At 33.7% G+C, this 72,089-nt stretch overlaps 3 long non-coding RNA genes across 3 annotated transcripts; 1 reads left to right on the plus strand and 2 right to left on the minus strand.

Moving 5' to 3' along the window:
- Nucleotides 1-18,085: 18,085 nt before the first annotated feature.
- LOC128243373 (uncharacterized) lies at nt 18,086-41,254 on the minus strand. The gene is made up of 3 exons (XR_008262825.1): nt 41,111-41,254; nt 33,489-33,891; nt 18,086-18,237 (listed from the first exon to the last, which is right to left on the minus strand). It is a non-coding gene; the product is annotated as an uncharacterized LOC128243373 (long non-coding RNA).
- On the minus strand, nt 20,265-22,412 carry LOC128243386 (uncharacterized). Its single transcript, XR_008262827.1, has 2 exons — nt 21,650-22,412; nt 20,265-20,430 (listed from the first exon to the last, which is right to left on the minus strand). It is a non-coding gene; the product is annotated as an uncharacterized LOC128243386 (long non-coding RNA).
- LOC128243381 (uncharacterized) lies at nt 22,691-25,979 on the plus strand. The gene is made up of 4 exons (XR_008262826.1): nt 22,691-22,770; nt 23,570-23,696; nt 24,304-24,463; nt 25,050-25,979. It is a non-coding gene; the product is annotated as an uncharacterized LOC128243381 (long non-coding RNA).
- Nucleotides 41,255-72,089: the final 30,835 nt, after the last annotated feature.

Below are 72,089 nucleotides of genomic sequence, written 5' to 3' on the forward strand. Positions count from 1 at the left end.
GTGCATGATTTGCAGCGGTTATTACTCTTCGATAATGTACACAACTCTACTTTCGGTTTAAGGTGTTTCACGCAAGTTACGCATTCCGACTCGATTTTATACTTGGAACAAGCGCCCTTAGACGCCCGTGAAGTTCGGTGAACTTACAAAACATTAATTATTACCTTTACATATTGTATGTACTGCATATATACATTTTTTGCTTTGATGCGAAATATGTTATAATGATATTTAAAGTGCTTCATTTCATCAAGATTAAACAAATATTTCAAGTTATTCGCATTATATACAGCCAAATGCCTAGATTTCTTCTATTCAGCTTTTCTATTCCATAATATTACGTTTCACCCACTATCCATATACGATGCATTTAAGAGTATCTGACAATAAATCAGATGAAATGCGGTAAACGCGTATCTATTGCAGGGCAGATTCAAATACGTCAGACAATTCATTTATTCTGAAACGTGTGATTATAATGATAAAAACGATTAAAACAGTGCGTATGTGACTTAAAACGTGATATAAGCCTTGCATTTCTCTAGAAAAAAAAACTTAAATGCAACTGAATAGAAAATATTAAATTTAATATCAAAACAATGGAACATAACACATTGATTAAGAAATATAATATATTAAAGAGATCTCCTTATGCACTCACACTCTTTTATTTTTTTTTAATAAAGACGTCTTTGGGAAAGCTATATGATAACATAAAAACAATTCAGAACTTCTCGACGATTTTCCATCGAAAACAGCTTCGGATGTATATGGACGGTTAACAAATATCAGAAATCCTTACATTTAACTACGCTGTAAGTAGATCGCGTGGTAATTTCAATTTATCAGTTAAACTTAATGCCTTTACTCTTGGGAATCTTAATCTTTACATATGCAATAATTCACTTCATTGGAAATCACTTTAAACTTAGATATAAAAGTTACCTGTTAAAACACTACAAGTAATTAATACTATAATTCAAAAATGATCGAACTACTTCTACTGGTGTACCGACATACATCCCAGGTTGTCTTCGATGGAAAATGGCCAAGGAGTTCCGAACGCATAAAAACAAGTAATAATGTGTACCATTGTCAACACACTATGTATATGTATACTGTGCGGTATGATCCATACGTCGTGTTTTCGTACAAGTGCAAATTTGTGAGAGATATTCAATCTTACTTAATGTTGACAGTAAACCTTTTGAAGTCAAAGATAGAAAACTGATCTGATAGCATAAAGCCTCAGCTGTACGAAGTTATTCATAAGGGGATGCAGTCTAAGACTTCTGGACATTTTGTAATGATCTGCAGATGTCATTTGTCTGCATTGCTAATTGTGTTGATTTCCTCATACTATATTGCTTGCTAACTGTGCTTGAAATAGAGAAGTCTTAATGCTGCTGGAAACGTTTAGATTATTATGTGTATGAAGTATTTGCCGTTCCCGTAGGAATTCAATGATCCATGATATGAACAACGCGTTTTCGGTTTTCGATTTCATTTTAAAGGGTTTTATGTAACTTCGATAAATTGCGTAAAATATTTCAAAAGTCACATTACAAACAACCATATTGGAAATGAAAAGATCGCGAATTATATATCTAGATTTGAATTATATTATAGAACAAACAATAATTGAGTACTAAACTTAATCATAAAAAATACCACCTTTCGTGCGTGTTTTAAGGTTCGCCTGCTGCCACTTATCCGATTCACACTCCCTTCGTCAGATTTTGCGTTTCCAGCTATTAAGTTGGCCTGAAGATATTCCGAAATGATGAAAGAGCTCGTTCGCTACGATCACATTTCCCATTTTTATTCATTAAGAATTTATTTCATGTTATCTAATTATTACATCGAACATCTTAGCGTCAAATATCTTTGTGAATACTCCAGATGGCTTAAAGGTACGAAGCATGTCCCGCTGATGAAAACGACGAGCCGCCAGTGTCACCATCAGGCGCTGTAAAACTTACAATATACAGTCGAACCCAGGTGGCCAGAACTCCCGGAGACCGGCAAAAGTACATCGAGCCTCGGAACATTGGAGCCATGCGGAAATGCTTGAAATAAGTATAAAATATACGGTCCTTAACATCCAGTTCGAGCCATCGAGAAATTCGAGTCAAGCAAATTCGAGCCAACGGAGTTCGGCTGTACTCTAAACCGGTATTTCTATTCCATAATGTCGCTCGGGGTGCATTATATTCCACTGTTACAGGTAATATGAACAGATCGGTTGTAATACAACAAACGTAAGGATAAAGTACATTTAGCACTTTAGCACTGTATCATTATTCGGTATTACAGTAGTGTTTGTTTAATTGTACGTCGTAAGTTGTTTATTATGAAGCGACTGGTTTGCACCATTCCGTCACTGGCCGAGGGTACAGTCACTCTCACGGTTTGGTTCACACTCGACAGGCTGACAGCTACATTGTTCGTCGCATGATGACCTCACGTGATTATACAATCGCTACAATAAACTCACGGTTTATAAGTACAACGTCAAAGAGCTTAAAAGGAATACATATCATTTAAATAATTTTAACAACATATTACATAGGTATTGATAACAGAATCAATGTCAACCCTATTTTGTTTAGTTCTCCCATCTAATGTTTATTTTTCGAGCTATTGCAGAAAGGAACAACTCAATTTATCAACTCATTGCATGTTCTTATAAAAATGATTATCTCATATTTTCGTTCAAACCAAATATAAATGTAAAGCCTCATTAAGCTAGAATGCTTTAAGTATGTTCATAGCTCAGTCATTTAACAAAGTCATTAAAGGGACTAGACACCAGATGATCCCAAAATCGGAAATTACAGTATTTCCTCAAAACAAGCCTAGAAGTATCAATACGAACTAGTATGAGACTGTTGATACATAATTTTTCAAAGAATATTTCGTCGCTGTCACAGCTGAGTTGAACCGTTTTAGAATAATGTATTACCGAGTTTATAGTGTGTATAGTTAGCATGTGAAAGTCGCATGATTAATACAAATACATATACCAACGCTTGTTTTAAATTTACTGGGATTTACGTGGTAGACAAACCCAGTAATTTTTGAATAATACGCTAAAACTGCAATTCCGTGCGTTGTTCACAACGATATCAATTTTAAGTTTGTTTTTGATAATTTTCTTTCTGCTTGCAATGGTATCATCTGGTGTCTAGTCCATTTAATTTATTGCGTAGGTAACTGTTGTTGGAAAAATATTAATTTATATCAACAAATCTTTATTATTGCGCTTGGCACTTTATATGATGTCAAAAGTTAAATTTCAAAATTGGATGTAACCACAAATTTGACAAACGACCTGTATCGCATATTTTACCGATATTTAACCGTGTCCGTTAATATTACATTGCTTCTACAAACACCAACTCTTCTTTTATCATTATATATGTAAGTTATTTGATGCCAAATTTCAATTATTAGCAACATCACGTTGACAAGGTATGTGAAGTTGGCTTGTACATTTTACATCGTAGTTCAGCTTGTAATTCGTCAATTACAAGCTTGTAGTTGGGTATTCAGCTTGTAGTTCGGCTTTTATATTGTACATAGTAATTCAACTTGTAGTTCGCCAATTACAAGCTTGTAGTTGGGTATTCAACTTGTAGTTCGAAAATTACAAGCTTGTAGTTGAGTATTCAGCTTGTAGTTCGGCTCGTATATTGTACATAGTAATTCAACTTGTAGTTCGCCAATTACAAGCTTGTAGTTGGGTATTCAACTTGTAGTTCGCCAATTACAAGCTTGTAGTTGAGTATTCAGCTTGTAGTTCGGCTCGTATATTGAACATAGTAATTCAACTTGTAGTTCGCCAATTACAAGCTTGTAGTTGGGTATTCAGCTTGAAGATCGGCTTGTACAGTGTACATCGTAATTTAACTTGTAGTTCGCCAATTACAAGCTTGTATATCGGTATTCAGCTTGTAGTTCACCCTTACTGCACCAGCATTTATAATATTTGAATTACAAGCTAGTAGTTGGGTTTTCATCTTGTAGTTCGGACCAAATACATCAGCATACGTTGTATTTGAATTACAAGCTAGTAGTTGGGTATTCATCTTGTAGTTCGGACCAAATACATCAGCACAAATTATATTTGAATTACAAGCTAGTAGTTGGGTATTCATCTTGTAGTTCGGACAAATACATTAGCATACATTATATTTGAATTACAAGCTAGTAGTTGGGTATTCATCTTGTAGTTCGGACCAAATACATCAGCATACGTTGTATTTGAATAACAAGCTAGTAGTTGGGTATTCATCTTGTAGTTCGGACCAAATACATCAGCACACATTATATTTAAATTACAAATGAGTAGTTGGGTATTCATCTTGTAGTTCGGACCAAATACATCAGCATACATTATATTTGAATTACAAGCTAGTAGTTGGGTATTCATCTTGTAGTTCGGACCAAATACATCAGCATACATTATATTTGAATTACAAGCTAGTAGTTGGGTATTCATCTTGTAGTTCGGACCAAATACATCAGCATACGTTGTATTTGCATTACAAGCTAGTAGTTGGGTATTCATCTTGTAGTTCGGACCAAATACATCAGCACACATTATATTTGAATTACAAGCTAGTAGTTGGGTATTCATCTTGTAGTTCGGACAAATACATCAGCATACATTATATTTGAATTACAAGCTAGTAGTTGGGTATTCATCTTGTAGTTCGGACCAAATACATTAGCACACATTATATTTGAATTACAAGCTAGTAGTTGGGTATTCATCTTGTAGTTCGGACCAAATACGTTAGCATACATTATATTTGAATTACAAGCTAGTAGTTGGGTATTCATCTTGTAGTTCGAACCAAATACATCAGCATACATTATATTTGAATTACAAGCTTGTAGTTGGGTATTCATCTTGTAGTTCGGACAAATACATTAGCAAACATTATATTTGAATTACAAGCTAGTAGTTGGGTATTCATCATGTAGTTCGGACCAAATACATCAGCACACATTATATCTGAATTACAAGCTAGTAGTTGGGTATTCATCTTGTAGTTCGGACAAATACATTAGCATACATTATATTTGAATTACAAGCTAGTAGTTGGGTATTCATCTTGTAGTTCGGACAAATACATTAGCATACATTATATTTGAATTACAAGCTAGTAGTTGGGTATTCATCTTGTAGTTCGGACCAAATACATCAGCACACATTATATTTGAATTACAAGCTAGTAGTTGGGTATTCATCTTGTAGTTAGGACCAAATACATCAGCACACATTATATTTGAATTACAAGCTAGTAGTTGGGTATTCATCTTGTAGTTCGGACAAATACATTAGCATACATTATATTTGAATTACAAGCTAGTAGTTGGGTATTCATCTTGTAGTTCGGACCAAATACATCAGCACACATTATATTTGAATTACAAGCTAGTAGTTGGGTATTCATCTTGTAGTTCGGACAAATACATTAGCATACATTATATTTGAATTACAAGCTAGTAGTTGGGTATTCATCTTGTAGTTCGGACCAAATACATCAGCATACGTTGTATTTGAATTACAAGCTAGTAGTTGGGTATTTATCTTGTAGTTCGGACCAAATACATTAGCACACATTATATTTGAATTACAAGCTAGTAGTTGGGTATTCATCTTGTAGTTCGGACCAAATACATTAGCATACATTATATTTGAATTACAAGCTAGTAGTTGGGTATTCATCTTGTAGTTCGGACCAAATACATCAGCATACGTTGTAATTGAATTACAAGCTAGTAGTTGGGTATTCATCTTGTAGTTCGGACCAAATACATCAGCACACATTATATTTGAATTACAAGCTAGTAGTTGGGTAATCATCTTGTAGTTCGGACAAATACATTAGCATACATTATATTTGAATTACATGCTAGTTGTTGGGTATTCATCTTGTAGTTCGGACCAAATACATCAGCACACATTATATTTGAATTACCAGCTAGTAGTTGGGTATTCATCTTGTAGTTCGGACAATTACATTAGCAAACATTATATTTGAATTACAAGCTAGTAGTTGGGTATTCATCTTGTAGTTCGGACCAAATACATCAGCATACGTTGTATTTGAATTACAAGCTAGTAGTTGGGTATTCATCTTTTAGTTAGGACCAAATACATCAGCACACATTATATTTGAATTACAAGCTAATAGTTGGGTATTCATCTTGTAGTTCGGACCAAATACATCAGCATACGTTGTATTTGAATTACAAGCTTATTACATAAGCCTCAAATCTTGCAGTCATGGTTGAGCGCTTTTTTGCATGTAACTCCTCAAGTATTCGGTTTAGAGCTTCGGTTCCTATCCCAATTTGTTGGAGAGGTCTTACTCCCTGAATCGGGAGAGGTCACATATTGGGCGCATCTAGTATAAATTAGAACCGAGTCTAAAGCGTTCGAATGTTATTTAAGCCAAGTCAAAAGTTTAAAGTTTATTTTCAGATCATGTTATTACAGAACATAACTTTACTCAAAATTGAACATATTGACATGGCATGAAAGTAAATATAATCAAAAGCATATGAAGAAAAGTATAAAAAACGACGATTGAAACTAATACATATAAATAAGTAAATATAATTATGTGACTAGTTCGTCTAACCTTAGTAAACGATAAAAAACATAGCCATATCATACAAAATTGACTTTTATTACAAGCCATCGGAAAATTAAATGTTGTCAATTTGGGCCAATTAACAGAGTATCTAGGAATATATTGAGTACGTTAATCTCTATATTAAGGACATATCAAATAGTGATTGTATTATTTCAACCACATTAATGTTACATTTAGTACAAATTGTGTCTTCTCGAAATATTGGAGATGTCATCAGACGACTACACGGTATTGTGTTTAAATGCTGTGGGGGAAATAGACTGGTCAGCTTTTTTAAGAACATGTAATGATCTATTTTTAGAGAAATGTTTACAAACCAGTCTTACAATTATAGTTGACTGCGCATGCGCCAAAATGTTGGCGATTATATCTGCAGACCGTCGGGACCCGGGATCCGGGACCTAAATTTCAAAATTAGTTTTGTTATGTTTTATAAGCGATGCAATGTTTTAACTGCCCTGTGAATCGTTTGAAACTGATTAGTTTTGGAAGGAATTAAATATGCTGCATGCATATCATTTAATGATCATTACATACGTATAATTATAACTTGCTGCCACTTGAGTTCTCATGTGAAAATACTCAATATTATATTTCAAAATGTGCATATTTTGGTAAAAGTTGTTGTTAGAGCAACCGTGTTAGAGGAACAATAGATGACACCACATGTTAAATCGACCATGAGTTCTTGTAGTGTCATATAAGATCGTCCAGGATGTGGTTTATCAAGTAAATAAAAAGTTTAATGGAAATGATTCTAAATTTACTCCGTACGCTTAATTTTACGGTTAGTGTTCACTGAAAGCATAAGTTGAAAACTTCAGGCCTTTGACTGTTGTCATGTGGCATCATCCTGTGGATTTAAAATAAGAACGTTTCATTATGGTCTTTGTGTCAAATTTGGCCGGGCCTATGTGAACACATGATTTACTTGATAAACCACATCCTGGACGATCTTATATGACACTACAAGAACTCATGGTCGATTTAACATGTGGTGTCATCTATTGTTCCTCTAACACGGTTGCTCTTACAACAACTTTTACCAAAATATGCACATTTTGAAATATAATATTGAGTATTTTCACATGAGAACTCAAGTGGCAGCAAGTTATAATTATACGTATGTAATGATCATTAAATCATATGCATGCAGCATATTTAATTCCTTCCAAAACTAATCAGTTTCAAACGATTCACAGGGCAGTTAAAACATTGCATCGCTTATAAAACATAACAAAACTAATTTTGAAATTTAGGTCCCGGATCCCGGGTCCCGACGGTCTGCAGATATAATCGCCAACATTTTGGCGCATGCGCAGTCAACTATAATTGTAAGACTGGTTTGTAAACATTTCTCTAAAAATAGATCATTACATGTTCTTAAAAAAGCTGACCAGTCTATTTCCCCCACAGCATTTAAACACAATACCGTGTAGTCGTCTGATGACATCTCCAATATTTCGAGAAGACACAATTTGTACTAAATGTAACATTAATGTGGTTGAAATAATACAATCACTATTTGATATGCAACAAATATTTGACTTGCAACAAATATAATGTATGCTAATGTATTTGTCCGAACTACAAGATGAATACCCAACTACTAGCTTGTAATTCAAATATAATGTATGCTGATGTATTTGGTCCGAACTACAAGATGAATACCCAACTACTAGCTTGTAATTCAAATATAATGTATGCTAATGTATTTGTCCGAACTACAAGATGAATACCCAACTACTAGCTTGTAATTCAAATATTATAAATGCTGGTGCAGTAAGGGTGAACTACAAGCTGAATACCGATATACAAGCTTGTAATTGGCGAACTACAAGTTAAATTACGATGTACAATGTACAAGCCGATCTACAAGCTGAATACCCAACTACAAGCTTGTAATTGGCGAACTACAAGTTGAATTACTATGTACAATATACGAGCCGAACTACAAGCTGAATACTCAACTACAAGCTTGTAATTGGCGAACTTCAAGTTGAATACCCAACTACAAGCTTGTAATTGGCGAACTACAAGTTGAATTACTATGTACAATATACGAGCCGAACTACAAGCTGAATACTCAACTACAAGCTTGTAATTGGCGAACTACAAGTTGAATACCCAACTACAAGCTTGTAATTGGCGAACTACAAGTTGAATTACTATGTACAATGTAAAAGCCGAACTACAAGCTGAATACCCAACTACAAGCTTGTAATTGACGAATTACAAGCTGAACTACGATGTACAATGTACAAGCCAACTTCACATACCTACGTTGACACCTGCTTGGGAAGGTTTTAATTGAAAAAGACGCACACTGTTTTAGTAGTAAACTGTCATTTTAATAAGACATTACACTCCGATCTCACTGATGCTTGACAAAACATGGCTCTAATACGCTTAAACATAACAATACTACTTGTTTTACCATGGCAGCAAGCAATTTCTGTGTGAAATGACGTACACATAATAAAGAGAAATCGAATATATATAAAAAGATACTATCTCTATAAAAAGAAACTATATTATCTATCTTTGAAGATGATTTATACGTAAAAGTAAAACAAAACAATCGTATATTTCTTTTAATCAACTGAATACTTCTTTTGATAATATTATAGAGTGTGCTACATACAAATGAAGAACAATGTATAATTATGACTGAAAGGGGCTAGACACCAGGCCCCAATATCACGAAAATACTCCAGTCAAATCTCAATCTCAACTCATTTTTGCACATTACAGTATGACATTATTAAAAATGACCAATATTTTACTATTTTTAAAAGAACATTCTCACATTTTCACATGCACTATGTTAAGTAACATGATTGCTCAATATTCTTAAAAATATATTTCTACAGCACAATATGTGATTGAGTAAAATTCAAAAATAATAAATCGGACTTAAGTACAATTTTTGCTCACAATTTTTTTTTCTATATAATATTGACCATTTTTTACATCAACATAATGAATGAGAGAATGCGATTTTATGAAGGGTAAAATATTTACAATTGTGAATCATATGATGCTGCAATTTGATAAAAGAGTTGAGACTGAGATTGAGATTTGACTTGAGTATTTTCGTGATATTGGGGCCAGGCCTCAATATCACGAAAATACTTAAGTCAAATCTCAATCCCTATCTCAACTCATTTTACCACATACAAGCATCGTATTATTCAAAATCTTGCATGTTTTCATACTTTTTGTAAACCTTTTTTCTCATAGAATGTGCTATTGAAAGATTTTGACACTATTTTAAGAAATATTATTCTAGCAAAAAATATACCTGAGTAATTGTTAAAGGAAATGCATTGACCTCAAGTACATTTTTGGCTATAAAAAAGTTTTTAATTGGAATCTAGACCAAAGGTTTTGATCAACATATTTAATGAAAGAATGCGTTTTAAAATTTTGTGAACACATATTTTTGTGTACAATTAATTTTGTATTATATGGTAAAATGAGTTGAGATTGAGTTTGAGATTTGACTTAAGTATTTTCGTGATATTGGGGCCAGATGGTCCTAAATCGGCAAATATAGTATTTCCTTAAAACAATTCTAGAAGTGTCAATGCGAGCTAGTTGGAGGCCGATAATACATCATTTCACATTATTAAAATAATAAACGCAACAGTCATGTTGCTGTCTCATCTGTGGTTCCCCGTTTAAAAACGCATAATCCCCAGTTTAAATCATATCTGTTTATTGAGTTCAAATAAATATACCGACGCCTTTTTTAACTTACTGTGATTTACGTGCTAGACAACCGTACTAAATTTTGAATTGTAAAACAGCGCAAAAACTGCGGAATATGGATTATCGTAAGCGTTGTGATAAGTCAAAAAGTAAGATTCAATGAAATGCACTCAACCACATCAATTGTATATAAGTTTATGGCAATTTTCTTGTTCTTTTGCAATTATATTATCAGTTGACTATCCTCTTTAAAGTGCCACAATATATTAAGTTCATGCAAAAGAATTCCCTTTAATGCATGATCATATTTAACTAATATTACGTTAATGATAAAAAGGAGCATATGATTTAGGAACGGATAAAAAAGCCTGATAAAAAATAGATCATAATAGCTCTGTTGCTACAAATTACCCAATTAAAAAAACGCTAAATTACCGCTAATAATTTTTAATCAGTAAACAGATCATGTTGTTTTGTTTGATCATTGCATTCGAAGAGTTTCATTGTTTGAAACAGTGTATTTTTATTTGTTACTGATCAATGACTTTCAATCTCCGAAAAGCATTTAGTAAATATTTGGTTACAGCAATATGTTAAACATTAACCAATTGATATTTCATAACATTTAAGAATTAAGTGTCCTGAGCCTGAGTCTGAAACAATGACTAAAGACGTCAGTGAAGACGGCCCAAGGTCTTACAAATTAAACGTCCTCATGCCGTTGTTCCTCCCTTGGAATATATGTAGGGCGTGTATGGGCGCTTCGTTCTTCTTGTTATCCTGTGTCCGACCCGAATAACATTCACCCAATTGACACGAACTAGGTCCAAGAACATTGGTATCGGGTAAAAATTCCACAAAAAAAAACTACCAACCGGGATGACCGAGAGCTACATGAGAACAAAATGGCGGATAGTAAAAGTAAGGACGATGTGTGCATGATTTGCAGTTGATATAACCGTTCGATATTGTATACAACTCTACTTCCGGTTCGAGGTTTTGGGTGTTTTCACGCGAGTTGCGCGTGCCGACCCGACTCGATTTTATCCTTGGAACAAGCGCCTTAAGATGACCGTGAAGTTTGGTGAACTTGCAAAATATTAATTATAACATTTATATATTACATGTACTGTATATACCTTGCTTTGATGAGAAATAAGTTACAATGATATTTTATGCGCTTCTTTTCATTAAGATTAAACGAATATTTTAAGGTATTCGCATTTGTATAAAGCCAGATGCCTATATTTCTTCTATTCAACTTTTCTATTTCGTAATGCACCGCTCTTATTTGATTCAATAATTCAATAGTTTATTAGCACAAACATTCAAGTTCATCGCCTTTACTTCTGGTGGTAACATTTATTTACATGCATAATATTATAATAATAATAATAATAGAAGTCTTAAGATAACACAACCCTCCAAAATGATCACTTAATAACCGTTTCTAGTTCTCCATTTCTGCAACAAACAAATTAATGTTTCAATCAATTTTCTTTTCACAAGTTTGATTATCGTTTGATTATCGCCCGGCAGTCAATCCACAGCGCAATAATCATTTGCAATTTTTGCTTCAAAAATCTTAATTATAAGGGAGTTAACTCTTGTACCTCTAATCCCTTTCATTCCTTTTCGGTAATTCTACGCTTGATTACCTGTATTTGGCGCTCACATTCATTGTTAAAAATTTAAGTCGCGGTGACGGTCGTCTAATATTTTTACCCTCCCTCCCGCCCTTCATGTACTGTATTAATTTTGTAATTTATTTGTAATTACATGTTTTGTGTTTATTCATATTTCCCCGATTAAAGGGTGATTTGGCTGCTATTGTTCTGTATCATATGTGTGAAATAATTATGCAGCCTTTTTTCGGCCAAATAAAATATGTTTTCATATCATGTGTTTTAAATATTCCCGACATAATTATCGATTATGGAGTTAACACAACATCACAGGTGCAATATTTAACGACGCACCGGCTGTCAAAACAAAGTGACACGCGATTCCGAATTCCTAATACACAAAATCATTTTGACATGTTTGAACAAATATATGTCCGGTTTTGTGAGGTGAAATTACGTTGACAACTAACAAATTTTCTCGATTTTTTGTCCGGTATCCGGAATTCCGAGGTTCCGGTTTTGTAGGGATTATTTTACATTGAAAATAGCAGGGGAAAACTGGGACTCCGAAAAAAGTCCGGTATCCCGAGGATTCCGGTTTTGTGGAGATCCGGTTTAGAGGGTTTCCACTGTATTACGTTTCTTCCACAATCCATATACGTTCAATTTAAAAATATCTGACAATAAATCAGATGAAATGTGGTAAGCGCGTGTCTATTGGAGGAAAGATTCCCTTACGTCAGACAATTCATTTATCCTGAAACGTGAGATTATTATGATAAAAGCGATTAAAACAGTGCGTATGTGCCTTAAAACGTGATATACACCTTGCATTTCTCTAGAATAAACCTTAAATGCAACTGAATAGGAAGTATTGAATTTAATATGAAAACAATGAAAAATAACACATTGATTTAGAAATATAATATATTAAAGATATCTCCTTATTCACTCACTAAATTTTAAAATTTCCATACGCTTTCCGGCAATATAGGACACTTTCTTTCACATCCTTAATTTGAAAGCTCGAATTGTTCGATGTCCAGCCCTATCAAACTATAAAACGTGAATGAACGCCTTTAAGATGGAACGAAAGGCGTAGAATGCTGCCTGTACACTTAAATATTATACAGCTTTTTCTGTGTGTGATACACAGTCAAACGTAAGGAGTTCCAAGAAGTGACAAAATCAAACATGTTTTTTTTTTCAGTAAAAATAAAAAAAAAAATTTCGTGATGACGTAATGATATTACTTTGTTTTATTGCATTGTTTATCTTATAAACAAAATAAACATACATTTTCGAAAGTTAATGTTTTTTTTTTTTTAATATTTCAGGTTTGCCGTACAAAAGCGTATTTTGCTCGCTATTTGTAATTAAACAAGGCTTTCTAAAACACGTATTAGACACAGGCGAGGTCGAGAAGCACAGTTCCACTATTTTCTCTTTAAGTATAATAATGTTTTCCACCAAAATCTTCTTTAAATCATGGTCTAAAATTTGTTTTACATGGATATCGAAATATAACGTTTTCCTTACACTGGGTAGATTGTTCAAAACGTTGTTTCAAATAATATCGTTGTTAACAAAATTGTTGTTAACCTTATAGGGTAAATACTTAGTGATGTGCTAATATATTATATATTATAAATAAAATATATTCATTTTATCGGTGGTAATGCCATACTTAATAATTTATATCGTCCCGAGTTTCAACGATAAACTCGTTAAGGGCCCGTATTCACTAACGTCCTCAATCTGAATGTGAGACTATTTGTGGTGCATCGTTTTTTATGTTCTTCTGTGTCCGACCCGAAATACATTCGCCGCAGCGACATGAACAAGGTCCAAGGACAGTCTCGTTTCAAAATGCCACACTACCTACCAAGCGGGAGGCCCGAAAACTACACGACAATACAATGGCGGATAGTAAAGGTAACAACGATGCGTGCATAATTTATAGCGGAAATTACTCTTCGATATGTAAAACAACTCTACTTCCGGTTCCTGGTATTAGGCGTTTTAAGTGAGTAGTGCGTTTCGACTTGACTCGATTTTATCCTTGAAACAAGCACCCTAAGATGCCAGTGGAGTTGGGTAAACTTGTAAACATTAACTAGTACTTTTGCATATTGAATTTTATGCATGTATATGTAATTTCTTGCTTTAATGAGAAATAAGTTAACACGATATTTTACGTGCGTCATTACATCTACAGAAAACGAATATTGCAATATTTCACATTGTTTAAAGCTCAATGTCTAGAAACGACCTCCAATTTGTGTTTGCAAATCCTAGATTTCGCAAACTCAAGTACCCTTTAAATACGCTGTAATCGAATACTGACGTATAATTTAGTTAGAAGGCTTCATTAAGGTGTGATTTTGGTGTTTTTTGTTTGCGAAATGTTTTTGGAAGTTTGTCTAATTGACCCACCAACTTCGGGCCCCAGCGGGGTTTTTGCAGAAAAACACGGGGTTTTTCACACTCCCGCGGGATTTTTCTCCCGTTTTTCAAGAGCTGGGGAAAGATCCCGCGGGGTTTCAATAATACACGATTCAAATTATTATTAGCTCAAAACAACATCTTATATCAAAAGAAACATTATGCTTCGACACCGGAAGTGAAATAACGCGAAACAAAAAAACCCCGCTTTTCAGTACGGGGTTTTTCTCCTGCGGGATAAAATTCCTACATTTTATCAAAAGAAAAAAAATCAATTCAAGCTTTATGTTTTTGAGATTTTATACATTACTTTAATGTAAATACTAATTTGAATGACTATTCTAGAGTCATTTCTTTCATTTGAGAAATCTATTAATTTAATGCATATTTTACGGGAGAAAAACCCAGCAAAAATCAGGAATGCTATTTAACGGAAAAAAAACCCACCGACAAAAGCCATTTCAATTTCCAGCGGTTGGATGTTGTTAAGGAAGTGAAGTTGTTTTACATATTTATATTGAGTCAATAATATTAAGTTAACATGTGTTTTTAATAAAAAAAGTCAGATTTTAATAATTAGTTGTTTGTAACCGTCGGCATAGTCGATATACAGCCGTTATAGCCATCAGTGATCTTCCAGTTTATTTATTGTCTACATGATCACTTTCATTCAAGGCTTTAAAATTTCATTTAAGAAATAACAAGTGATATATAATTTCGTTTAAATAATGGATAACTAACCCCCAACCCCACTCCCCTTCACTGCCACTTAACATTTTAAAGCTGCACTCTCACAGTTTTGCCGTTTTAACAGATTTTTTATTTTTTGTCTTCGAATTACCCATTATTGGTATCTTGAAACCAGTGGTTAAAGACTGCTGTCAAAATATATGATAGCAGATTTTTAAATTTCAGTCAGAAAACTTATCTTTTATCTCTATAAACCGTTTCTTACGGTTCAAGAAAAATGCATGAAACATAAAATTTTAACTTATAAAGAAAAAATCTGTGACTTTTTTTTTTGTCAGCAGTCTTATATGAATGGTTTGAATGCACTTTCAGGTTCCATGACAAAAATTAAAGAAGTTGTCAAAACGTTCAATGTGTGAGAGTGCAGCTTTAATAATTATCTCTAATTATTTTATTGTCTAGGAAAAATACCATTAATGACTACAATTTTTTTTTGCTTAACAAAAATCTTCCCCCATAGACACACACACAAGTGACACGACCCATTTCATACTAATGTAATACTTTTGTAATCTATACCCTGTGTCCACAATGTTTTATACTGAATGTTAAAGGGTTGGTAAAACAGTATGGATAAGGGTGTTCAATATGGGGATTAAACCCATGATAGACAATGCACTAGCATTGTCTCCTACTCAGCCCCGGTGGCTGATCCCGTCGGCTGATTCCCACCCAGACATACATTAAAGGGACTTGGACACCAGATGATCCAAAAACAAGATATTCAATATTACCTCAAAACAAGCCTAGCCGAATCAATACCAATTATTATGAGACTGATATTACATCATTTAATGTGTTTAAAGGATTCATCACTGTCTCTCTCTCTGAGACAAGTAATCTTTAAAAAATAGCACATAATGATTTTCCTGTTTATTAGTATTATCATATCTACATTAAGCATGTAAAGGTCTCATAAACATATATACAGATAAATACAGATAAATACATGATTGCTATTTCTAAATTTACTTCGATTTACATGGTAGACAAAGTGAGTTTATTTCAACTTATATGATTACATAAGTAAGATTCAGTGCACTGTACACTGTTGAAACATAACAGTTTGATGATAAATTTTGACAATTTTCACTTTTTCTTGCAATGTAGAATCTTGAGTCCGGTCCCTCTATTATCAGATTCTGTGAAATAATTGCTTTCAAACAATTGGAAGAGCTGCATGGTGTACTGAATACAGTAGTTTAATGAATTCCATCCACTAGCTGAATAAAGGATGAACACACATTTTAAAACCACATATCAGAAGTTTTTGGAGAGCATTATGTCAGCAAATTTAAATGCAAAACAGTGTTGAAAAATAAACAATTTTTATTTTATTTTACATGTTTTATCAATGATACATGGCGATCATCAACTTATTATAAAAATCAGAATTAAAAAACAACAACATTTAACCATTTATTAAAGCTGCACTCTCACAGATTGAACGTTTGACATTTTTTTTATTTTTTGTCTTGGAGCCATTATAGTTTTCGAAATTCCATAGAAAACAGTTAAATAAGACTGCTGAAAAATTAGATTGTAGATCTTTATATTTCAGTTCAAAAATTGATGTCTTATGCAATAAAACATTAATTTTCAAACATAAATATGAAAGTCCGCAATTTGATATTTTGGCAGCAATCTTTTATCACTGGTTTACAGATATTTACGCAAAAATGTGCTCTTTCCAAGACAAAGAATATAAGAGTTGTAAAAATTGTATATCTGTGAGTGTACAGCTTTAACTGTCCATTTAAAATTGAACAGTACAAATTTACTTTGATATTAGTATAATACTATTACATATTTATAAATCAATATGAAAACAATATTCTAAGATCTAAATTGATAATAACTTTAAAAATGAAAAAAACGAATGAAGAAACATAAGTTCAAAATATGCAAATAAGCTGCACACGCACAGATTTACGGTTTTGACAGCTGTTCTATTTTTTTGTCTTAAATGAGCAAATTTCTACATTTTTTTTTCAAATCAGACTGCTGACAAAAGATCAGATTGCAGATTTATAGATTTCTGTTCGAAAATTAATGTGTAATGGCATTCAACATCACTTCTTGAACTTAAATAAGAAAGTATGCAGTCTTATGACACTATTTTTCATGCATTTCCGCATAAATTGGCTCTTTCCAAGCCAAAAAATAAAGAAGTTCACTTCAATCTGTGAGAGTGCAGCTTTAAGTCAATCTTAATCTTAGGGTCATACATCATTGACTAAATTCACTCTATTGGTCAGTAATCCGAATAGCTGTACATATTATTCTCTGATTCAATTAGTCTGACCAATATTAACAGCCTAGTTTCAGTCTAGCAAATAAATTCAACACAAGTTGTTTAATTCTTCTGAGACTGACAAAGAATTAAAAACCCACATTCATGAAAAATATTTTCGATATATGAAAAAAAACACACAAAAAATAGATTCAAGAATAAAAGAAATATGCATCCTTAAATATATATTGCATATAAACAATTAATTATCTATTATAAAGTTAACCTGAGTTACAATGTTTTATCTATAATTGTTGCCATTTATATTTAATAGTTATATAATTATCATGTCTATCAAACAAACCAAAAAAATGTCATTAAATATTTGAGATAAGCACAGGCTGACACAAGAACTAAATATTTAAGTCACAGTTGACAAGGCAAACAGTTCCTACCATGATATATATATATTTATACACATGTATGTCAATAATTCTCGAAAATTGTTCCACCGCCCCCCCCCCCCCCCCCCTCCCTCCCCCATCATGAATCTGCAACGCGTTCAGTAAAGATGTTTGCGGCGAACGTTTGCTGTTTGGTTTCCCGCTTAACGTATATGCGCTGCGTTGCAACAGAGCTACAAAACAAAACGTTTGCGAGCGTTTTGTAAACGCTCGCCTGACTGAACGCACTGCTGATATCCTGGCCTCAGAACACTCTTTACATATCCCTCTTCCTCCTCTCTTTAAAATGATCCTCTTTTTGCCATTACTCTGTCCTCTCCATTGAAGTTAGCCTGCAATTTAAGAAAGGAAAATTTAAATTTCACACAAAAATGGCACTTGTTTATACCAGCACATTTGGCATATGACAAGAGCACCACCTGCGGGTTCTGAACCCTCGTCTGATTATATCCTTTTATTGTAAATTTATTTCATATTGTACATTTGAAAGTGAATATTCTAATGTTTAAAAGTGATAGCTCTGATAGTTTGCTTGTAAGCCGCCTTCTAAGCACATTATTTTATTAAACTTAAAAAAATTAGACTATAGTCCACAAATACTAAAATATCCCCCATCCTCCCCATTCCCTTCCAAATGAGTTTGATATATTGAAGGCATAATCCTTTCATTTTCTATGAAGAAGCTTAGTGTCCATTTCTCAAAATCAACCAAAATTCACGTTTTTTACCCTAAAAACAGGTGAGACTCAATATCTTTAGGGTATAATGTGAAGAAGGGTATAAGATGTACAAGTTCCCCAAGTTTCAAAGTGACAACTTTGATAGTTTCCATTTAACTGACCTGAACGCAAAACTTAACCCCAAGGCAAGGATAACAATCAAGTGATGACAATTGCTGCTTGTCATTTTTTTCAATAATGTATGAATTTAACAGTGTTTATTAAAGGGACTAGACACCAGATGATACAATTGCAAAAAAATAGATAACTGTCAAAAACTTACATACAATTGATATACTAGTGTATAACTTTTAATCTTACTTTAATAGCTATATAACATTGCTTAAGACACATAATTTCACAGCTTTTGCACATATTGTCGATATGAAACTTTCTGGGGTGTGTTTACCACATAATATAATATCCCAGTAAGTTTAAAAAAGCATCAGTATATTTATCTGTTTTCATAAATAGATATAAACAGTCTATTATCTGAAGTCGGAATATGACATTAAATATAGAACGTGCAGTTTCACTAACATTTTCTTGGTTCGGCCAATGTATGAGTACAAGTCATAAAATCTAAGATAAGAAGGTATTTTTCAGTATAGATATGAAGTTGAAAATTGATAATACCCTTGGTTCATACATGTTGTTGACAATATACTTTTCATTACTAATACATGAACAAACCCACCTTTGCCATGCATGCATGGCTAAGCCTCCTTTGTTGACAATATACTTTTCATTACTAATACATGAACAAACCCACCTTTGCCATGCATGCATGGCTAAGCCTCCTTTGTTGACAATATACTTTTCATTACTAATACATGAACAAACCCACCTTTGCCATGCATGCATGGCTAAGCCTCCTTTGTTGACAATATACTTTTCATTACTAATACATGAACAAACCCACCTTTGCCATGCATGCATGGCTAAGCCTCCTTTGCCATGCATGCATGGCAAAGCCTCCTTTGTTGACAATAAACTTTTCATTACTTATACATGAACAAACCCAGCTTTGCCATGCATGCATGGCTAAGCCTCCTTTGCCATGCATGCATGGCTAAGCCTCCTTTGTTGACAATATACTTTTCATTACTAATACATGAACAAACCCCCTTTGCCATGCATGCATGGCAAAGCCTCCTTTGTTGACAATATACTTTTCATTACTAAGACATGAACAAACCCACCTTTGCCATGCATGCATGGCAAAGCCCCTTTGCCATGCATGCATGGCTAAGCCTCTTTGTTACCAGTACTTGAGCATTGAGCCATTGACACCTGTTACCTTGACATTTTTCTCTCTCTGACTTGACCATTCAACATACAATATCAACAAAACTTTCTCTTTGGAGTTATGGCCCTTTTTTAATATAACAAATGGTCTGAAGCTATTTTCCATCAGATCCTCATTAAACTTACTCGAGTATTTCCTGATGGAGCTTACTTCCAATATATAATTAAATTCATATTGTCCTCCCAATAACTCCACAGTTGATATTTCATATACTCATAAGGATTATATCGTATTCACTTTTTAGAAATTAAAAGACAATAATTTTGGTGTCTCAACTTTTGTTTTTGTTTTAACACTTCTAATAAGTAAGTGTATGAGGAAAAAATAGATATCAGAGTTATATAAATTTATTATAAATTTAATTTTGATTCAAGCAATGGCATATGAGTCCAAACATTTTTATAATGTCATATTGATATAAAAGTACAACATAGTTTGTGTCAGTGTCACATGTAGCAGAATATCCAGGTCCTCTTGTCTGTTGAAAACTCCCAGATCTGAAAAGTCAATAAAACGCCAATTATTACAAAATATTTATTTATTTTTATATCTATACGAGCTCACAATATTGCAGACTGGAAAAAGTTCCTTAAATGTTAATATTTTGGTTGTTATAATGCCTGTGTGATTTACTATAAAAGTTTGCACAAAGAAACATGCATCTACATCCCCAGTGAGTTAATTGATTGCAATTATCAAAGATTGAATTAAATTATTGCGAACATCAAGTATTAAATTAAGTTATTTGGAACATCAACTATTTAACAACCAAAAAATGCTGTTCTTGGCCATTCGCCTTGCTTGGCTTTCTCCCTTTATTTGATTTGCTAAATTCAACTATAATAACAACAAATAACAGTAAAATGTAAGAGACTGCACAAATTGCTGGTTATAAAACAAGAGCCTTTGTAAGACAGCACGCTAATTTTGAATTTGATTAAGTGCATTGAATGAAAGGTATAGAAGTTTTATATTTAAATCCCAACTTGGCCTTAACTTTTACTTGCCTAAAACTTAACCAAGTCAATCAGGGGTCATGACTTGTATTAAAGATATGGAGTTATGTAACCTCATTAGGTGGTGGTCCTGAACAATTGGGTTAAGTATTAAGTCAATTGAATGAAGGGTATAGAAGTTATTAATAAATATCACAACCTGCCCTTAAACTTTAACCTTAGGTCACAACAGGGGCCATAAATTGTATAAAATATAATATGGAGTTATTTAAGCTGGATTTGCTTTAAAAATCTACCCGTCTTATAAACGAGTCAAGACAAAAACACCAGATTTCATGGGCAAAGTAGGGGGGTCGTCTATAAAGATATGGAGTTATGTAACCTCATTGTGTGATGGTCCTGAACAACTGTGTGAAGTATTAAGTCAATTGAACAAAGGGTATAGAAGTTATTTATAAATATCCCAACCTGCCCTTAAACTTTAACCTAAGTTACTTTAACCTAAGTTCCATAGTCCATAGTCAATCAGGGGCCATAATCTGTGTAAAGAATAATATGGAGTTATCTAACCTCATCATGTGATGGCCTTGAACAACTGTGTGTAGTATTAAGTCAATTGAATGAAGGGTATTGGTCTTATAAGTGAAAATCCCAAACTTGCCCTAAAACTTTAAGCCGACGTCGGGACGAGTAGTATATCCCACCTATTTTTGAATAGTCTAGCTAAAAATCAGTATGCAATAAAAAGTCTAAAACTTACATCTTGGTTCTCAATAAGTTGGTATCTGCAAATTTCTATGCTCAGACTGTACCAGGATAGGATTCAGTGAAGACAGGTAATCCACATTTGGCCTGGCTCTGTAAAATCAGAGCATTACTCATACATAAATCTGAATTTTTATGCCCCCCTTTGAAGAAGAGGGGTATATTGCTTTGCAGATGTCAGTCGATGGGTCTGTCATTAGGTCCGTCAGTAGAACATAGCTTGTCTGAGTTTCACAACACCTGGACATAAGGTCATCACACTTTGATTGGTCATATTCATGCTGGACAAATCAGGGGCGTAGCCAGCATTACGCACCAACGCACGTCTGTAACATCAATTAGAAAAATGGCCAAACATGGGATCAAAGTCGAGGGCTAAGTTATGTATTGACATCAGAATAAAGCTTTAAAGGGATGATCAGCTGCTATAGAAAGCATTGTTTATCTGTGCTAGATAGCTTAAAGAAGCTTAAAGAGCCTAAAAAATCACTTGGTAGTTCCATTTTCCCTTTGGGAGTAGCCCGCCCTGAACCCCCTACGGTTACAGGGATATCCCCCTCCCACATTTGTGCGTAACATTCAGTACAGACTGGCTAAGCCCCTGCAAATCAATTGTCCATATAATCCTGACAACATAGCTTGCAGGGGGGGGGGGGATATTGTTTAACAAACATCTTTTTAAAATTAGCTTTGAAAGGAAACTGTTTGGGTTTTTTACCAATACACTGAACAGTTCTTTCATCATTTCACATTTTTCTAGTTTAACTTATCCAAACACAATAAAGATATTTTTCAAAATCAAAATTTGATAAAAAGAAACATTTTTGATATTATTTTTAATAAATAAATAAAAGCCAAAATTCACAATCAATACAAAAATAATATTTATAAACAAAAATATACATACCAGCAGACACTGTCCTGAGAGAATTGGCTGAGTTCCAAAATCTGTGATGTCATCAATACTGCATGTCATGCACATTATGATGTCATCAACTTGAAATTCCCCCTTTGGTGCCCCAGATTATCAGCTACATCACACATGATTTACTTCTGCTGATCATTTGATGTAAACAGGAAAGTTGATGCAGTTTAAGATTTTTGGTTTATGTTGTGGTAAGTAGCAACATTTTTATTTATGAGAAATATATATTTATAGTGAACTTATTATACAGTATACCACTAGTATTGTTTTTTAATATTAATAACAGTAATAATTTAATATTAATAACAGTAATAAAGTTGATGGTTGTTTTTATTACTAAAATAAATGTTGACAGTTGTTATTTGGTTATCAAACATATTCTTAATTAATGAGAAATATAAATTTGGCTGTGATCCATCAGGCTGAGAGGCATGAGGCTCTTAGTATGTTAAATGTGTTTATTTTAAATTAACGGCATAAACTTGTTTAAGTTTAAACTTAGTTGATGAACTGTCAGTATTATGCACCAGTCAATTGTAACCAAGCCCCACCTCCCCCCCAAGGTCTGGGGATTAGCAGGGACAATGACCTTCGATCCAGCCAACCCCAGCTAAAACTCCCATCCTGCAGGGACAAAACGATGGTAAATTTGCACCAAATGCAGCTGCATCACAGGGACCCTGGCCTAGTTAAGGCCCATTCCCTGCTATATTTAAATCGAAGACAAAACAACTGCATTCACCCAGCACTGCGTGGCCACCTGAAAGGAAAAACATGGCCCATTTCCCCAACTATCCCCGGTATACCCCCAGACCTGGGGGAGGGGGGGGGGGAGGGGCCTTACAATTGACTGGTGCTTAAGATTTGCCACAAATATAATAAGTTTTAAACTTTTTGTCATTTTTATTCAATTTCTCATGACACTGTAATATTTATTCCTAAGGATTTTCTATGTCAGTATGTAATAAATGTAATAATGACACTTTCTAGGATTAAAGAAATTTATGATGCTCCTTACTGTGACAAGTGGCAAGTTAATACTATGGATACAGTTATTGCCGGGCATAGTCATGCAAAGCTCCAGACTGATTGGCACTACCAGGGTATGAAAAAAGAGGTAAATAATAAAATAATCTGGTTCTACAGTCATCGAAATTAGACTTTTGGATCAACAAGCCCTAATTATTATACTATTTCTTGGCATCAAATTTTTGAACAAACCCTGCTATATAAAATTCAGAATTTGAGCAAGCCCGAAAGACATTTTACCAGTGCAGGGCTTGCAGGCTTGTGCTAATTTCGACCACTGGTTCTATTTTCTTATTTTTCACATGCAGGTTTTAAAACTATTGCAGGGTTCAAATTTAGACTCGCATACTCGCAAATTGCGAGTGGCATTTGCAAATTGCGAGTGACTTTTATTCAAGCTCGCAAAATTTTGCGAGTGGCTTTTTCTAGACCCCAGCATGTTTAAAGGAAAGTAGAATAAACATGAACTTAACTTTGCTACGAAGTCGAGTTCTTACAAACAACCTATAAGTGGCATGTTTACACTACCAGTTAAAGAGACGACAATATGGAGTCATGCTCTAGTAAGTTTTCAAAAATAGAACATGATATTACAGTCATGATATTAAATCGAACTGTACATAATTTATATTATAAATAATATATCAAAATTTGATGTTTTCGTACAAAAATTAATTTGATTTTCCCTTTTGCAGGTCCTCAACTTCTTTAATGCCAAAACACTAACACAGGTGGTTGTAACCAGCTGTGCCAAACCTGTCCCCTTGGCCAAAATGATTCCGAGCTGATTTGGTTGTTGGCTCCTTGTAACCGAGGAAAAAAAACAGTTTGAAAATCTAAATGTACAGGACAAAGGTATATTTTTGTTATTTTTTTAAAATCATTTGAGTATGGCCTGCTTTCTTTCTGCAAATTTTGGATCAGTGATGTAAAAAAATGCCTGAGTCTTACAACCAGTAACAAGCTTTTGCCATTCCAATTTATTTATTTACACAGTCATCGAAATTAGACTTTTGGATCAACAAGCCCAAATTATTATATTATTGCTTGGCATCAAATTTTTGAACAAGCCCTGCTATATAAAATTCAGAATTTGAGCAAGCCCGAAAGACATTTAACCAGTGCAGGGCTTGCAGGCTTGTGCTAATTTCGACCACTGTTTACAGTATCACAAAAAAATTGAAAAAGTAAGCATTGGTGACTAGTATCAGTATTTATAGTGATTTTGTAAAGATATATTATCAATATGTATAAAAAAATGAAGTAATAATATTCAAGGAAATTTGTAGCAAATGTAAAAAGTTAAGATCACTGTGGTGTATTTGTTAAATTATATCATAATGGTCCAGCTATTCCAACTAACAGGGGCAGCAATTTTTTCATGATTTTATGTATGTTTGTTTCTTATCATGTGTTTCAATACGGGTCTATTTGTATGCAGGATGTGAGCCAGTTACCCAGGAGCAGTCTACAAAGTCACAAATGCAGAAAGTGCTGTGTTCTTTGAGAAACAAAAGCTTTCATACAGAAAATAACAGGCCTACAAGACTATCGGTGGAGGCAACACTACCTCATCAAATGTTCTTTTTAAACAAACAAGATACCTCATAGACTTAAAAATGCAGTTGAAGGGATTGTACACCAGATTGGCATCAAAAAAAGTTTTTTCTGTAACAAATCTGAGGATTGTCTGTATAATGGAATGTGTTAAGCTGTGATATCATAATTGTAAAAAAGGTACAAAAATGTAAAAAAAAAAATTGTGTCGAAGACCGGATTCAATCCTGTGTCGCCTAAATTGCAGTCCACTGTGCTACGAATGCTTACTCCAAACGAGTAGTATATTTAAACTATATACCTGATATCACGTGATAGCATTGAATAGCCAATCACGCTTTAGGAATGAATTATACTAGGTAGACATACCCAGTAATCTTTTTTAATGGAAATATATGAAACAACTGCTAAACTTAAATAAAATTGTAAACTATGTGGTACTTCAGTTGATAAGTTTCAATGCATTGTACACATAAATACCAAGTATATGTCAGTTTTCGACAATTTTCTTTTTTTGTTGCAAATTAATCATCTGGTGCACAGTTGCTTTAAAGATGTTACTTGTCCTTTGAAATGAAGAAATGTTAATTTCCATATTATTATTAAAATAGTTCCTCATTTGATAATTTGTTTTAAATCAATGGTGAATGAGATCATTGGTAATTTATTAAATCCAAAGTATACATTTTTTTTGGAACGATTTCATTGAATGAAAATTAAGCATTACATTCATTATAAACTTATTAACTTTTTTTGAGTTTAGGCCGTTCTTTTTTTAATGAATTGGTTAATGGATCTACCGCCCAATTATTTCGAAAAGTCCACCCTCCTCCAATTTTTTTTTGGTTATTTGTTTTTTAAAAAAATATTGAAAAAGTGACACTATAACTAAAGGTTGTAATAATATTGACTTTTAATGTGACATTATTTGAAATTGGAAACTGTATAATATGCTTATATAATGATTACAATAACTTAGATTTGAAATTGGTAGGTCAGAGAACATTGGACTGTATAAAGCCAAAAATATGTGTATGACAAAGTGAGCATTTGAACATATCAATATTCATTATAATATTGAGGCATTGCAGACATTTCGTTGCATAGAAATCAAAGCATTTCAAATGTCATTCATATGTATCTATGAACATGTCTTTCCTTTTTGTTGTTAATTTTTATCTTTTGGTTTTGGGTTTGGCCACAAACACTGTGAAAAATATGTATTCACTTCTATTGTAAAAAAAAGATGAGTATGAAATCCTTTTTTTTTTTCTGTTGACCAATTTATAAAAAAATGGCCTTATTTTGATATCTGTATTGAGATTGTATCTGTTTAAAACCAATTAGTTTCATTTTTCTTATTCAATATTGATCTTATCCTTATCTTAAAACATGCCTCAGTGATTTCATTCAGCCTATTGGTCAGCTAAATATACATGCCAATCAAGTCTTAGTTCCTAATCTTAGTTGCTTATTGAATACCGCACATGATCTAAAGGTATTTTGGCATACACTTGTTGAAAAGGTGGCTGTAGTATGTATTGAAATTCTCTATCATAACTTACTGCCAGGATAATACTTTTTTATCACTTTTTAGTGTACATATATCTGTCAGCATTGTTCATTTTTGAAAAAAATGAATTAATCATTCCTGTAGCGTTATAAAATTAAAATATTTTCATTGTTTTATGTCTTCATGCATTTTTTTAAAACAAATTGAAAATGAGAGGCATGATCATTGAATTTCCTTTGTTAAGAAATAAGTGCAGATTCATGACAGCCAGCAATAATTTCTTTTGAGATGGCAGTTTCATGTAAAATGGAAAAAAAAATATACTTCACATAATACACTTTAAAAGTAGCAGGTTTGTCCATTCTTCATTAATGCATGTAAGCAAATTCTAAAAGTTTTACTTAAATATTTTTATTCTCGAAATATGATTTGCAAAGCATCCATAAATAGAATGTTTTTATAAAAGAAAGTCCCATGTGAACATTACTTAAAACAAAGTCATATTAATTTTACTAAACATTTTGTAAATTATGTGTTCAGTATAATTGCAAATTAAATGTGTGTGTCAGTCTGAACACAGGACAAATGACATAGTTGTTTGCTCATTCATTAAAAAACATGGAGACAAAACGTATTTTCAAGTATTAACTATGTTTTTGAGGTTGAAACAGATTTTTCTCATATTTTTCTAGTTGACTGCGATTTTGTAGCAATCACAGTTATTTTTAACCATATAAGCTATTTTGACCAGAATTGTTGGGGTGGGGGGATGTTAAATATCATGAAAAGTATGTATAAACTCCCATAAAAATATTCTATTTCAACTGTTTTTCTATTTTTATTTATACTTAACTTGACGTTTACCTCTGGGGCTCAGGATCCAATGAAAGGTCAACATAATATGCTCTTTCTTCACACAAAGTTTGGTCATAAAGTGTCAACCCTAAATTAAGATATTCAGTTTTACCCATCTAATGTGGAAATTACACTTGGTCAATGCAAGCTTTGAAAATGGTACCAATAAGTATTAAATGGTTACAAAAATTGTATTTGTCAACAAATGAGGCTTGGTCCATGGATGCATGCATGAACGAAGGTGGATTTGTGCATGTGTAGGTAATGAAAAGAGTATTTATCAACAAAGTAGGCTTAGTCCATGCATGCATGGCCAAAGGTTGTTTTGTCCATGTATTGGTAGTGAAAATTTATTTGCCAACAAAGTAGGCTTAGAACATGCATGCATGGACAAAGGGGGTTTGTTCATGTATAAGTAATGAAAAGTATATTGCCAACAAAGGAAGCTTGGTCCATGCATGCATGGCAAAGGGGGTTTGTTCATATATAAGTAATGAAAAGTTTATTGTCAACAAAGGAGGCTTTGCCATGCATGCATGGCAAAGGTTGGTTTGTTCATGTCTTATTAATGAAAAGTTTATTGTCAACAAAGGAGGCTTAGCCATGCATGCATGGCAAAGGGGCTTTGCCATGCATGCATGGCAAAGGTGGGTTTGTTCATGTATTAGTAATGAAAAGTTTATTGTCAACAAAGGAGGCTTAGCCATGCATGCATGGCAAAGGGGCTTTGCCATGCATGCATGGCAAAGGTGGGTTTGTTCATGTCTTATTTATGAAAAGTTTATTGTCAACAAAGGAGGCTTAGCCATGCATGCATGGCAAAGGGGCTTTGTCATGCATGCATGGCAAAGGTGGGTTTGTTCATGTATTAGTAATGAAAAGTTTATTGTCAACAAAGGAGGCTTAGCCATGCATGCATGGCAAAGGGGCTTTGCCATGCATGCATGGCAAAGGTGGGTTTGTTCATGTATTAGTAATGAAGAGTATATTGTCAACAAAGGAGGCTTAGCCATGCATGCATGGCAAAGGTAAGTTGGTATAGATACTCGATAAAACAGGACCACAAATGTATGAACCAAGGGTATTATCAATTTTCAACTTCATATCTATACTGAAAAATACCTTCTTATCTTAGATTTTATGACTTATACTCATACATTGGCCGAACCAAGAAAATGTTAGTGAAACTGCATGTTCTATATTTAATGTCATATTCCGACTTCAGATAATAGACTGTTTATAGAAAGTGAATATTCTAATGTTTAAAAGTGATAGCTCTGATAGTTTGCTTGTAAGCCGCCTTCTAAGCACATTATTTTATTAAACTTAAAAAAATTAGACTATAGTCCACAAATACTAAAATATCCCCCATCCTCCCCATTCCCTTCCAAATGAGTTTGATATATTGAAGGCATAATCCTTTCATTTTCTATGAAGAAGCTTAGTGTCCATTTCTCAAAATCAACCAAAATTCACGTTTTTTACCCTAAAAACAGGTGAGACTCAATATCTTTAGGGTATAATGTGAAGAAGGGTATAAGATGTACAAGTTCCCCAAGTTTCAAAGTGACAACTTTGATAGTTTCCATTTAACTGACCTGAACGCAAAACTTAACCCCAAGGCAAGGATAACAATCAAGTGATGACAATTGCTGCTTGTCATTTTTTTCAATAATGTATGAATTTAACAGTGTTTATTAAAGGGACTAGACACCAGATGATACAATTGCAAAAAAATAGATAACTGTCAAAAACTTACATACAATTGATATACTAGTGTATAACTTTTAATCTTACTTTAATAGCTATATAACATTGCTTAAGACACATAATTTCACAGCTTTTGCACATATTGTCGATATGAAACTTTCTGGGGTGTGTTTACCACATAATATAATATCCCAGTAAGTTTAAAAAAGCATCAGTATATTTATCTGTTTTCATAAATAGATATAATATAAACTTGGAAAACTTAATTCACTATTTTTACACAATGAAACCCAAATGAGATAGTCAAATGATTGCTCTGTTTATTTTAATCATGTAAAATTATTTATTATATATATACCCATCATTTATCCACACGTAATACTTATCGCAAAATATGGTAGGCTGTATTCCACTCTAGTGCACTACAGCCGTTTTCAACTCTTGTGACGTCACGTCATAACAACTTTACAAGTGTCATTGCGTGATGTTAAAATGATGTCATAAAACAAAATAATGTGTCCTTAAAGGGACTGTGTCAGAGATTTGCACCAAAAAAAGTTTTTTCTATAACGAATCTCAGGACAATTATCTAATAGAATGTGTTACGCTTTGATGTCATAATTGTAAAAAAAGATTGTGTCGGAGACCCCGCATCGCAAAAATTGAAGTCCAACTTCACGTGATAACACCTTCTAGCCAATCACGCATGATTGAATGAATTCTACCTTGAACACATACCCAGTAATCTTTTTTAATGGAAAAATACTAAGTAACTGCTAAACTTAAATAAATTGTAAACTATGTGGTACTTCAATTAGTACGTTTCAATGCATTGTACACATCGATGCCAAGTTTATGTCATTTTTCGACAATTTGTTTTTTTCGCTATTTCATCATCTGTGAGACAGACCCTTTAAAATGACATTTATTATGAAAACATGTGGCTTTTAAGTGATGTTACAAGTAAATTAGTAATGTATATATAATAAAAGGGTTATCAGTTACACCCTTCCCTAAATTTGCCACGAATTGGATGTGGAAAATGGGTGGCAGTTGGTGGAGTATTGGAACGGGTGGCACTGGTGTAAAACGATGAAAAACAGAATAAAATGGGACTTTGATCTAATTTTTCACCATTTTCCACCAAATGCCACCCCAACGTGGCACTTGGTGGAGTATTGGAACATTTTCCACCAAATGCCACATGGCAATTTTTTTCACCAAATGCCACCCCAACGTGGCACTTGGTGGAGTATTGGAACGTTTTCCACCAAATGCCACGTGGCAAATTTTTTCACCAAATGCCACCCCAAGGTGGCAGTTGGTGGAGTATTGGAACGTTTTCCACCAAATGCCACGTGGCAGTTGGTGGAAAATTTTTCACCAAATGCCACCCCAAGGTGGCAGTTGGTGGAGTATTGGAACAATTTTCCATCAAATGCCACGTTCAGTTTCTTTGATCTTTTTTCACCAAATGCCATGCCAATGTGGCAGTTGGTGGAAATTACGTGGCACTTGGTGGAAATAAAATCATGGGATTTATGAAGTATGCATACAACAACCTAAGAACAACAAAAAACATTTCTTTGCAGTCATTTAGTTTCATATGTACACAAAATTACAAAGGATCACAGTTGATGGTGAAGAGCTGTCTGCATTTCTACATTTGGAGAAATCCTGAAAACAGTTTTAGTATTATTTATTTTGGAGGTTTCATTTTAGCTATCATTATTCAAAATATATTTTAAAATTAGATTCAAGTTTGGCTATACTTCTTCTGCTATAGAAGTCCTCTATTCATATTTCTTTCTGAAAAAAGCGATCATTTTAATAAATCTGTTCAATATAATAGGGTTTGCCTCACAGAAGAATGTTATTTGTTCTACAATTTGTTCTACAAATGTCTTTGGAAACATGTGTACACCAAGATTCACTTTAATATCTTTATTTTTTCAAAATCATGCAGCCAACAACATGAATTACACCAAGGCTTTGTCAATACCTCAACGATTTTTCTTAAAAACACACACACCCTTTAGATCATATACATCTTCTACATCTGTTCTTGACTGGCATTTAATATTGTTTATCTCACCCTTCACAGCACTTAGCACTTTTAAATAAGTATAAGCTAATAAAATATGATAAAACTATGAGGTCAGTCTTCATTTAAGTTATTGTAATATTCAAATATTTACCAAAAAGGTCTTAGAATCTTGTCCAAGTACATTGTCATCGTTATGGGGGGGGGGGGGGTTGTCTGGAAAAAAAATTTGTATAACATTTCTTTATACATCTTCAACTTCATTGTACAAATTGAATGATAATTTTTAAACTTAGTACATTGCTTGACTGAGTATTTGTCAATTGTTTTGGAATAAAGTGAAACATACTTGACAGTACATGCATAAAGCTTATCTCTTAGTCAAACTTTAAACAAAGACAAAGAGCCTAATATGTGTAAAAATAAAATAAAATGATAAGTCATGATCTTTTTTGGATGTTAATATGATAAAAAAATAACAGTTACCTTATAATCAATCCATTTTATTAAACAAAACTGCACATTTTTTTTTCTCACTATTCAAAGTTCCACAAAATTAATGCTAGTAACTGTCAGAAGATTCAAATATTTTGAGGAGATTTTCCAGCAGAGAGGTCATTCCGAGTTTAAATCAAACATTAATGCATCCCTGTACCTTTGGGGAAATAGCAACAGAGCACATGTACACAGAAAACTTAGTTTAACTCATCATTATCATGATCATGATAATCACCATCACATTGTTGTTGTCGTCATCATCATCATCATCATCATCATCATCATCACCACCACCACCATCATCACCACCACCACCACCACCACCACCACCACCACCATCATCATCATCATCATCATCATCATCATCATCATCAATAACAACATGTTGTTGTTGTTGTCACCACCACCACAATCATCATGATCACTATCACCACCACCACAATCATCATAATCACCAATACCACCACAATCATATTCACCAACACCACAATGAACTACCAACAACAACACAATTGTCAAAATCAACCACCACCACCACCACCACAATCATCATAATCACCACCACCACAATCATCATAATTACCACCACCACCACCACCATCATAATCATTATCAATAGAACCACCAACATCATAATCATCATCAATAGAACCACCAACATCATAATCATCATCAATAGAACCACCAACATCGTAATCATCATCAGTATAACCTGAGCAACATTACCAGTTAGTTTTAAATAGTAGCATATGTAATGATGCTAAAACAGCAGCATGAACAGCAACTGTCGTAAATTCTATTATTATTCCATCATGATAAGTAATGGTTCCATTTTACAGAACTCTTGAGATTTTCTAAGTCTTTTTACATCAAATGCCACCCAAAAAATTAACTAAGTTCATTTTTTCACCAACTGCCATATGAATAATTAACTAAGTCCAACTTTTTCACCAAGTGCCACATGAAAAAAAAACTGAGTTCAATTTTACACCAACTGCCACCTCCAGTTGGGTGGAAATTTCATGGCAGTTGGTGGAATTCTTGATATTCCACCAAGTGCCACCCATTTTCCACCAAGTGCCACCCATTTGCCATGGATTTGGGTGGCATTTGGTGGAAGTTGGTGGCAAATTTAGGGAAGGGTATGGCGTTTTGATCCGGGAGGCTTGTGCCTTGTGAAATCCGAATCTGCAAAAATCCACTCAAGTTAAATACAACCTCCCGAATCAAAACGCAGTACTAATAACCCTTTTGTATTATCAGCCTTCTAAATGATCACATCGACAATTCTAGGCTTATTTTGAAGAAATACTGTACTTGCCAACCTGGTGTCTAGTCCCTTTAAGTTTATGGCTACATTGCATACAAATAAAGTAGGTATGTTGCATGAACATAATCTTCAATAAAAAAAGCCTATTCAAAATATATTGTTGAATACTTCAATAATGTTTCAAATCTAATGGAAATCAGCCAACTTGAGGTAGTCATTCTTTTTTGAGACATTAACAAAATAAAAAGACAATAAAAAAAGTCATATGCTCATTGACTTAAAGAATCCATGATAGCAAATTGATTGTTTAGTTTTATTCAATTACATTATTTAATCAATGACGTTCTTATGAGTAGGTCATATTTATGGAATAAGACAAATAACTATATCTTATACATGTGTATGTCAAAACTTTGCATTCATATATACATACCATTCAACTTTGTCTTTGGTGTTTGTTGCATTTGCAAGTCTAGAAGAAGATGATGATGCTGGTGTTCTTAAAGAGTGTGTTGCTGGTGTTCTTGTAGTTCGAGTAGTTTTATTCGGGACCTAGCTGTTGTTGCTGATGTTTGTGTTTAGGATGAATTTGTTCTTGAAGCCGATGTTTTTGTAGTTGTCCCTGCAGGAAGTGTTGATGTTCTGGGGTTGAAGTTGTTGTTCTTGAAGATGGGGTTGGTGTTCATGTTCTAGTAATCAGAGTTGTTCATAAATCTGGAGTTGCTTTTGTTTGTTTTTGTCAGAAGTATTGAAGTTCTTATACGCAGGGTTGTTCTTGTAAATTAAGTTGTTGTGTCAGGGGTTGTTTCAGGATCCCACTCAAATATGTCGAAGGCCTTAAAAATAAGAGAATGTGAAGCTGTGACAAGTTTTTTTAAATGACAAAAAAGTTTCACATTTTAATTATATTTTTTCTTATTAAATTTAAGTTAACATTTTATGCTAAAGTTTAGAATGTCACAGAATATATATACATATCCTTCCTTAGTTGAACCACCACTTGAAAGATTAAAACTTAAATTGTCACTATCAAGATGTGTTTTATTACCCCCAATTAACCCCCTAATTCACTCCATTTGTTAGGTTTAGAAGTGTTACTATGGAGACCTTTAAAGCCAATATTTTTAAACTAGTATTTTGCTTCAAACACTTTCAACAGAACCTACCATAAATCAAGAGTTGGGCCCCTGACAGCCAAGAAAGAACTTTACATTTGCAGGGCTTGTGGGCTTGTGATTATTTTGATCACTGATATGATAACATGGACATAATAAGGCCTATACAAATCTTTGTTTATACACCCATCTGAATTTATTTTATTCTTCCTATTATTTTTTTTTTGCGTTTTGATCAAAATCCGTTTTTTCAGAGACCTAAAATAATACCCTGATACAGGTCAGTTTGCTAAAGAATTATGGTCGTCCATAAAAAAGTAATGCCTACCTATCTACCCTTTTTTGGGGGGATGTTAGTAGAAACTAAGAATATTTGTTTCGCCTAATCAAGGATTTAATTTGAAGACAGTTTTGCTGCATACTATAATATATTTTTACTTTATTACATTGCATTGTGTGGGAGTAGGATTTGATATATTGGTGCAAGGTATTTTGATTATAACAATTCCAGGAAGTTTATCAAAATGCTAATCTTTATGCAAGATGTGTCATGTTTGGTGTCATTATTTTGCTTTTATAATTCACTTTTATATTCAATATTATATTGATAAATTTGTATCAATGTAAAAGTTTAATTTTTATTACAAGCAAATGAGGAAAGTCAAAATAGTTCCTCAGTTGGTAAGATTCATCTACATTTCATGTCAGTATTTATCTTAGCTCCGCCCCTTTCACTGGACTTGACATTGCCCCTTTCACTGTTTTTGACATCTGATTGGCTGAGTTAAAATTGCCTTTTAATGTTTCTTTATGAATGACAGTTTTATACAGGGAATGCCTGGTTAATGTGACAATCATTATTCTGAAAATGGTGCTATAAATATGATTATGAATAGGCTTATAATTTATTTAAGATAATAAACATAATCTGCAGTTATGCACTTTAATTGATCAAAATACATGTTCCTTGATTATGCTTAAAATATAAATAATTGCTTATGGTCATGTTGATTTATAGGCTAATAGCAAAGAGGAAAAATATATATATATATATATATAATCATATGGAAAGGAAAAATTGAGGTGAATTTTATGTGAATATCTTAAATGTATAATTCTCCATTTTGCTAAAGTGGCTAATTGTTATTTAATTCAGATGTTTTTGGGGGTTTTTTGTACATTTTATCTTGGCATTTTGATATTATTTCAAGGATATTCTGGATATGCAGTTTTAATGTCTTTTGTTTGATTAAAAAATTAGTTTCTATTTGTGTAAGAAAAGCCAGACAAAACTATAATTATTGTTATTATTTGCAATTGTTTAAACCTGGGAGTAAGATAACATATTATTGGTCCCAGTTTAAACATAATTTTGCTTTAAGTGTTTATTCAATATTTTTACCAGCTTTCTTTGTACAGTGCACTTAAAGCTGCACTCTCACAGATTGAACGTTTTGACAACTTTTTATTGTTTGCCTTGGAACCAGCCAATTTTGCAAAAATCCATGGAACCAGTTATATAAATAAAACTACTAACAAAAAATCCAAAAATGATATAATATGCATTTTCCTTAAAAAACATCAATTTTTCAAACAGAAAAATGTGAAAATCTACGATCTGATTTTGTCAGCAATCATAAATTTATTTGCAGATATCTAGGCAGAAATTTGCTCTTTCCAAGACAAACAAAAATTATTCAGGATAATCTGCACAAGGACAAATCCTTTTCAAAAATTAGATCGGATAAGATATTTTTAAAGTATTGTTGGGAAATAAAGGGCCCTAACTCCTAAATGATTAAAGCGATTTCCATGGCTATCGAACTTGATCAAGGTATTATGGTCACAAACATGTGTTAAAAGTTTGGTGAGGATTGGACAAACAGTTTTCAAGAATTAGATCGGAAACAATCTTCGGGACGTATTTTTCAAGTCTTTTTTTGCAAATAAAGGGCCGTAACTCCTAAATGACAAAATCGATTTCCATGGCTATCGAACTTGATCAAGATATTATGGTCACAATCATGTATGTAAAGTTTGGTGAGGATTGGACACATACTTTTCAAGAATTAGATTGGAAACATATATTTTTGAAGTATTTTTGGCAAAAAAGGGCCGTAACTCCTAAATGACTAAAGCGATTTCCATGACTATCGAACTTGATCAAGATATTATGGTCACAAACATGTGTTTAAAGTTTGGTGAGGATTGGACAAACGGTTTTCAAGAATTAGATCGGAAACAATCTTCGGGACGGACGTACGTACGTACAGACAGACAGACAGACAGACGTACGTACGGACAAGGGCAACCCTATATGCCGCCACTTTGTGGGGGCATAAAAAAGTTGTCAAAATGGTATATCTGTGAGAGTGCAGCTTTAATGTCATCTAACACCTAGATTTTACAGCAATTAACAAGTCTTACTTTTTGTTTTTAATTTTAAGTTTAATTGGGTTATTATAAGGGCCCTTTCCATATCTTGATTAAGATTTTTTTTATTGGAAAAGTTTAATTATGTTCTCTCCTACTATTTTCTAATTGTGGACTTTTTGTTAATAGAGAATTTTATCTTCATTATCTCAACAACAACAGGATCAGAGTGGCATAAATGCAGCCACAGAGACAATTATAAACAAAAGACTTCTAAAATAGACCTGCCACATATGAAAAAATCATATAACTATACATGAAATAGACTTAAATCATACTGGATTTGCAATTGCAATTGTGTTATTTGTTATCGCTGATTTAAAAGGAACACTATTCTTAGAATAAAGGAGTGGAAATCCTGAACAGAAGTCTCTGACTGTTGAAAAAACTACATCAGCCAACCTCAAATACTCTAAGGCTGACCAACAGTAATCTTTCAGTAGGAACTGAAAACAAGAAGGCACACTAGGGGCGCTACCGTGCTATTCCCCAGTCATTCAAAGTACCCCCTGTGAACGCGTTAGCGGACTTGCGCCCAATTCTTAGCAAAATATTGTGCATGAGTGTAGCATTAGACATATATATTTAAGATATATATAATCCAAATGTGAACTTATTTGACAGCTTCAAGGAATGGAGAGAACTCAGCGGATTATTTTGTTTCGCCAAGGCATGTAGGAAAATGAAACCCATTTCATCATAAATTCTGTTTATTCCAGTCACTTTAACAATAGTAAAATCTTTCAACTAAAAAAAATAATATTAGTGTCTGCAATTTCAGAATTTCAGAGTACCATCCACTCATGATATATTATCATTTATCATGGTGTAATTAATTAAGTCATTTTGACATCCTACTGTTAGTTTTCAAATAATATACTAAAGTAATAATTACCGGTACATGTACATTACCATGACAGTCACACCAATGGGAAGACTTATTTAGGGACTGACATTATAATTCACCAGTCAATTGTAACCACAGCCCCTCCAGGTCCGGGGAATAGCCGGGACTTTGAGTTTCGGGACAAACTAATGGTTAAACCCCGGCCAAATGCCCCGCACCCCAGAGACTCTATATAAGGCCCAATCTTGGCTTAATTTGGCCCTATGACAAAACCACCGCGGTCACCCGGCCCTGCGGGACCACCTGGAAAGTAAAAACACGGCCCTTTTCTCTGGCTATCCCCGGTATACCCCCGGACCTGGGTGGGGGGGGGGACCGTGGATACAATTGACTGGTGCATCCATGGGGAGACTTATTTAGGGAAATAACATTGGCATACAATTATATAGTAATTAGTTATCCTGACATGTACTTTACACAGAATCGCTACATGGTGACAGTTACTCTGGGACGGACATTACATTTACATACACTATACTAATAGTATTTCTGACATGAAAATTGCAAAGACACACACCAGACACCCTTAGGGTGACTTAATTAGGGACAGACATAACACTGATATTACAGTAATTAATTATCCTGATGTGCACTTTACATAGAATCCCTACATGGGGACAGTTAATCAGGGACGGACATTACATTAACACCACTATAGAAATAGTAATTCTGAAATGAACATTGCAAAGACACACACTATGGGGAAAGTTTATCAGGGCCTGTCACACTAAATTGACATACACTCTATAGAAATAGTTATTCTGAAATTTATGAACATTGCAAAGACATACCCCATGGGGACAGTTAATATGGGCGGACATTACATTGATATACACTATAAAAATAGTTATTCTGATATGAAAATTGTAAAGAAACACACCATGGGGACAGGGATTTCAGGGATAGACATTTCATTGACATACATTATAGGAATAGTTATTCTGCCATTATCATTGTAACAACAAATGCCATGGGGACAGTTATTCAGGGACGGACATTACATTGATGTATACACTTTTATAAGTACTAGTTATTTTGACATATTAACATTTTAAGACAAGCGCCATGAGGACTGAGTTATTCAGGGACGGATGTTACATTGACTAGACTTAATTGACATACACTATTATATTGTTATAGTTATTCTTACATGAACATTGCAAAGACACACACCATGAGGAGACTTATTTATGGACAGACATCACACTTGACAATAACCATACACTAATAATTATCCTGACATTTACTTTACATAGAATTGAACCATTGGGACAGTTATTCAGGGACAAACATACATTGACTAAATGACATTATACTATAGTAATAGTAATTCTGACATGTACATTGTGATGACACACCCAATGGTGACAGTTATTCAGGGACGGACATAACATTGACACACACTCCAGAAATTGGTATTCTCAAATGTACCTACAAAGAATCTCACCATGGGGACAGTTATTCAGGGACAAGCATTACAATTACATACAATATAGTATAAATAGTTATTCTAAAATGTACTTTATAACAAAAAGTTAACTATAGTGACATTTATTCAGGGACGGACATTACATTTGACTTTCAATATATAGTAATAATCATAATAGTCATTCTAAAATGTATGGTACATTACAAAGACACGTGCCATGGGGTCAGTTATTCAAGGACGAACATTACACTGACATATACTATAGTAAGAGTTATAAGGACATTTAGTACAATGAAGAGATACATCCCATGGGAACAGTTATTCACGAACAGACATTACATTCATGTATACAACTTACAAATTAATAATTCTGAGGACAGGTACATTGAAAGTAATCACATCTTTGAAACAGTTATTTAGACCAATATAACAGTGACATATACTATAATATAGTTATAATGACATTTACATGGAAAAACACACACCATGGATACATTTTTTCTGAGAGAAGAATTTTACATCTAACAAGCACAACTATGCTACCAGAAAGTCCAAACAGTAACAAAAATATGTCAAAACATGCACATACTGAGTCAGTCATCCAATTAGACTTTTGAAGGTACAAGCCCGACTTCTAACACTAACGCTTGGCATTAATTTTTTTATCAAGCCCTGCTAAATAAAATTTGGGCTTGTGTCAATTTTGACCACTGCAGTCAGCTAAATATGCCATAAATATATAATAATCATGCGCCAACCTGCAGATCATATATATAGGCAAAACTGTTGTCTGTGTCATAAGAAGCTTACTAAATCTGAAATCTGGGGGCAGATCATGACAGTTTATATTGCATTAGGATGTTGAATGCGCAATTACAGGCAAAAGACTTTCATAAAAAGAATAAATACTTTTAATAATAATGTTGTTTTTTCTCGACGTTTTTTTAGGAGGGCGGGGAGGCCATGAATACCTGAGGCCTTACCTAGGGTCCTTGGGGTACAAGTCTAAAATAATAGACGTGTTATACGGGTTTCTTCCAATCCCTAATGTCTAAACGGGTTTGTGTAAAAACCGGAGGTGTTTGAAAAATATTGAAATTGTATTAAAGTGTAGTATTTTATGGTTGAAATTGATCATAAAGGTTTATATTCATAATTTACCATACATGTAAAAGAAGTTATTTTGCACAAAACAAGCATTTAATGCATTAAAACACATTTACCTTTCCAATAAAATGAAAGTTGACTGACACAGACAACAATTATGCCAAATGGAACTACTCGACCCAATTGTTATAAGTCGGCCACCTCCGACAAGCTTCGAGATAGACTGTCAAACTCATAATTATTTGTTGGATACTTATTTTTTGTGTGCGGAACTAATATAAAATAACATAATCTGGTAATATTACTTGTTTTTATGATATTTAATGGACGCAATATGCTATAACCCGGAACAACTACCCACTTTTGGTACAAAACAATTTGTACATTAAGGGTTTGCCATATCAAAAATCATAAAAAAATCTGTCAACGTACAATTATTTGGACTACTTGGGGTACGGGATCATTTGGCAGGGATTTTACCGGCAGTTTGTCCCCGCAGGACAAGGATTTTACCCGGGCTTGGCTTGACAGAAAGCTAAAGTCCCTGCTTTTCTCCGGACCTGGGAAGGCTGTGATTACCGGAGGCCTTACCTAGGGTCCTTGGGGTACGGGATCATTTGGCAGGGATTTTACCGGCAGTTCCTCCCTGCAGGACAAGGATTTTACCCGGGCTTGGCTGGACAGAAAGTCAAAGTCCCCTCTATTCTCCGGAACTGGGAAGGCCGTGATTACCCGAGACTGGGTGTATACCGAGGATAGCTGGGGAAAATGAGCCTTTGCCCGGGCTCAGCTGGACGGAAAGTCAAAGTCCCTGCCATTCCCTGGACCGGGGGGGGGGGGGGGGGGGGGGCGGTTATAACTGACTGGTGCATAACCAAGAGTTGTCCTACTTCTTAGCCACAGGTGCAAGTCACATAATCAATAATCGCCTTATATATGGGATAAGTGTATTAAGATATTCTTATTAAAATTGTTTGTGTCAAGTAGATCTACCTGTGTTCTTAGCTGATACATATTCAACAAGCCACACAAAAATGCAATAGAATAAAATATATATGACTTACCATGGAAGTTAGGGATATATCCATTTTGCAAAACTTAGTGTCATTCAGTCATTCTGATTCATCGTTCTGCAAAGCTCGATGATTTTGTTTATCTTCTATGAAAAACAAAATAATTCGTCTGACACATTCGTAATTTTCCAGCATGATACCCTGGTATTGATTATTGCAATTGTATGTTTGTGTTAAACCGGTTTAAAGTCAGATTCAAGTACCAATAATTAAACAATTTTAAGTACCAATAATTAAACAATTTTAAGCAATATCATCTTTTTAATGTTACAACTCTTTAACGTCACGTATAATTTTCATTCCTGCAGTATTTTTAAAGACGGTTAAAAAAGGAAGATTATTTTTTTTTTAAAAAAGGTTACATTACACTATTTCATAAGTTTCGAAATTAGTTAAATTACCTTTAATAGTATCATTTACATAACTAACATGGTTGTTATATTAAACATATAAGATACATATGTAGTAACATTTGTTTTTGCTTTAAATGAAGTGCAATAATCGCGTTTTAAATCATAAATAGTCAAAACAGGTTTTGCTGGGTTTTTCTCCCGTAAAAAACATTCATAAAATTTCTGTTGTTCTTTAAATAAAAAGCAAGTATTTCAAAATCCTTAAACAAGTGATAATTAACATCATAACAATAATATAATAGCTTAGAAGTGGGGTTTTTACGGATTTTGCATTATCGGTAAAATCTTGGAGTTTTATCCCGCAGGAGAAAAACCCCGTACTGAAAAGCGGGTTTTTTTTTGTTCCGCGTTATTTCACTTCCGGTGTCGAAGCATAATGCTCCTTTTGATATAAGATGTTGTTTTGAGCTGAAATAACTTGAATCTTGTATTATTGAAACCCCGCGGGATTTTTCCCCAGCTTTTGAAAAACGGGAGAAAAATCCCGCGGGAGTGTGAAAAACCCCGTGTTTTTCTGCGAAAACCCCGCTGGGGCCCGAAGTTGGCGGGTCAATTAGACAAACTTCCAAAAACATTTCGCAAACAAAAAACACCAAAATCATACCTTAATGAAGCCTTCTAACTAAAGTATAGGCCAGTATTCGATTACACCGTATTTAAAGGGTACTTGAGTTTGCGAAATCTAGGATTTGCAAACACAAATTGGAGGTCGTTTAGATCTCTTTTTCTACTTTTCTATTTAATAATAATACGTTGCATCCATAATCTTTATAGGTTGTATTTAAGAGTATCTGACAATAAATCAGATGAAATGTGGTAAACGCGTGGAAGACAGATTCCCATACCCCAGACATTTCATTTATTCTGAAACATGAGATTAAAAGGAAAAAAAACGACTTTAATAGAGCGTATGTGCTTGAGAACGTGATATACGTACTATTTCATTTCTAAAGAAAACCTTTAATGCAAAGGAATAACATGTATTAAAATTGCATATAAGCAAAATAAAACATGCAAGCACATTGATTTAGAAGTATTGCATTTTGAAGACATCACCTTATATGCACTTATAGATATTAAAAATGTGATAGAGAACAATTAGACGTCTTTGAAAAAGCTATATGAAACTAATCAGCAGAGACAAGTGGAAATGCTTATAATTAGTATAAGGAAATCAGTCCTTAACATCCAGTTCGAGCCGACGAGGAATTCGAGCCAAGCGAGTTCGAGCCAACGTGATTCGACTGTACACTCAACGTGTATTGCTTTTTCAAAATATCGAACAGGGTGCACTCCACTGTTACAGGTATAAGGAACACATCGGTTGTTATACAACAAATTAAAAGATAAAGTACATTTACGGCACTTTAGTATTATATCATTGCTCAGTATCATTACAGGAGAGTATGTTTGATTCTACATTGTAAGTTGTGCATAATCAGGCAAGTGGTTTGCACCTTTCCGTCACTGGCCGAGGGGACAGCCACACACACGGTTCCTTTTCACACTCGACAGGCTGACAGCTACATTATTCGTCACATGATGATCACGTGCCAATACAATAGCTACAATAAGATAAACCCAACATGTCACAAGCCTAGAATTATCAATACGAATTAGTATGAGGCCCAAAATACATAATTTTACCAAACATATTTCGTCGCTGTCCCAGCTGAGTTTACCCGTTTAAGAACATTATATTATCGAGTTTTCATTTTTTCTCGCAAAGGTAACACCTGGTGCCGAGTACCTTTAATTAATTACCTACATAACTTTTGTTGGAAAAGTATTTATATATATCAAACAAACCTTTGTTTTTGCGATTGGCACTTTATATACTGTATGTCAAAAGTTTAACCGTTTCCGTATAATATTAAACCTCTTCTATAAAAATGTAAGTTATTTGATGCCAACTATTCAATTTTAAGCAACACCACGGTGACACCATCTTGGATTTGTTAATAGAAAATGAAAGACAAATGGGTTTTTTAATGGTTAACTGTCATTTTAATAAGACATTACATGCAGATATCACTGACGGTTGACAATGTATGCCTCTAATACGCTTAAACATAACAATACTATTTATTTAACCATGGCAGCAAGCATTGACAGTATTTAATGACGTACACACTTAAAGAGAATGAAGAAAATAGAAAAGTGGTTTCATACAAGCCTATGGCTTTCTCCTCAATTCTATGTAGCATATGTGTATGTTGTAAATGTTTATTTATTATAAAAATAAATACTGTTTAAACCAAAGAAAACGAAGAGAAAGATAATTTATAAAGATAAAATATCTTTATAATAAGAAGCTATATTTTCTAGCCATGAAGTTGATTTATATATAAAAGTAAAAAACGATCTTATTTTTCTTTGGATCAATTGAATTCTTTTTTCCATAATATTATAGAGTTTGCTTCATACAAAAACTTGACAATTCAATATATGATCTTCTCCGATGTACAATTATGATTTAAAGGGGCTAGACACCAGATGGTCCCAAATTGGCTAATATAGTATTTCCTTTAAACAATCCTAGAATTGTCCATGCGAGCTATTGGGAGGCCGACAATACATCATATTACATGATTAGAATGAACATCGCAACAATCACGTTTTATCTGTCTCATCTGTGTTTCCCCGTTTAAAAACGCATAATTGTTCCCCAGTTTAAATCTTTATCTGTTTATTAATGTCAAATAAATATACCGACGCCTTTTTTAAAACTTACTAGTATATATGTGCTAGACAAACGTACTTAATTTCGAATTGGAAAAGAGCGTAAAAACTGCTGGAGATGCATGTGTCGTAAGTGATATGATAAGGCAAAAAATAAGATTCAATTCAATGAACACAACGACACTTTTCCTCCGAAGAAAAGTATGATTGGATGAACGTAACCTCTGTGTATTCGCTAGATGAAAATATCCGGTGTACGAGGACAAACAATTCGGAGAAAAAGAAACAATAACAAGTAGATCAAGAAGATCCATTATGTTCAGCCTGTTTTTGAAATCACAAATCATTCAGCTTAAAACCCTATATGGAAGGAAGCCAATCGTCGCAGGTGGTATTGCCATGCGTTGATTGACGGGCATGTGTTAATTAAACAAAAAAGCATGACATAATGAGTAGGCGATTCCAAAATGGTGTAATTTTCCCTGATACTACCGATGTCATCTTTTGGAAAATGACCAAGGTGTACTGATTTCCTTTTTTCTATGCCTTCTCGCACTTGGTGCACACATTTTCTTCGGGATCGGCACTCTTTGAAAGTACGCCCATTTTGAGCTCCGCCTTTTTGTCATATTAAGATATATTAAGCAAATTCGACATTATAATTGCAAGCGAATCGTGAAATGAAATAAGAATACATTATGCTGTCTTGAGTCTTCTACGTATCAACATAATTGACCAATGTTTTATTCCAGGGTACCCGATAGCCTCAAATAAATTCGCAAACGTACAAGATGCTGTCGTTTAAATGCAGCTAAAGATGTTTTAACCTGTTGTATTGCATTTGTATTCCACAAACTATCAGATTGTTTCGACCATTTCTGTTAACGATAGGATCGTTTTGGTCAGACCGGCGTTTTTCTCTTTGCCGGTGCAGTTCTGAACTTATATCCGAAATAGCCTCCACTAGCGCAACAGTCAATGTTTTCACATCCCCAGTTCCACACAAAATGAAGGAGGCTAGAAAATCAGGGACATCACTCACAAGAATAATGATATCTCTGTAACCTAATGTAAAATCTTCATGTGACAATGTTTTAACTTAAAAACAATAACAATATTTTTCATTTAATGATATTTTTACAGAAATATATATGATGTAATGCTGACATCCTAACTTATCAAAAGTATTAATTTTGTTATCAAGAGAATTTGATTTGTTTTTCGTATGGTACTTTGTTTTTGCCTACCGGGTAGCTAGGTTTTGATATTGGAACCTGCAGCTATAGGATATAGGAGCAACATACAATCGGATTGGTATGACCAATTTGCGTTTAAAGATGCACAATAGAGGTGGATGCAAAAACATTTTTAATTAATGCATTATAGTCATTCACTCATTTGATTTTAATACTAAAAACACAAAATATGTATATTATGTAGGTACAGTAGAAATATTTAAGCAATGTTTTGGCGCTTTCTTAACTGAGGATTATGTTGTCACAAAAAAAAACATTTCGGCTAATATATATTTCACCTGTTCCTAATTCATTATTTAGCAATAAAGTCAAATGAGTTAAACATGATGATGTATTAAAACAGTACATCAACCTATATTGTGCGCAACAACAATCATACCAATGGGTTTTTCGTTCACAGTCGTTGAACCTTGACCGCTGAAAAGTATTATCATTTACATAAATGCAGTTGGAGAAGTTATTTTAAGGCTTTGTTGTTAGGTCACGTAAATCGCCTTTATCAACAAAAGAAGGTTTGGTTGCGAACACAATAATGCCAAATAAACGAAGAAATGCTTGGTTTCGACCAGGCAAACTTGTTAACTCGGAGTGTTTTTTTTGAATGACTACACATTGCATGGCTCGTATGAATAATTAAAGTTTGCATTTGTCTAGTTATATTTTTGTAGTTATGTTTCTGTCAAGAAATACTGCAACAATCAATGGTATGCATGTCTATCTTCTTCTTAGCAAAACAGTCCAACATGTCAGTAAGTATACTGAAGTTGAACCCCGTTCGCTCGAGCTCGCTTGCCTTCATTTCCTCGCAGGCCCGAACTTGATGTTAAAGACTTATTTTATTTTTACTGAATGTAATAAGTCAAGATTTGGTCGAACTTCCTGAGGTTCGAGATATGATTGCCGGTTTAAGAGTTCGAGTCAACGGGGTTCGACCTACACAAAAGGGCATAACACTTGCAATACGTATAAAAGCATTCAAAACAAAATTAAATGTGAAGCTGCATTCTTCAGTAAAATCAATCTTAGTCTGATCGCCTCCGATGGAAAACAAAAAGCCCGGTCTCTGCTCTGATATTGTAATTATGCAATCAAATATCATCGGTTTTATTATAAATGACTGCTTTTCTGAACAGCAATATTCCAATCGCTATCCCTGGTCTTCTGTCGCCATATAACGACTCTTTCAATAGTTATTCTGTCCAAACATTCTCATTCAAAATCAATATTTATATAAAACTGGCCCGTAGTTGTATTTATAATCAAACGTGGTGTTTAATATCCGCTCCTATGTGTGTTTATAAGTTCTATTTTTAAATCAATCCTTATTAAAAACTACTCATTTTGATGAGTATACCGTGCACATATGTGTATACATGCCATGTGTATACATGCATTCTCAAGTAAAAATATGTCTGTAAACGGCATTTAAAGCTCGAATAAAAGAAGCATAATACTTGAGCGTAAAGCTTGCATTAAAAGTAATGTTCAAATGGAATGATCTAATGAATCAGGAACCGATGCAGTTTGTAGTGAAGTAATTTATGGAGACATATCAGGTGCTGTTGTACCAAATATAGCAAAATTGTCAATACAGTTCCATGATTAAACTGCTGATTATAAAGTGCTGATATATACAGTTCCATGATTAAACTGCTGATTATAAAGTGCTGATATATACAGTTCCATGATTAAACTGCTGATTATAAAGTGCTGATATATACAGTTCCATGATTAAACTGCTGATTATAAAGTGCTGATATATACAGTTCCATGATTAAACTGCTGATTATAAAGTGCTGATATATACAGTTTGCAATGGCCTCTGGTTTAAGACGGTATATATGTAACTGCCAATTTATGACAAATGTTATAATTGGACATTATTCTTCTCTTGCGTTAGTCTGCCTTTGTTTTTCATGAATTCTAAACTAACATCATTGTAGACGTACACTCTCAAGCATGCAGATGTCGGTTAATGCAATAATGACATACATAACTCAAACAAAGGAACCATAAAATTCAGATTATGAAAATTACGCTATAATGATAAAGATGTCTGGAAGCCATCATAACCAATGCTTAATACCATAAGGCTGTATTTTATCGACTTTCTTGTTTTAAAACGCCCACTTCATTTCTTGGTGTTTAAACATTAAAAAATATGAAAACTATTAGGGGACTGGCTGGTCCATGTTGGATTATTTGTTAATTGTCACTTAGTAAAGGGAAAATGACCATTTCGACCCATAATCTCACACTAGTTGTGTGTTGGTTTCGTCAATTGAGCTATCTGACCAAAGCCAGTTGTCAGTTAAGTTGTTAAATATGAAGCAAACCGTTACTTTGCTGAGTAACTCACAGAATCAATTATGTTTGTATTATCTTTCATTATTTTAAACTTTCACATTAACTGAAAAACTAATTTGTTATTTTTTATATTTTTATTTTTTTATTTAAGAAGATCAAATTTTAGGTCGGCAATTGTCACTAGATCGGACAGTAATCCGGATGATCTGTAGGTCCAAGAGCTGGCGAACGGTTTGACAAAGGATAAACCATCAGTGGATAATGTACCCTTAAAAAGTAGAGTATCCCTTCTTTTTTTGTAGAAGGTCATGGCCATTGTACAAAGTCAAAGAAAGAAAATAATTATTCAAGAATACAGTAAATGGTAGGTTGCTCTTGATCAGCACATGCCCCCGATTGTTTTCGAGGTCAGTAGGTCAAGGTGACAGCCAAACGTTTTATTACTTTTATTTATGAACGGTTTCATATTGAAACATGAAACTTCGGTGGAATATAATCCTTGCCTAATAAATGACCTCTATGCTTATTATGTCAGTTGGTCAATATAAAAGGTCACGTATAACAGTAGTTTGAACCCTTTGTCCGCACAATAACTTGGAAAAGGAAATTTCGAGATTTGTCAAAGGTTTTGTCACAGCACCATTATTGATTTATAACAATGTAGTGTCATGGTCGTAATATTTGCTTGAAGAGTTTGTGTAACTATATGTAGTAAATGAATCCTTCTTAAAACAACTGTAGTCAAAATGCCTCATGTTTGTGACAAAGCCGCGCCCAAGGGTCATACTGTGTAACAAATATCTTTGTTTTGTATTTTGTCCTGCTAATAAACTTGTGTTTTTCATTTTGTCTTGATGTCGTGTTTTAACTCAATTATTATAGTGATAAGCACAATACATGCCATTAAGCTTCTTTCTCATACCAATATAAGTTTAAGAGCGTACATGTACTTCAATAAAGTAATCATTTTCGTACTCTTGTGGAAATATGTTTGATACGCAATAGCGGTTGCAAAACGGACCTGACCTGACTAGAGTTGTGTGAATGTTTTGATAGGAACCATACGACATATTGAGAGGAAGAGAAACCATTACCGAATAACCAACTGCTGATGTGTGTTCATTTGATTATCTAAGGAAATGCACTTTAACATTGATTCAATTTACTTAGGAAACCATATCCGAAATCTTAGTTCGGAAATGTCGAATATAAACCTAAGTGCAATTTCATTCATAGAGCGCGACTAATCGCGTGTTGAAACATAAATATAATTGAAAGTGGCTTATAATAAGAGAATTATAACAACAGGACGCCTTTCTGTCGATTTTGTCACGTCTATCATTCGATGTATTAACATACATCAGTCTCAAACGCTGTGCGGGCTTGACGGATAGGTGTTATCATACCTTATATCTTGATATTACATAAATTAAGTATATTACGTTTTTCCGAACTCCTTAATATTTAAGTTCCAAGAGGTTAAGCGTAATAATAGCAGAAATAGAAATGATATTCAATCCCTCAAACAATTAGTTATATATATAAAGTTTGGCTTTTCAAGAAATTCGTTGACTTTGTACACACATGTTTTAATTAGTGAAATTTAAACAATAAACTTAGAACTTGATACTTGTCAGGGCTCTTCATAAGCAAGGTTTTCACTTTGCTTTATCGACCTGCCACAGAAATAATTAGAGTTCCAATATTACGAGGGCAAGTCATATGGCGCGTCTAAATTCACGTCATTCGAAATATGCCTTATATGCCGCGAAAGCAAAAACTTTTGAATAGTTTAAATACACTCGTTTAAGTGAAACTGCATTATAACATACGTTTTAAAGTGTTCTGAGATTCTTTTTATTCAAAATATGGCAGTTTAATAGATGCATATTGCTATAAACGCTTAGAGTGAAATTGTTAATTATATAATACCTACCATCATTTAGAATGACGTCAATTGGCTGTAAATATACCAGGAAATGGATGCCCGTACATCAAACACTTCGTTCATGCTAAAATAGGAATTTCGCAGTTCAAAATAGTTTCACACAGACTAATAGAGCAGAAATTGACATTTGTGGCCTGCTAAGTAGCAAACTGACACCCGAGGATGATTTAATGGAAAAAGAGGTATTCGATGCTAAAGCTTGGTAATCCATCGAGTCATTATGTTAAATGTTGATGGCACCTGCCAGCGAAGCGTCTCCGAAAGATAGTAACATGAGGCCACATATAAGTTACTTGCGACCACGACTTATTAAATCGTAGCCACAACTTAGTAGCTGTAGGCCACACATTAGTTACTTTCGGCTGCAACTTAATAACTTGTGGCCACGACTTATCAAATCGTGGCACAACTTACAATGTAGTATCTTGAGACCACAACTTATTAAATCGTGGCCACGACTAAGTAACTTGAGGCACAATTTAAAAAAAAAAGTGTGGCCACAACTAAGTAAAGCGTGGCCACAACTTAGTAACATGTAGCCAAAACCGACTTAGTTTAGGCAATCAAAGCAGCCGTTTCATCTTTGCCTATTTATGTTTTTTACCGGTGATAGTACTAATGTGACAAAAGATAAGCTCGCAGAGTTTCATAATTTATTCGAAAATCAATGTTTTATAGCTAAAAAAGTTACCAACGCTTTAAGAAAAATACTGCGATCCGATTTGACAGCAGTCTGATATCTTTGGTTTCCATACATTATCTCAAAGAATGGCTCGTTCCAAGACAAAAAAATAATAAAAAGTTGTCAAAACGATATATCTGTGAGAGTGCAGCTTCAATGTATCCGATGTACAATAAAGCTTGTTATTCCATCGTTTCATCACTTTTAATGTTGATGGCTGGTGCCCCCATATAGTTTGTTATCATTTGAAACTGTATTTTTTTTACTGTATAATACATGACCAAAAAGGCATGACAGATAAAGTTTTTAAGTTCAACTGATATCGAACGTGAAATTACCTTTTTGCGATCCTTCAGAGTAAAAACGTTTTATTGTCATATTATTTTTCAGTAAAGTTATATGTGTTACAGATTGTTTATCTGCTCATTAAACCCTTCCTAATGACACAAAAAAATAGTATTGGGCCACCAGTCATAAATAAATCACATGATTGTACTAAGATCTGCTCTTAAAGCATGCATTTTACACGGTGGATATTGTATTGCAAGCTTATGTTATTACTGGAAGGAATACTTCTGAGAAACGGTCCTATTCAATATTCAATTTAACATCACTGACTGCATTTACTCTATTGGGCAGTTATTAATAAAAGGTAATCCCTTAGTTTCAAATAAGACCAATATTGACAAATATTAAATAGCGATCCGGTCCTGTCTTTTTATGAAATCCAACTCATCAGCATTTGAAACCTCCTAAATGTATATGTTCACTCTCAAGCATACAAATGTCGGTTAATACCTTAATGAAATGCAAACATCGTATAAAAGAACCCTATACTAAGCTTGAAATTCGGATTATGAAAGTTACGCTTTGAAACAGATGTCTGCAAGCCATTACAACCAATGTTTAGAAACCACAGTGGGAGCAATCACTGTGCTGTGAATTTTTCAAAATCAATTGTGTTTGTATTTTCTTTTAATATGTTAAGCAGAAACACAAAAGTGATATTTTTAATGATTTTCAATAAGATAATATTATAGGATGGTAAATGACGTTTGACTTGATAGTCGATCGGATGGTCCGTCAATCGGTCGGTCAGCCCAATAACTGGAGATCATAAAACATGGAATGTTGACCTTGAACAGAAAAATATCCCCTTTGTTGTTACAACGTCAAAGGGCAAGACCATAATTAAAAGTTAAGAACACCTTTAGCGCGCAATAACTCAAGAGCACGGTAGGTTGCTATTGACCAGCACATACCCCAAGTGGCTTTGGGGGTAAGTAGGTCAAGGTTCAAGCCAAACTCTTGACCAGCACATACCCCAAGTGGCTTTGGGGGTAAGTAGGTCAAGGTTCCAGCCAAACTTTCGAGTACAATAGCTTACAATCGGTTCCATTTAGAACCGTGTAACGTCTGTTGTAGTTTTCCCTTGACCCTTGACCAAAAGGTTATTTGTTTCTATATTTGTAAGGTCAGTTAGTCAAACTTAATGTCACAGTCAACAGTATCTTGAACCTTTGGCCGCTCAATAACTTGAGAAAGTAGATGATGAATATTTGTTTGTAGGTCAACTGGTAAATGTTACAGGCAAAAGTTTTATTGATTTAGAATGAATTTGTTCTACGGTCAATGTATTTGCCCAAACATTTTGTGCACCTATAAATAGTTAATACGTTCTTCTTAAAAGACGTTTAGTCAACTTACCACATGCTTCTGACCAGGCCGCGCTCATCCCGCGTACTATGTGACAAAAAACTTTTGTTCTGTATTTTGTTCTGCTAATAAAGTTTGTTGTGTTTTTTACATTTTGTCTTGATATCGTGTTTTACCTTAAATCTTATAATATTTGGCAATATGCATACCAAATTATAGGTTTTACAACATATTTAAATAGAATATTTATGTTTCTTGTCATTGAAACATAAAAGCCGAATAGCAGGAGCTGAACGGAACTGACCTGACTAGAATTTGGAGTATAGTGAATGATTTCAGCCATACGACAAATCGACAAGGAGAGAAAACATTATGGAATAACCAACTGCTGATTTGAGTTTACTCCATTATCTAAGGAAATGCACTATAGCATTGATTCAATTTATTTAGGAAGCCATATCCGAAATGTTATTTCGGAAATGTCGTTAAAAAGCGTTTGTGCACTTTCGTTGACAAATGCTAAAAACAGTGGGTTGATGACCTGTATCACGTCTCGTTCGGTGTATAAGCGTACATTCTATGTGGACTTCATATCTTAATATTATCTTAAAATTACATTATATTAAGTATACATGTATTTCGTTAGTATGAACTCCTTGATAAAAGATCCAAAAGGTTAAGAGTAATATTTTCAGAGATAGAATTGATAATATGTATCCTCCGTTTTCTCTGAACGCCTTGGTAATTACAAAAGGTTAAGTGTTATATGAACAGAGATAGAAACGATATTCAATCATTGTCATATGACGCATCCCAATTGACGTCCTTCGAAATACATGTATGCCTGTGATGACGCGAAAGCAAAAACTTTTAAATATCTCAAATACACTCGTTTAAGTAAAACTGCATTATAACATACATTTAAAAGTATTCTGCGATTCTTTTAATGAAAAATATATCATTTTAATGGATGCAAATTGTTATTCATGCTAATAATGAAAGGTCTGATTAAATAGCTGATAGCGAATACACTCTGTAGGATGGACATGCAAAACTATTTATAACTATATATTGAGGTATATCCGATGTACAACACAGCTTGTTGTTCCATCGAGTCATTGTTAATATCAAGCGGCTGTTTTGATTGACAAACAAAAATCGTTGCCACAAGTTAATAGATTGTGGCCATATTTTACTAATTTGTAATTTGTAATTTAATCCTTTTTGTCAAACATTTACTACTGTAACTAAAGTCCAGTGGAATTTTAAACTAAGATAATATTTACATGTTAAGGCCTGGTAGATATTACAATATTACCGTTTATTTAAGATGACATGCATTCTACTTACATGACTTTTGTTATAACATTTTAATTTATATTCAAACATTTCGGAAACATTTTGTAAAACGTCCGTCTCAATGCAAGATTAAAAGTGTTAATTAAAACTTGTTTTTATTAAAATCGACTTGAGAGAAGTAAAGTATACAATGTATATACAAACACATGCACTCACCCAAACATATCTCGGGAAATGACATCCAAAACTGGTATAAAATAAGTATAATGCTTGAAATTAAAGCTTGCATTAAAATAAATGTTCGAACACGTCAATACAATGCTTCAAAGAATAATAAGCAGATGCAAAGTGTAGTGAAGTAGTTTATGGAGACTTGCTGGTGTTGTTGTACCTTATATAGCAAACGTGTCAATGCCATTCTTCTATGACTTAACTGCTGATTATTGTAAGTGCTATCATAGACATTTCGCTATAATGCAAGTTTCAAGCGAGGAAATGAATTGCAAGTTTATGTCAAATGTTATTACTGGACGGAATACTTTGAGAAATTCGGTCCTTGGGTTGTATTCAAAATTCAACTTAAGTTAATCTTATTGTCGTACTTCATTGACTTCATTGACTTCATTTACTCTATTGGTGGCATAGTTCATTAGTTGTTGTATTTGATATTATAAATATATCATATTATTATATGTACTGTATACCACATGTATAATGTGTTGAGCTTAATTAAAGAAAGTTATTTATAACAAGTACTCCGCTTAGCTACATCTTTCTTAGATCCAAATAAGACCAATATTGACTAGCAGTCAGGTCCTGTTTTTTTCTACGAATTCTAAACAATTATCATTTAAACTCTACTTATATAGATCTGAACACTCAAGCATACAAATGTCAGTTTATACCTTAATGACTTACAGAACTCAAATAAAGGAAACCTTTACCAAGCTTAAAATTCGGATTATGAAAGTTACGCTTTGAAAAAGATGTCTGCTTAGGAAGCCATAAAAAACAGCCAATACTTAAGAACCATAAGGCTGTATTATTCAGACCCATACTGTCACTAGATGTGTCAGTGTGGACATACCACGTGGTTTGTGACGTCACATTTTGTTATAACGTGAAGCAAAATACCGTTCGATTCGGAAATGAATATCGCTGTAAGTTTATTATTTTCATATCAATTTTTATAAAACCTAGCAGGGGCTAAGCGGAAAAATGTACAATATACTCGGTTAATGAGCGATATGTTGAGAATGTTTAAGTTTTCTTTTTTCAAAAATCGTGGGCAAATGCTAATAATGTACTAAATATTGTTTGTTATTGCGAAAAGCAAATTACGTTTCTGGTCCAAAAAGTTGTTAATATATATATTCACCATGTTTGTCTTAAAACGGAAGTCTCGAAATGCATATTCTATCACCAGGATATATTCATACCTACAAATGAGGTGCGCACTACAAAGAAATGTTAAATGTTTTTATTTTGTTATGACCTCCCTCCTTCTTTCCATGAGCCCAATTATAACCCGTTTTGCAATATTAGTTTACATAGACAGTGGGTATGAGCATCGGTTAATAAAATGTAAATATGACAACTCAAGATGGAGAGAAGCCATTTGCGGGAAAACCAATTGCTGATTTGTGTTTATTCGATTATTTAAGGAAATGCTCTTGAACATTGATTTTATTTATTGAAGAAGCCATATCCGGAAATGTACATTCGGAAATGTCGTATAAAAAGGTAAGTGCAATTTCGTTGATAAAAGCTGACGACCTGTATCACGTTTCGTTCGGTGTATAAACATGCATCTCGACCGCTTTGTGGGCTTGAAGGATACGTGCTATCATATCTTGATATTATCTTAATAGTATAATGTTATAAATTTGGTGATTTCATATTAATCCAGTTATTTGTCCAAAGTCAACTTTAATATCTGTAATGAAAGGGTGAATGTCAATTCTGCTTTCTGAGGGCAAAACACTCGGTCAATATGAAATCACCAAATTAATGAGTATTGTATTAATTTACTATTACGAATGCTGCGACATTTCTGTGAAAACATTCTGACCGCTGAAAAGCATTATCGCTTACATAAATGCCGTTGGAAAATTTCTTGCTGACATTGTTAGGTCACGTTAATCTCCTGAATCAACAAAAGACCATGCACTGATATACTTTTTTCTTTAGCAAAGTTGTTGGTGTCGAACACAAAAACGCTAAATAAACGACAAAATGTTTGTTTTCGACCTGGCAAACTTAGTAACTCGGAGTGTATCTATTGACTGTCTACACATTGCAAAGTTGGTGTAAGTCTATTATGTTTACATTAGTCTTTATAGATGTATGTAGTAACAATTTTGTCAAGGAATACTGTAAGAACAAATGTTATATATGTCTTTCGTCTTCCCTGCAAAACAGTCCAACACGTCAGTAAATATACCACAGTCGAACCCCGTTTGCTCGAAATCGCTGGGCTCGATTTCTTCGTTGTCTCGATCTGGATGTAAAGGATCGATTTTGTTTCCACTGAATGTTATCATTCAAGATTTGGTCGAATTTCCCGAGGGTTGAGGTATTTTCGCCGGTCCCTGAAAGCTCGAGCCAACGGAGAATGTACACAAAACGGTATAACTCTTGTTATACGTATACGAGCTTTGTGAACAATCAAAACAAAATTAAAGACGGCTTCACCAGAATAATGCCATCCAGGATTATAATGTTTTAAGAACACGCTCATTGTAATAACATTTTATTTTTGTTACCATGGTCATCTTCACTGGCGTCAATCAAGACCACAAAAATCGTTTAACCACAAAGAGGTTTGATTTCATGCATACAGCTGCATTCTTCAGTAAAATCAATCTTGGTCTGACCGCCGTCGATGGAAAACAAACAACCGGTCTGCTCTGATATTGTAATTATGCAATCAAATATCATCGGTTTTATTATAAATGACTGCTTTTCTGAACAGCAATATTCCAATCGCTATCCCTGGTCTTCAGTCGCCATATAACGACTCTTTCAATAGTTATTCTGTCCAAACATTCTCATTCAAAAACAATATTAATATAAAACTGGCCCCTGGTTGTCTTAACAACGTATTGTTCAATATCCGTTCCTATGTGTGTTTATAAGTTATATTTTAAAATCAATCCTTATTGAAATCAACTCATTTTGATCAGTATACCGTGCATATATGTGTATACATGCATTCCCACGTTAAAATATGACTATAAATGGCATTCAACTCTTAAATAGAAGAAGTATACTACTTGAGCGTAAAGCTTGCATTAAAAGAAATGTTAAATTCTGTGCTCCTTTGAGTAAGAAGCCGATACAGGATGCGAAGAAGTAGTTTATGGAGACATGTCAGGTGTTGTTGTTTAATATATAGCAGACTTGACAATGCCATTCCATGATTTAACTGCTAATTATTAAGTGTTGTTATAGACAAATTGCTATGGTGCTAGTCTCAGACGATTTATATTGAACTGCAAGTTTATGACAACTGTTTTAACTGTTTTGCGTAGGTCTGCCCCTTGTTTTTGATGAATTATAAACCATTATCATTGTAGACGAGTTATCTCAAGCATACAAATGTCGGCTAATGCCATAATGGCATTCATAACTTAAATAAAGGAACCTTAAATTTCAGATTTTGAAAATTACGCTATTAAGAAAAAGATGTATGCTAGGAAGCTATCATACACAATGCTTAAAAACCATATCTCTGTATTATACCGGCATTCTTGTTATAGATTTCCGACTTCCTTTCTTAGTGTTTTTATGTTACAACATGGAATCTAATAGGGGACTGACAGTTGAATGTTGTTGTTTTCTAAATTGTCACTAAGAGAACGGAAAACTTGGCATTTTGACCCATAATCTCACTTGCTCTGTGAAAATTGAGTATCAAAAGTAATCCGGATGATCTTAGGCCAATAACTGGCGAACGGTTTGGAATCTGATCATGAACAATCAGCGGAATATGTTGCACTTGAAAAGTTATGTATCCTCTTTCCTTTTGGTGTAAGTAGATCAACTGTCAAGGTCATGGTATACAACTTTGTACGCGCAATAACTCAATAATAGAGTAAATGGTAGGTTGTTCTTGACCAGCACTTGCCCCCGACCTTTTTTTAGTTCAAGGTATCAGCAAAGCGATTTAGTATAATAATCTACAAACGATTTCATAAACAGCTCTGAAACGTCGGTGGTATATTTCCCTCAACTAATAGATGACCTCCGTATTCTTTATGTTAGTAAGTCAATATTCCAGGTTACGTTCAACAGTATTTTGAAACTTTTAAACGCACAATAACTTAATTTTAGATAACAAGTTTATGTTTTGGGTCTATTTGTCAAAGGTCAAGGTCACAGCACAAGTTTATGCTGATTTAGAATCGTCGAGAAATTCAAATGTCACGATACTTGTCCGAAACCTTGTGCAACAATCAATGTACTCTTCTTGAAACACGTTTAGTCAACATACTACATCTTTCCTACCAAGCCGCTCCTAGGGGGCATACTGTGTGACAAACATCTGATTTTTTGTATTTTGTCCTGCTAATAAACTTTGAAACTGTATTTCTTACTATATTATAAATGACACAAGAACACATACTGGATAAAGTTATTAAGTTCAACTGATATAGATTTTTTGCGATCTTTCAGAGCAAAAACGTTTTTTGTCATATTATTTTTCGGTAACGTTAAATGATTAACCGATTATTTCCCTGCTCACAAAACCCCCTTTAATGACATATAATAATAATATGGGGTCACCAGTCATAAAAAAAATACATGATCGTAATAACATCTGCTTATAGAGTATAAAAATCGAAGGTGTTGAATTAAAACTAGTTCTCATTACAATCGACTTGAGAGGAGGAGTATACTGTACTATGTATATACAAATACGCGCACTCAGCCAAACATATATCGGTATATGCTATACAGAACTGGAATGAAAGAAGCCTAATGCTTGAGACTAAAACTTGCATTAAAAGTACTGTATGAACACGTTAATACAATGCTTCAGAGACTTATAAGCCGGTGCAGTTTGTGGTGAAATAGTTTATGAAGACATGGCAGGTGTTGTTGTAACATATATAGCAAATGAGTTAATGACAAGTATTGCTGTTTCAAACGGTGGATATCGTATTGCAGGCTTATGTGAAATGTAATTACTGGACGAAAAAATACCAATATTCAACTTAAGTTAATCTTATCATTGTTTAATTCAATCTATTGGTCAGTTATTTATAGCAAGTAATCCGATTAGCTACACCGTTCTTAGATCCAAATGAGACCAATATTGACTAGCAGTCAAGTCCTGTTTTTCTATGAAATCTTACCAATTATCATTTGTATTCTATTTATACAGATGTGCACGCTCAAACACACAAATGTCAGTTAATACCTTAATGACATACAAAATTAAAATAAAGGAACCCTTTACTAAGCTTAAAATTCGGATTATGAAAGTTACGCTTCTGCTAGGAAGCCATCACAGCCATTGCTTAAAACCCATAAGGCATTATTATACCGGCTTTAATGTTATAAAACACCCACGTTTTCTTCTACTTTTTCAACTCGACAACATGAAACGTAATAGGAGATTGCCACTGAATGAAGGGAAAATGATTATTCCGACCCATAACCTCACTAGCTGTATGTTGATTTTGTAAATTGAGTTATCTGACCAAAGCAAGTTGCCAGTTCAGTTGTTAAAAATGGAGCAACCACTTTGCTTTATAATTCACAAAATCTATTGTTTTGCATTTTCTTTCATTTTTTTATATTCGTATGAACTGGAAATCTGATTTGTTTTTGATAGTTTTTGTTTTGTGTTTAAAGAAGATCAAGGTCGACAAATGACATTAGATCGGATAGTAATTCGGATGGTCTGTAGGTCTTATAAGTGGCCAACGATTTGACATATGATAAACCATCAGAGGACTATGTTGCCCGTGAAAAATAGAAGAGTATCCTTTTATTTTTGGTGTCAGCAGGTCAGGGATCAAAGGTCAAGGTCGTGATATAAAATTAATAAACCTTTGTACTCACAATAACTCAAGAATATAGTAAATCGTAGGATGATCTCAACCAGCACATGCCCCGATTGTTTTTTAGGACAAAAGGTCAAGTTGATAGCTAAACATTTTTCTGCAATAAGTTACAAATAATTTCATGTAGAAACCTAAATCTTCGGTGGCTCGATGGCCCCTCTATTAATTGTGTCAGTAAGTCATTATGCACGGTCATGTTCAACAGTATTTGTAACCTTTTGATTGCACAATAACTTTAAAACGTCGGTAACGAGATTATGTTTTAGGTCAATTGGTCAAAGGTGAAGGTAACAGCACAAACTTGTATTGACTTAGAACAAGGTAGTTCAAACGTCGTGACTTTTGATCGGAAACTTTGTGCAATTATAAATAGTTTGCAAGCTTCTAAAAAGACCTTAAGTCAACATATCACATGTCTTTGACCAGTATTTATACAAAAAAGCTACAGAAACAAGCTCAGTAGCAAAATGTTGAAACATAAACACGGGTTAGTGGCACTGGGTAAACGCCAAAGACATAGAACATAAAATCATAAACAAGAAACATAGAAGAACAGCACAAAACTCCACAAACAGCACAGTGCATACACACAATATATTAAAAATAGGTATGTTTATCAAGAATTGTTAGGTACCGCCTTGGAACTGTCAGTAAAATGTAAATTTACTGAGGGTTTAAACCAGTTTATGTGCACAAAACTCACTCTTATCCCAACAATCCTTAATAAAGATAAAACGCAAAAGGTAAATCTTATCAAAGTATGCATTAACTTCAGGAAAATTATCAATAAAACAAATAATAATAAACGTATAGGTAAACCCCAAGTACTTCTATAATTAAAGATCCCAAGCCGCGCATGTTTTGTTTTGTAATTTGAGTTTTAACTTAAACAATGAATAATTTGCAAACTCAAAAGACCTAAAGTCAACTTATCACATGTCTCTGACAAAGCCGCACATGTTTTGTTTTGTAATTTGTTCCTTTAATGAGCTTTTAAGTTTTTCTCAGTCTGCCTGGATATCGAGTTTAACGAAGTTCTTGTAATATTTGGCGACACACATGCATTAAGTTTCTTACTCAAACCAATATATTACTTATAAAGATATCATGATAGGGTACTTTTCTGATGTATCTCGTCACGTTCGGTGTAAAAATCATGCATTCGTCTCGACCGCTATGCGATTTTGACAGATATTATCATATTTTATATTACATTATATCAACTATATTTCGTTTTTCTGAACTCCTTGATATTTAAGTTCCAAGAGGTAAAGCGTAATATGATGAGAGAAAGAAATGGATTCAATCCTTAAAACAATTAGTAGTATAAATATACGAGGGCTTTTCAAGAAGTTCGTTGACTTTTTACTCACATACTTTATTTCGTGAAATTGAAGCAAAATACTAATACAATAATACTTGTCAGGGTTTCTACTCTTCACAAGCAAGGTTTTCATTTCGTGTTCAAATGTTTTCCAATACCATCAGGGCAATTCATATGGCGCATCCAAATTGAAGTCATTTGAAATATGCCTTACATGACGCGGTAGCAAAAACTTTTAAATATTTCAAATACACTCGTTTAAGTGAAATTGCATTAAAGCATACATTTTAAAGAATTCTGCGATTCGTTTCATTCAAAATATAACATTTTAATAGATGCATATTACATTACACGCTTAGAGTGAAATTGTTAATTAATTGTTAATTAAATAATACCTACCATCGTTTAGAATGACGTAAATTGGCTGCAAATATACCAGAATTAACAATAAACGAATGCCCGTGCATCAAACACTTCATTCATTCTGAAACAGGAATTTCTCAGTTCAAAATAGTTTCACACAGACTAATAGAGCAGACATTGCCATTTGAAGCCTGCAAAGTAGTAAACTGACACCTGAGACACTAATGTGAAATCCTAGAGGATATTGTAATGGAACCAGAGGTATCCGATGATTAAGCTTGGTAATCCATCGAGTCATTATGTAAACTGTTGATGGCACCTGCCAGCGAAGGGACACGCAAAACTTTATATTGAGGTATATCAGATGTACAACGAAGCTTTTTTTCCATCGTGTTATTGGTAATAATGTTAAATGTTGATGGCTGGTGACCCCATATAGTTTGGTAACATTTGTAACGGTATTTCTTACTGACTATTGATGTGTATAATACATGACCAAAAATACATAGTATATAAAGTTGTGTAGACCAACTGAAATTGAAAGTGAAATTACTTATTACTGCGATCGTTCACAGCAAAAACTGTGATCTTGTAATGTTAGTTTTCTGTAACGTTATATGTATTAGAGATGATATCTCTTCCCATAAAACCCTTTCTAATGACACAGAAGTTTTATATGGGAGCACTAGTCATAAAAGAATCACATTATTATACCAACATCTACTCCTGGGGTATGCATTATGTTGTTTTTTATAGGTATCCTTCGCAAATTTCGTTTTATTTCAAATACTGATTTCTATTACAAAAGTCCATTGGAATTTTAAACTAAGATATTATTTACATTTTAAGGCCTCATATATATTAAAATGTTAGCGTTTATTAAAGATGCAAGAATTCTACTTATGTGAGTTTTGTCATACCATTTTAATTTATATTCAAACATTTTGGAAACATGTTGTAAAACGTCCATTTCAATGTAAGGTTAGAAGTGTGAATTAAGGCTAGTTTTTATTAAAATCAACTTGAGGCAAGTATAGTATACAATGTGTATACAAATACGCGCACTCGCCCAAACATATATCGTTAAATGACATACAAAACTGGTATAAATAACCATATTGTTTGAGATTAAAGCTTGCATTAAAAGAAATGTTCGAATACGTCAATGCAATGCTTCAGAGAAAGCCGATGTCGTGTGTAGAGAAGTAGTTAATGGAAACATGGCTGGTGTTGTTCTACTATAAATAGCAAACTTGTGAATGTCATTCCATGTTTAAATTGCTGATTATTGCAAGTGTTATTACAGACATTTCGCTATAATGCAAGTTTCAAGCGATGATATTGAATTGGAAGTTTATGAGAAATGTAATTACTGAACGGAATACTTTAGAGAAATACGGTCCTGGGGTTGTAGTCAAAATTCAATTTAAGTTAATCTTATTGGCGTACTTCATTGACTTTATTTACTCTATTAGGCATAGTTCATTAGTTGTTGTATTTTATTTTAAAATTGTATCATATTCTTATATGTACTGTAAACCTATATTTACATGTATAATGTGTTGAGCGTATTTAAAGAAAGTTATTTTTAACAAGTAATCCGCTTAGATACATCGTTCTTAGATCCAAATAAGACCAATATTGACCAGCAATCAGGTCCTGTTTTTTTCTACGAATTCTAAATAATTATCATTTGAACTCTACTTATATAGATCTGAACTCTCAATCATACAAATGTCAGTTAATACCTTAATGACATACAGAACTCAAATAAAGGAATCCTTTACCAAGCTTAAAATTAGGATTATGAAAGTTAAGCATTGAAAACGATGTCTGCTTAGGAAGCCATAACAGCCAATACTTAAGAACCATAAGGCTGTATTATTCCGGCGTTCTTCTAATAAAACGCCGGATTTTTCTACTACTTTTTTAACTTGACAACATGAAAAAATAGGAGGCTGATCCATCTTTATATTAGTTCATTGTCACTTAGTGAAGGTAAAATGATTATTCAGACCCATACTGACACTAGCTGTGTCCGTGTGGACATACCACGTGGTTTGTGACGTCACATTTTGTTATAACGTGAAGCAAAATACCGCTCGATTCGGAAATGATTATCGCTGTAAGTTTATTATTTTCTTATCAATTTTTATAAAACCTAGCAGGGGCTAAGCGGAAAAGTGTACACTATACTCGGTTACTGACCGATATGTTGAGCATGTTTTTTTTTTCAAAAATCGTGGGCAAATGCTAATAATGTAACAAATATTGTTTGTTATTGCGAAAAGCAAATTACGTTTCTTGTCCAAAAAGTTGTTAGTATATATATTCACCATGTTTGTCTTAAAACGGAAGTCTCGAAATGCATATTCTATCCCCAGGATATATTTATACCTACAAATGAGGCACACACTACATAGAAATGTTAAATGTTTTTATTTTGTTATGACAAAAAGTAAAAACTATTTGGTTATAACGAAAAGCAGTTATTTGGAGGAACAATTGCTGACATCACTCCTTCTTTCCATGAGCCCAATTATAACCCGTTTTGCAATATTAGTTTACATAGACAGTGGGTATGAGAATCGGTTAATAAAATGTAAATATGACAACTCAAGATGGAGAGAAGCCATTACGGGAAAACCAATTGTTGATTTGTTTTAATTCGATTATTTAAGGAAATGCTCTTGAACATTGATTTTATTCATTGAAGAAGCCATATCCGGAAATGTACATTCGGAAATGTCGTATAAAAAGGTAAGTGCAATTTCGTTGATAAAAACTGACGACCTGTATCACGTTTCGTTCGGTGTATAAACATGCATCTCGACCGCTATGTGGGCTTGAAGGATACGTGCTATCATATCTTGATATTATCTTAATAGTATAATGTAATAAATTCGGTGATTTCATATTGATTTAATTATATTTTGTCCAAAGTCAACTTTAATATCTGTAATGAAAGGGTGAAGGTCAATTCTGCTTTCTTAGTCAAAACACTCGGTCAATATGAAATCACCAAATTAATGAGTATTGTATTAATTAACTATTACGAATGCTGCGACATTTCTGTGAAAACATTCTGACCGCTGAAAAGCATTATCGCTTACATAAATGCCGTTGGAAAAGTTCTTTGGAGACATTGTTGTTAGGTCACGTAAATCTCCTGAATCAACAAAAGACCATGCACTAATATCCTTTTTTCTTTAGCAAAGTTGGTGGCGAACACAATAACGCTAAATAAACGACAAAATGTTTGTTTTAGACCTGGCAAACCTAGTAACTCGGAGTTTTTCCATTGTCTGACTACACATTGCATAGTTGGTGTAAGTCTATTATGTTTACATTAGTCTTTATAGATATATGTAGTAACAATTTTGGCAAGGAATATTGTAAAAACGAATGTTATACATGTTTATCTTCTTCTTTACAAAACAGTCCAATAAGTCAGTTAGAATACCACAGTCCAACCCCGTTTGGTCGATATCGCTTGGCTCCATGTTTTCGTTGGCTCGATCTGGATATAAAGGATCGATTTTGTTTCTGCTGAAGTTTATCCTTAAAGATTTGGTCGAATTACCCGAGGGTCGAGGTATTTTCGCCGATCACTGAAAGCTCGAGCCAACGGGGTACGTCTGTACTTAAAAGGGTATAACTTTGTTGTACGTATATGAACTTTGTAAATAATCCAAACAAAATTAAAGACGGTTTCACTAGAAGAATGACATCCAGGACTATAATGTCTAAGGATACGCCCATTGTAATAACATTTATTTTTGTCACCAAGGTCATCTTCGCTGGCGTAAATCAAGACCACAAAAATCGTTTAACCACAAAGAGGTTTGATTTCATGCGTATAGCTGCATTCTTCAGTAAAATCAATCTTAGTCTGACCGCCGTCGATGGAAAACAAACAACCGGTCTGCTCTGATATTGTAATTATGCAATCAGATATCATCGGTTTTATTATAAATGACTGCTTTTCTGAACAGCAATATTCCAATCGCTATCCCTGGTCTTCAGTCGCCATATAATGACTCTTTCGATAGTTATTCTGTCCAAACATTCTCATTCAAAAACAATATTAACATAAAACTGGCCCCTGGTTGTCTGAACAACGTGTTGTTCAATATCCGCTCCTATGTGTGATTATAAGTTATATTTTAAAATCAATCCTTATTGAAATCAACTCATTTTGATCAGTATACCTTGCATATATGTGTATACATGCATTCTCAAGTAAAACTATGACTATAAATGGCATTCAATGCTTAAATAAAAGAAGCATACTACTTGAGCGTAAAACTTGCATTAAAAGAAATGTTCAAATGCAATGCTCCTTTGAGTAAGGAGCCGATACAAGATGCGAAGAAGTAGTTTATGGAGACATGTCAGGTGTTGTTGTTAAATATATAGCAGACTTGACAATGCCATTCCATTATTTAACTGCTGATTATTAAGTGTTGTTATAGACAAATTGCTACGGTGCTAGTTTCAGACAATGAATATTGAACTGCAAGTTTATGACAAATGTTTTAACTGTTTTGCGTAGGTCTGCCCTTTGTGTTTCATTAATTCTAAACCATAATCATTGTAGACGAGCTATCTCAGGCATAAAAATGTCGGCTAATGCCATAATTGCATTCATAACTCAAATAAAGGAACCTTAAAATTCAAATTATGAAAATTACGCTATAATGAAAAAGATGTCTGCTAGGAAGCCATCATACACAATGCTTAAAAACCATACCTCTGTATTATACCGGCATTCTTGTTATAAAATGCCGACTTCTTTTCTTAGTGTTTTATTCTTCAACATGGAAACTGATAGGGACTGACTGTTGAATGTTGTTGTATTTTAAATTGTCACTTAGTGAAAGGAAAACTTGATATTTCGACCCATAATCTCACTTGCTGCGTGTTAAAGTCAAAATCTGGATGGTCTTAGGTCAAATAACTAGCGAACGGTTTGGAATCTGATCATGCACCATCAGTGGAATATGTTGCCCTTGAATAGTTAAGTAAGCCCTAATATTTTAGTGTAAGTAGGTCAAATGTCAAGGTCATGGCATAAAACTTTGTACACGCAATAACTCAATAATAGAGTAAATGGTAGGTTGCTCTTGACCAGCACTTGCCCCCGATTGTTTTCAAGTTCAAGATGTCAGCAAAGCGATTTATTATAATTATCTATGAACGATTTCATAAACAGCTATGAAACGTCGGTGGTATATTCCTTTCAACTAATAGAATTGTAGATAACAAGTTTATGTTTTTGGTCTATTTGTCAAATGTCAAGGTCACAGCACAAGTTCGTGTTGATTTAGAATCGTCGAGAAATTCAAATGTCGCGATACTTGTCCGAAACCTTGTGCAACAATCCATGCACTCTTCTTGAAACACGTATAGTCAACATACTACATCTTTCCTACCAAGCCGCTCTCAGGGGGCATACTGTGTGACAAACATCTTATTTTTTGTATTTTGTCCTGCTAATAAACTTTGAAACTGTATTTCTTATTGTATTATACATGACACAAGAACACATAATAGATAAAGTTATTATGTTCAACTGATATAGATTGTTTGCGATCTTTCAAAGCAAATACGTTTTTGTCATATTATTTTTCGGTAACGTTAAATGTTTAACCAATTATTTCCCTGCTCATAAAACCCCTTTTAATGACATATAATAATAATATGGGGTCACCAGTCATAAACAAATACATGATCGTAATAACATCTGCTTATAGAGTATAAAAGTCGAAGGTGTTAAAGTAAAACTAGTTCTCATTAAAATCGATTTGAGAGGAGGAGTATACTGTACTATGTATATACAAATACGCGCACTCAGCCAAACATATATCGGTATATGCTATACAGAACTGGAATAAAAGAAGTATAATGCTTGAGACTAAATCTTGCATTAAAAGTACTGTATGAACACGTTAATACAATACTTCAGAGAATTATAAGCCGATGCAGTTTGTGGTGAAATAGTTTATGAAGACATGTCAGGTGTTGGTGTAACATATATAACAAATGAGTTTATGACAAGTATTGCTGTTTCAAGTGGTGGATATTGTATTGCAGGTTTATGTGAAATGTAATTACTGGACGGAAAAATACCGTCCTGCAGAGGTGGTATTCAATATTCAACTTAAGTTAATCTCATCATTGTTTAATTCACTCTATTGTTCAGATATTAATAACAAGTAATCCGATTAGCTACATCGTTCTTAGATCCAAATAAGACCAATATTAACTAGCAGTCAAGTCCTGATTTTCTCAAACCTCAAATAAAGGAAACCTTTACTAAGCTTAATATTCGGATTATGAAAGTTACACTTTGAAAAAGATGTCTGCTTAGGAAGTCATAACACGCAATACTCAATCAAAGCGCTGAAAGCGCTGCAAGACTGTCGGTGGTGTAACTTTTTTTTTAACGAACGAAAGTTTATTCAATGAAAGGCCTCCAGCCCATAATACATGTTACAATGCAAATCAAATTTAACAAAATGCATATATGTAACTAAATAAGAGTTATGTCTCTTGGTTAACAAGTTAAGTGTTATCTATAGCTAACATGAGTTTATGAATGTAAAGAGCAATGGATTAAATATGGGTATCATTTTCCGATGCCATCATATTATAGAAATGAAAAATGTCAGTATTTCCACGATACCAGGAGAACAAATAATTTTCCCGGATGACATTAAATCTTGAACACTTAAAAAATACATGATATTCATCTTCAATAACAAGTATGCCTTTATCCAATAAACAATGAATACAAAAGCGATCATTTCTATCAATACAAAAAAATCGACCAATTTCAATATGAAGTTTATGATTAGATGTTCTAAATCTTGCCAATGATTTTCGTACAGGAAACGGTAAACTGATATTTAGGTATCTTTCAACGTTCAATAAAGACTTAAAGCATTTATAAGTATCACAACGTGAGGAATTATTTACCAAGCCATTTTTGTCTACAACAATCAGCAATTCTTATTTTAAAATGACACATAAATATATTTATATCTCCCACATCCTGGGCAATCCAAGCATACCCAAAGCCATATGTAAACAATATTTCTTTTATATAAGTTGCCCAAGTACGCCTACCTAAACTATCCAGATTTTTTATCATAATATATGAATTTCTAGGGAATATATTTTCAGGCATTTGTAATACTTTGCACCAATATTTTACACATTTCGAGACATAAATAGTGAACATTGGTAATCTACCACATTCACCTAAAGCCACACAATTATTTACAGAACTCTTAACTCCGAGAAAATATTTACTAAAGAAAAGCTGTACTTTTTCAATCTCATTACATTCCTTGAATCCCCAGATTTCTGAGCCAAATGTCAGTATCGGGGAGACCATTGTATCAAAAAGTTTAAAAATTTCATTATGATTAAACGTACCAAATGACAACTGATAGTTTTTAATTGAAAAAATAGCTTTCCTTGCCTGAGCTGCTAATTTGGATTTAGCTGCAGACCAAGATAATGTTGGAGTAAACAATAAACCCATATATTTGTACATCGATGTAATTCTGACGATGTTACCATTAAGTGTCCAATTTTCATACTGGCGTAATGGGCCTCTGTTTCTAAATACAATAATTTCAGATTAATCTGCATCCCATATTCATTACAGAAATTGGAAATAGCGTTTAATTGTCGTTGAAGGTTTATGGCAGTATCAGCACAATTTTCCACATCATCTGCGTACAGTAAACAGTGTATATCAGGAATATTATCCGTGATAAAAACACCCTGGTTACAACTATCTTTAAGATATTGACATAGATCATTGATAAAAAGATTAAATAAAATTGGAGGATATAAATCTCCCTGCCTTGTTCCAATATTACACTTAAAACCCTCAGTAGCATAAACTTTTTTTGTATTTACGTCATCATTTGTTATGACGTCATCAAAAAGACCACCAGAGTTATCTAATTTTATATGAGCTTTGAGTTTAGAATACATCGACAGTATTACGTTTATGAGTTTACCTTTTATTCCTCTGTTTATCATGTTAGTAAAAAGTTTGTAATGACCCAAGGAATCAAAGGCCTTTTGAAAATCAACATAAAACACGTAAAATCTGCCGCCTGGTTTTGACAAATATGTTTGTATTAGACATTGTAATGTAAACAAATTATCAACAACAGAATAACCTGCCCTAAAACCAGCTTGCGATTCATCTAAAACATTGTATTGCTCTGACCATTCTGTGATTTTTTCTGTAACAATACTTGAAAATATCTTATATATAACATTAATTAAAGAAATACCACGATAGTTGGCTGGGTCATTTTTAGCACCAGACTTATAGATAGGTGTAATTAGACTAGTACTCCAACTGTCCGGAAATTCACCCGACGAAAGGATTTAATTAAATATTATATTCAATATAGGCGTTATCAATGTAATGGTATATTTATAGAATTCAGCGCCTATGCCATCAATACGATGTGCCTTTCCAGCTTTTAATTTCCTTATACTTTTCTCGATTTCGTCATTTGTGATAGGTGCGTTTAATAAATTTTCAATTCCGATATGTTCAGCCGTATTAGAAATATCCAAGCCAGCAACAGACACTTGATTGTCTTTAAAAAGTAAAGATTTAAAATATTCAACCCACTCATTAGGCTTAATTGAGCTCACTGCCTCAGGCTGTTTATATGTACATCGCTTTAATGTTGACCAGAATAACTTTGGGTTTCTACTGTTATCTATTAACATCTGACGTGCATGCTTTTGATTTTCTAATTGTTTCTTTCTAAATACGTTCTTAAAGGATGACCGTGCTTCTTTATACATATTAAAATCAAACTCGTCATTAGTATGCCTAAAATGGCGCAATAAAACTGTTTTAGTATGTTTCAACTGGATGCAAGTTCGGTCCCACCATTTTGGTTGATCAGACTTATTAAGCGATATCCTTTTCTTACACTGCATTACACCCGCCGCTCGTTTATAAATATCCAGTAGCATAGAAATAGCACTATCTATATTAATTTCGACTAAATCTGAAATTGAACGACTGTGTAAATCAATCATAGAACAAAAATTAGATAGAAACTTATCTGCCATGCGTTCACTCCATTTAAAACTATCAAACGTTTGTATATTAGGTTCGCGGTCCTCTTGTATATTATTAGTACCGTTATTGCTCTGCCTAGGAATAGAGAGTTGTGTTACAATAGGAAAGTGATCAGAGCTATCTATATCATCAACATTAAAGTAGCTTATGTAATGAAACAACTCTGATGAAGCTATATGATAATCTACTACACTTCGACCCCCATTAGCACAACATGTGATATTCCCCTCTATATCATTATGTAGTCTACCATTTATAATATGTACATCCAAAGTGCAACATAATTCAGTTAATGCTTTACCAAAGGCATTGTATCGTTCAGAATCCTTATTGTGTCTATGCATACTAAAGTTATCCGAGTTATAATCTACCTCTGCATTATATACATAATTTAGATTGTCATTTGGTATATAATCTAAAAGATTTTTGGTTCGAGCATTAAAATCACCAGTCATATATATGAGACAATTATTATATGTATTCTTAATCATTGAAATATTATTCTCTATCATAAAAATGCCGTTACTGTCATCTTGGTATATAGTGGAACCTTCTGGGGATACATATGCTACATAAAGTATAATATCATGTGCAAAATCATTCAAAGATGACTTAATGTAAAGTACAACACAATTTACATAATCTTGAAATATGCGGCTTATAAATCCTGATTGAATAAATTCACATTTTACAAAAACACTTACACCGCCGCTATTTCTAATTGCATTTACAGGTTTCTTTCTAATATATCCGAAATGTTTATATGGTGATAAAAATGAATCAAATTCGCTTTCGTTATCACCCCAAGTTTCCACTACGCCGAATATATCAAACTGTTGCATATAACGTTTAATCTCCTGATCATTGTAGTATTTGCGTAGACCAGTTACATTCCACGTGGCAATATCAAGTTTATAAACAAGGTCACATGTATTCACGCCTCGGCCGCTTCCCTAGTCGATCCTTGGAGTGTCCTCGGTTTCAGTCGGAGTGTCATCATCGTCCAATGGAATTTCATCCCGTTGAGCTCGTCTATTGTCGTCCCGCTCCTCGCGATCACGTGCTCGTCTTTGGCGCCATTTGGTTCCCGGCTTACCGCGTGCTGGTCCAATTTCATAAATAGATTGATCTCGACCATTGTAACCGTAAATTGTGTCCTCGATTACCAACTTGTCATTGTTCATTGAGGCATAATTGCCTTGTTCACGCTCGGATATTAACCGTTTGCCTAATTCTCTGCGGATGGCTCTTGTCCTCTCAGTAAAATCCTCGTGAACGATATATGACGTGTTACGTAAAAAACGCTGACGCCAGCAACACTACCGCAAAGTTCTTTCAAATGAAACGTGATCAAATGATTTTATACAAATGATGAACACTCTTTAAGGAATATGAATAAGGATAAATGTGATTATAATAAGCACAAATATATTGGCCCTACTTAATCATGTATCCAATGGCCTACAAGGTTCTTAATTCAAGTTTCCTAAGTTTTAACCGCTTTAAATTAGTTAAATGCATATTCCTTATGTTAAAATTGCTTCAATTTATGACGTCGCTTTTAACAGTTTCAGTAAGCAATTACATTCCTTCATTTCATTAGGGTCTGTTGAAGCCAATGTCTTTAAAATGCAAATACAATACAAACTATACCCAAGATTCAAGGGACAAAATAAAATTATAACTTTAAAATGATGCTCTTTCAAGCCTAAAAATGCCTCCCAGAATTTCTATTAACAGAGTCCACATATCTACAAAATTAATTTTGTGCTTGAGTTACTTTCTTTGATATAAAAGTGAATACAAATCTGCATGGTGCTGTGGCATCATACC

This window comes from Mya arenaria, chromosome 2, assembly GCF_026914265.1.
Source record: "Mya arenaria isolate MELC-2E11 chromosome 2, ASM2691426v1".
NCBI classification, from domain to species: Eukaryota; Metazoa; Mollusca; class Bivalvia; order Myida; family Myidae; genus Mya; species Mya arenaria.